Source organism: Cuculus canorus, chromosome W, assembly GCF_017976375.1.
Source record: "Cuculus canorus isolate bCucCan1 chromosome W, bCucCan1.pri, whole genome shotgun sequence".
Classification (NCBI taxonomy): domain Eukaryota; kingdom Metazoa; phylum Chordata; class Aves; order Cuculiformes; family Cuculidae; genus Cuculus; species Cuculus canorus.
Window position 1 is genome coordinate 11,589,672 of NC_071440.1, and position 72,089 is coordinate 11,661,760.

At 41.6% G+C, this 72,089-nt stretch overlaps 1 protein-coding gene across 1 annotated transcript; it reads left to right on the forward strand.

Moving 5' to 3' along the window:
- The first annotated feature begins 35,840 nt into the window (after nt 1-35,840).
- Nucleotides 35,841-52,132, forward strand: LOC128850261 (mothers against decapentaplegic homolog 4-like). Its single transcript, XM_054053267.1, has 11 exons — nt 35,841-36,089; nt 37,008-37,182; nt 37,596-37,625; nt 39,221-39,436; nt 41,189-41,308; nt 41,441-41,551; nt 43,332-43,382; nt 46,516-46,699; nt 49,269-49,437; nt 50,553-50,691; nt 51,921-52,132. The coding sequence occupies exons 1-11, from the start codon at nt 35,841-35,843 to the stop codon at nt 52,130-52,132; spliced, it is 1,656 nt and encodes a 551-aa protein (XP_053909242.1).
- The last annotated feature ends 19,957 nt before the right edge of the window (nt 52,133-72,089 follow it).

Here is a 72,089-nt window from a genome sequence, read left to right on the forward strand (position 1 = left end):
TTTCCAGACACTCTTCCCCAGGCCTGTAGCGCTGCACGGAGTTGTTGTGTCCCAAGTGCAGGACCTGACACTGAGCCTTGTTGATCCCCATGCAGTTGTCCTCGGCCCTTCGATCCAGACTATCCAGATCCCTCTGCAGAGCCTTCCTTCCCTCAAGCAGATCAATGATATACTGATACAAAAAGTAGTTACTATTACAAAAAGTGGAATATTTTGATTTAAGCTAGAGTTAAGTTTTCATCCAAATAACTATATTTTTTGAAAGTTAGACAGAATGTCCCTCTGATAGCATTGTGAGAAGCACTCACGAGTTCAATAGGTAAACTGAAGCATGCATTTTGTGAAGCAGCATTATCTATTTATTTATTCATGATTGCAATTGCAGGAGCAACTCCTTCTGGCAAGAAGGAAAGTGTTCAACTTTGTCGAAAAATACAGAAGTTTTTATACTGTTTCTTTCAAGGCAAGACCACCCTCTCCCCAAATTTACAACCTATCCCAAAGCTATTACCAGGCTGTTACTTGGCTAATTTATACATATTAAATTTCTTGCCCAATCTATTGTTTATAAGTACTTATATTCATTCCTAAGCATATCTTGTACTGTACCAGAAGGGTACCAGAAGGTAATATTTCTTACATTATCTTATCTATGTCTTTCTCTGAAGTATCTGTTCAGCCATTTCTCAGTGAAAACCAGCTTATGCCATCATATTCTGCAAGAGTGTTTTAAGTTCAGTTCAGCAAGGCCCTCCATCTTATTGTTAAAACTTCCATTTTGTAAAAACACAAGTAGCCTAACTCTCACAGCATGTTTTTTTATAACATGTTTTTTTCAAGTAGTGTTTTTCCAGACACTGTTACACTCTTCATTCTTTTGGAAATTATATTGTCTTGAGTTAAGTATGATCTGTGCTGAACAGATGTCTCTTCTTCTGTAATCACCTCTGTTTGCAGTCTTTCCCTATCTCAAATCCAAGGTCAAACAGAGAGCTGGAGCCAACTCCAAATTAGCAAGAGTTTTAACTGTTGGGAAGTTCATAATAACATTAAAATTAGACCTTGGAAAGTATTAGTATATGCATGAGATTTCGGGGAAAATTTATCCATATGCATGTAAGTGGGAAATATATTCTCTACCCAGCTCTCGTCTCATTGCATATGATTGATGGAGATCACTCCTGCATGTTGCTCAGGCCTGATAAAGGATGCTTGCTTTCTACAACTCCAAAACGAGTCTTAGAGAGTTTATTTGCTGGCATTTTCAGTATCATTTTGGCGACCCAGATGGCACTTGCTTTCAGGATTTCAGATCTGTGGGGATTGAGGATGCTCCAGCTGGCAACTGAGAACTTCTTGGGGGGAACCTCCACCCCCTCAGAATGCGTCTTGGAAGCAAAGATTCCACTGGTAAGAATTAAAGAATTAAAGCATCCTTTTTGCATTGGGCTAGAAAGGTACCTAATTTGGTTTTAGGGTTAGAGTTTCCAACTTGGTATATTTTGTATATAATCTGGCTTTTCGGTTGGGATTAGTGTCCCCACTTCGGTAGATAATCCTGACTTTGGTTTCAGTTTGCTAGTGGTTTGTCATCATCTGTGTGATTGTCTGCCTGAGGGACTCTCTGTTTGTAATTGTTTCTGTGATAGGTGACTGTGATGGTCTGTGTGAAGGGTTAGAGTTCTAATTGGTTTAAGTTTGGAAAACTGACTAGCACGGTTTGCTGATCTGTTCCGTTTAAGATCTTGAGACTGCAGGGACTGTAATTGCAATCTGTTTTGGTTTGTGATCTGTCAGGAATCACCTGTTTTAAATATGGGTGCAGGATAATCGCAAGGAGGTGTCAGTGTTGTAAAGGAACCCCCTCAGGAAGCAGGTGAACCTTCAGGGGGAACAGCAACAAAAGAAAATGTAATTAAATACTGTAATCAGTGGTGGCCGTAATATAAATCAGATGAAGGAGGATGATGGTCTGTTGATGGGTCACTGAATTATAATACTTTCTTGCAATTAATGCTTTTTCTAAGAAGAGAACAAAAATGGGATGAAACTATGTATTTGAATATGTTTTAAATATTGCGAATCACCCAGAGTGGCAAAAGGAATGTGGTACAAATTTAGCGCCCAGTAATCTCCTTGTTTTAGCCTTGGAAAAAGATAAGGGAAAGGCTTTGAAAAGATGTTGTTCTGCTTGTAGTACTGGGCAAAGATGCTTGAAAGTTTATGAACAATAAAAAGACAGTGAGCTTGAGGACAAAATTGGCTTATTGATCACTCCTGGACGCTGTCTTGGAGAGTCTCACAATGAGGGATCAGAAGTAGATGAAAGAATGGTGCTTGGGGTGGTAGATCGTCAATGGGAGCAGAAGGTTTCAGTCCAATAGCAGGGTGAATGAGAGGTAAACAGGGAGAAGTTACACAAACATGTCAGGCTATGGGAAATGCAGAACTGATGATTTATTATGAACTCTCTATTTTCTATTTCTATTACTGATTTGAACAATTAGAAGTCAGCAGCTGGAAATTATAGAGACAATCCAGATCAGATAGACAGCACTTTTGAGAGAATGATTAAAACGCAAGGCTCTGACTGGAAAGACATAAAGTAGGCATCAGGAGTTTTACAGAGAACAGTGACTATTGTTTTCAAGGAGCTGAGGCACAAGACTTGGGAAAGTTATTGTGTGTTACTTGAGTGACATACAGAAGCAGGGAGAGAAAAAGAGATTAATAGCCGTGCTAGAAGGGAACATCCATGGAAAAGAGGATATAGGGAGGATACAGGGGAAGGGGCCAAGACTGGAGCCCCTTACCATGGAAAGCCCAGGTACAGCCAAGATGAAAGAGGGAATAAAGGGTTAACCAACAGAGGCATTCAGTAACTTCAAAACAAGGAAGTTATCAGGAACACCTGTTGCCCAGGCAGAAGCTGTGCAGCTGTGCATCAGTGAGACAAGCCCTAACCAGTTCTGTCGTTTGAAACAGCCAACTCAGGTAAGGTGAAGAGTGGACTTATGATAATGGAATAATGGAAATAATTGTAATAGTATCACACTTTTAGCAAACTAATTGTAATAGCCTAGCCCATGTTAATGAATATGTATGCCTTTACACTATAAGTAGCTGCTTGTTAGACAATATGGTGTGTGAGCTAGGAGGAGAAATGTCCCTTGTACTCCAGCACTGGCAATAAAACATACTTGCTTTATAACTCTCCTGAGTTGTGAAGTGTGTTTCCACACGTCAAGGAGGAAATCAGTGTGCTTAATGTAAAAAGGAGGGGCAATGGAAGCGGGAATGCCCTCTGTTGAATAAATGTACCCTTCCGAATCCCCTGTTCTCTGTAGAACAGGACAGAAGGAGATCAGAGGAATCTTCCACAGAACCTCTGGTTAAAATCAAGCTGGGGGAAGAGGAAATTGAATTTCTGGTGGACACTGGGGCTGCGTATTCTGTATTGAATATGTTGAAAGGATAATAATAAAAATAGATAAAATATATAATAAAATAGAAATATAATACAATATAAGCATTATTGGTGCAATGGGGGCCAGGGCCTAATTTCAGTCTTTGAAATTTAAATTAGGAAAACAGTGGGTAACTCATCAGTTTTTTTCTTTGCCAGGCTTCCCAAAGCTGTTGTTAGTAAAGGCTTTGCTTGAAAAATTAGAAGCTCAAATGAGTTTTGGGAAGGGGAAGTTGAAGTTTATGTACCAGAATCTAAATATATCAAAGCGACAGCTTTATTATTACAGGATGCCAATATTCAAGGAAAATAATCCCTCAAGAGGTTGGAGATGCTGTGGTCCCAACAGTGTGGGCTAGAGAGATACCTGGGAGGTCCAAGTGAGCAGGACCTGCAAGAGATGATTTGAAACCAGGATCGGCCCTGGTAAGAATTAAACAATACCCTTTAAAATTGGAAGCTAAGCTTGGGTTAATATCAGTAATTCAGAAACTCTTGAAATAGAAGTTGTCACTGGAATGTGAGTCCTGGTTTTACCAGTTAAAAGAAAAATGGTAAGGGTTACCGTTTAGTACAGGATCTTAGAGCAATGAATCAAATTGTTCAGGACATACATCCAGGGGTTGCGAATCCCTATACTCTTTTAACAGCTTTAACTGAAACATAGGGTTGGTTTACAGTATTAGACTTATAAGATGCCTTTTTCTGTATTCCCCTTGAAAAGGAAAGTCAAGAGCTTTTTGCTTTTGAGTGGGAAAATCCTGAAACTGACAGAAAAACTCAGTATACATGGACTGTTCTACCTCAAGGATATAAAAACACTTCAACAATTTTTGGGAATCAATTAGTCAAAGAACTAGAAATATGGAAAAAGAAAATTATAGGGGAACAATATTACAGTATGTGGACGATATCCTCATTGCTGCAGCTGCTAGAGAAGATTGTTTGTGACTGACTACAAATCTTTTAAACTTTTTGGGACTAAGTGGATACAGAGTTTCCAGAGAGAAGATTCGGGTGGTGTGAAGAACTGTGACTTACCTTGGATTTGAGATACAAGGACAACAACAACTGGGAAAAGAAAGAAAAGACATGATTTGCCAACTACCAGAACCCCAGATGGTTAGTGAGTTAAGATCTTTTCTTGGGATGGCAGGATGGTGTCGGCTCAGGATTTCAAATTATGGGCTGTTAGTAAAACCTTTGTATGAGGTATTGAAGACATCTACCCCTGAGCACCTGGATTGGATTGATAACAGCAGGGCAGCCTACAAATATTTGAAATTGTCTTTAATGAAAGCACCAGCACTCGGGCTTCCAGACTTATCAAAATATTTTGATGAGAGATGTGGGACAGCCCTGGGAGTGCTATTGCAATTTCTGGGAGAGCAGAGACGCACAGTGGCCTATCTCTCAAAACAACTGGATAATGTCAGCCAAGGATGGCTGGGCTGCCTGAAAGCAGTTGCTGCCACAGTAATATTGATCTGGGAAGCTTGCAGATTTACAATGGGTCAGAAGATGACAGTATATGTACCACACATGGTCATTGCTGTCTTGGAATAAAAAGAGGACATTGGCTCTCTCCTAATTAAACATTAAAGTACCAGATGGTAATTTTAGAGTGAAATGATGTCCTCCTTAAGACCACCCCAGTTGTTAACTCAGCAGTGTTTCTTTCTACTGACCATGTGGAAGGGACTCCTGAGCATGATTGTTTGCAGATGACTGAAGTATATTCCAGCCACATGGACCTTAAAGATCAACCATTTGAGAATTGACATTGGGAATTATTTATGGACGGGAGCAGTTTTGTGCGAGGAGGAAAAAGGTTGTTGGGGAATGCAGTTACCACAATAAGCTCTGTAGTGGAAGCTCATGCTTTGCCATCAACAACTTCTGCTCAGAAAGCCAAATGAGTGGCCCTAACCAGGGCCTTGGGTTTGAGTCAAGTCAAGAGAGTCAGTATATGAACAGATTGTAAATATGCCTTTGGTGTTGTGCATGCTCATGGAGCCACATGGAAAGAGGTGGGGCTTTTAACAGCACAGGGGACTGGAATCAAGTATACAGAACAAATTCAAAATTACTAGTCAGTATTCAGGAACCTACAGAAGTGGCTGTTATGCATTGTAAGGCACATTAATTGAAGACATCTAATATTGGATTGAGAAATCAATTGGCTGACAAAGCTGCTACAGAGGCTGCAGAAACAGGCATCATGGTTTTAGCGTCAGAGAAAGAAATAAAATTGCCAGAAATGGCTCCTAAATATGATAATAAGGACCCTAGGTTGATTAAAGCATTGCAGGCAAAGGAGCAAAAGAGTATGTGATTTGTCACACCCACTGGGTAGGTGGTAATACCTCCTTTCCTTTTAAGGGAACTGGCCGAAAGGGAACATGATAAAGAAGAAAGTAGTTATAGGAAGGTGACGGAGTCGACGGGAGACAAGCACATCCGATGATGATCAACAAGTCTCAATTTATTGATATGATAGGCATGCTTTTATAATAGCAGTAATAAGGCTCATACATATTGCAAAAGTAAGGCTCATCATTGGTCCGATACAGAATGTCAGCCCTGCCTCTACTGCTACATTCCTAGGATGTTTGTGGTTTTTCTAGATCTTGTTTTTACACCCTGTTATCGCCTACCTTCTTGCTCAAGGAGACTGTGTCCTTGTACAAGGCTGCTATTGCTTCACCAGTTGTATTTTCTCATGTCCCTTCTCCTCAAGCCACGTCTCTACAAAACTCTCCACATTTCCCCCGTTTTCTTTCTGAGCAAGAAGGTTCGTCTGACTCCAAAATGTGGGTTCCCCTATCTGACCGCAGTCTAGCTCGTGCACACTGCGTTTTTCTCTGACTCCATTGCATTAATAAGGATACATTAGGATGGAACAATGATAATTTCCCCAAGTAGCAAGGTCCTCCCTGTGGCTTTGCTGGTATACCATTCCAAGCTCTGTCTCCACAAATTAAAAATATCCCGGGGGCAATTTCTTCGGGGCCGTAATGTTGGCACCGTTACATCGGGAGTAAAGCTGGCTATTCACTGTTCCTGATTCCAGGGATGAGTCTAGGCTGGCCCAATATTTGTGATTCTTGTTAAAGTCATTTGGGTTCAGTGGCTCAAAACCGAACCAACCCCCCCTGTTTGGCATTGGATAAACTGGCATTTGCACTTCCAAAGAGATCTAATTCCTCTGGGGGAGAGTGCAGGGTGATGTTCAAGGACAGTATGATCTCACATTGTTGGCAGCCATCCTCAATCTGATGGTTACCTCCCCACTCGGGAGACACCTGGCTACAGCCCTCAGCGCTCGATAAGTTTTTGCACAGGCTGCTTTCATTCACAAAACCACAAAATTCCCCTGGGGACCAAACAGGCAAACCTATCAGGCAAGTTTGGAAAGGATTAGTAACCCCTCCTAAGCTAAGGCAAAGCGACGACGACGACGACGATTGATTAGTTTGGTTTGCTAATGTTACCCAGATGTTATCTCTTGGCCGATTAAAGCATGTAACTCCTGCTACACTGGCTATTACAGCACTAAGCAATACAATACAGTTAAGCCTCATTTTTCTTCCCGCTTCCTTCTCTTCTTATTCCTTTTAACTCTTACTGTTCCTAGCCGTTGCAGTTTTAACTCCTGTAACCTGCTCAAGCACTGATCCAATTCCCTGTCAGGATCTCCTCTTATGGGCCCTACCACGGAATGCTGTGTTATGGGTGTTATTTCCTACACCTTGCAGAGATAATATGAGATCTACCTTGAACTATAACCCTTTTAACAATATTCTCCAATTCCCAACGGTAGTAAGCCAATATTTGCTGTTCAGGTGCTTCAAAAAGCGCTAAGGCCGTGGTTGTTGCTAGCCCTGTTTGCTCTTGCAGCTCTCTCTGCCAGCTGTTAAAGTTATGGTTAAATGCACACCTGTTACACCATAAGTCACGTACTAGGGACTGTTCTATCCAAAAGATCTTATCGCAACCCCTGCAGTATAAAGCTACCCAAGCAGCACAACACGGACTATTACAGTCAAAACAATTTTGACCCGCTGACCCCGTATGTAATACTTCCGATAACCGTCCAATAGTTGTAATCAGTCCTTCAAAGGTCTGGCAGTGCTTCAAAACCCTGTCGATGGCTTTCGAGTATCCTTTCAACTGTGACAGCAGCGGTCGTAGGATCAGTGGCAGCTTCTCCTCTATTCTCCTCTTGTCTTCCTCCGTCAGATTGCTTGGCAGTCATTGCATCGAGAACAGGTTTAGTCCACTTTGCAGGCACCCATATCGGTCCGTTAAAAGTTCCATAGTCTGTAGACTGTCTGCGGCTTCTGCTTGTAAAATCTGATGTTTCCATAGTCCCTTTTCTTGCCATGTTATTGCAGCAGTTCTGGATTTTCTGCCAGCATCCGTGAATGCCGTAAGAGCATCTGCGATAGGGGAATTTTCTCGTTTTGGCCGAGTGATCCAATCCCACTCCCCTATCCATTGAACTGGTGCCTGCTGGAGCTTTTCTGTTTCAATGGGACAGCTCGCACCTAAAAGTGCCTCCTGTAGCTCCTCACTATTACACAAGTACCAGTCCAAAGTATCCTTTTTTATTGGCATCCTGATTACTGCTGGCTCGGTTCCAGCTACTTGTAGCATTCTCTCCCTGCCTTTCTTTATTAAATCCACTAGCATTTCGACTTTTTGAAACAGAGTTTTGGTTTGTTGTAACGCGGGGGAAATCCACTCCAATACCCTTATCTCCCCCGTTTTCTTTTGCAATTGAGTCAGTGCCCCAAGGAGGTATTTGGGACCGTTCCAGATCGTCAGGTCTATGGATAATTCTGGATCTCGCCAATGGACCTGCCCCTGCGTAACGCAGTCCATTATTTTCTGAAGAGTGTGCTGTTGTTCCGGATTGCTCCTTCACTAGATCATGAGCACACAGGAGACTCTCCCATTTTAAAGGCCATTGCTTAACCCACACCGGAGAGCTGGTTTTCCAGGTAATGGGAATCGGGAAAGTCCAGGCAACGGCCACTACCCCAAAGGGTGCTCACTGGTTAGCACCATTCCCAATTGGGCCAGAATGTCCCGCCCTATAAGGCACTGCAGGGTAGGTGGCAATTGGACTACGGAGAAAGTAGCTGTTAATTGTTTTCCATCTACGTTCACCTTGATAGGAGGGGAACGACTGGCCAGGGTTAAGCCCCCAACCCCGGTCACTGTGGTGGCAGCCGGTTGTAAAGGCCAATGTGGAGGCCAGCAATTAGGGCTAATAATGCTGGAATCAGCCCCAGTGTCCAAAAGGCCTGAAAATGACCTCTTTTGTCCTTGATATTCCACCTCCACCTTTTTCTTGGGCCTTTCATTAAGATTTAAAGTCAGCAAAGTCAGGCCGCCAGTGGATCCGAAACCTTCTTCTCCCCTCTCTTGTTCCCTTACAGGCTTTATCCCTTTTGTCATTTGCTCCAACGGTACCAATTGAGCAATTCTCTGTCCCTTATTAATTTGAACGGGTGGAAAAGGAGTATGCACCATAACCATAATTTCTCCAGTAAAGTCCGCATCAATAACACCAGGTAACACAAATAATCCAATCATAGAGGCAGACGATCGTCCTACTAGCAGTGCACCCACCGCTCGACCTTGTATAACAATAGGTCCTTTAATTCCTGTTGGGATCTTTTGTGGGTGCGATGTCATTAGCGTGATTTCTACTGCTGCTGCCAAGTCCAGCCCGAGGCTCCCTGTGGTGGCAGGCTGGAGGCAGGGAAGGTCGGTTGAGCTGCAGCGGCGACTTGTGTCTGAGCGCGGCCACTGCGATTCGCGCTCCTGCCGGAGTTTCCCGACCTCCGCCGACAAGCGCCCGTAGTGTGAGTATCCGAACGGCACTTTCGGCACCATATCCCTGTAGCCTGGCATTCTCGGCACATGTGACCCATGCCTCCGCATCTGTAGCATCGCGTACGGGTTCCCGATGGAGCTGAATTAACTGCAGCTGACGCTTGAAGGGGTGCGAGAGCAGCTAACACCTGATTTTGTGAAGCCTTTGCCTTTGTTCCTGGAGTGCTTGGAAGACAACTTCCTTGCACAACTGGTTAGTGAACCAACAAGGGAGGGTGCCTTCCTAGACCTGCTGTTTGTGAATAGAGAAGGTCTTGTTGGGGATTTGACGGTTGGAGGACGCCTGGGATTAAGCGATCATGAGATGATAGGGTTTTCAGTTCTAGGTGGGATTAAGAAGGGGATTAGCAAAACAGTCACATTAAACTTACAGAGGGCAGACTTTGGCCTGTTCAGAAGGTTGATTAGCAAAGTCCCGTGGGAAACAGTCCTTCAGGGCAAGGGAGCCCACGAGGGTTGGGCGCTCTTGAAAAATGAAATCCTAGCAGCTCAAGAGCAGGCCATCCCTGTGTTCCGGAAAAGGAGCCGGCGGGGGGAAAAGCCAGCTTGGTGGAGCAGGGAGATCTCAAGAGGTGTCAATAATAAGAAGAAGCTCTATGTGCTTTGGAGGAAAGGACAGGCATCTTGGGTGGACTACAGGGACGAAGTGAGATCATGCAGGGAAAAAATCAGGAGGGCCAAGGCCCAACTAGAAATAAAACTCGCTAAGTCTGTGAAAGACAACAAAAAGTCTTTCTACAAGTACATTAACAGGAAAAGGAGGACGAGGGAGAATATCCAGTCTCTATTGGATGCAGAAGGAACAACAGTGACAGGGGATAAGGACAAGGCTGAGGTACTTAATGCCTTCTTTGCCTCAATCTTTAATAGCAAAGAAAGTTGTTCCTTCTGTGTACAAATCCAAGAGTTAGAGGGGCAGATTGAGGCTCCCGTGATCCAAGAGGAGGCGGTTAGAGACTTGCTTGCCCAGCTAGACGCCCACAAGTCTATGGGGCCGGATGGGATCCACCCAAGAGTATTGAAGGAGCTGGCGGATGTCCTTTCCAAACCCCTATCCATCATCTTCCAGCGGTCCTGGCTGACTGGGGAAGTTCCACTAGACTGGAGGCTGGCTGATGTTGTGCCCATATACAAGAAGGGTTGCAGAGAGGATCCGGGGAACTACAGGCCTGTCAGTCTCACCTCAGTGCCAGGGAAAGTCATGGAACACGTAATCTTGAGTGCTATCATGAAGCACATGCAAGAGAACCGGGTGATCAGGCCCAGTCAACATGGGTTTACAAAAGGCAGATCTTGCCAAACTAACCTGATCACCTTCTATGACAAAATCACTCGATTACTGGATGAGGGAAAGGCTGTGGATGTAGTCTTCTTGGACTTCAGTAAAGCCTTTGACACAGTTTCTCACAGCATTCTGCTTCAGAAACTGTCAGCCTCTGGCCTGGACAGACGCACACTCTCCTGGGTTGAAAACTGGTTGGATGGCCGGGCCCAGAGAGTGGTGGTCAATGGAGTTAACTCCAGCTGGAGGCCAGTCACAAGTGGGGTTCCTCAGGGCTCAGTACTGGGTCCAGCTCTGTTCAATGTCTTTATCAATGACCTGGATGAAGGCATTGAGTGCACCCTCAGCAAGTTTGCAGATGACACTAAGGTGGGAGGAAGTGTCGATCTGCTGGAGGGTAGGGAGGCTCTGCAAACGGATCTTAACAGGCTGGACTGCTGGGCCGAGACCAATGGGATGAGGTTTAACAAGGCCAAATGCCAGGTCCTGCACTTGGGGCACAACAACCCTATGCAGTGCTACAGACTGGGGGAAGAGTGGCTGGAGAGCTGCACGGAAGAGAAGGACCTGGGGGTAATGGTTGACAGCCGACTGAACATGAGCCAGCAGTGTGCCCAGGTGGCCAAGAAGGCCAATGGCATCTTGGCTTGTATCAGAAATGGGGTCACCAGCAGGTCCAGGGAGGTTATTCTCCCTTTGTACTCAGCACTGGTGAGACCGCACCTCGAATACTGTGTTCAGTTCTGGACCCCTCACCACAAGAAGGATGTTGAGGCTCTGGAGCGTGTCCAGAGAAGAGCAACAAAGCTGGTGAGGGGGCTGGAGAACAAGTCTTATGAGGAGCGGCTGAGAGAGCTGGGGTTGTTTAGCCTGGAGAAGAGGAGGCTGAGGGGAGACCTTATTGTTCTCTACAACTACCTGAAAGGAGGTTGTGGAGAGGAGGGAGCTGGCCTCTTCTCCCAAGTGACAGGGGACAGGACAGGAGGGAATGGCCTGAAGCTCCGTCAGGGGAGGTTCAGGTTGGATATCAGAAAAAAATTCTTCACAGTAAGAGTCATTGGGTACTGGAACAGGCTGCCCAGGGAGGTGGTCGAGTCGCCTTCCCTGGAGGTGTTTAAGGAACGGGTGGATGAAGTGCTGAGGGACATGGTTTAGGGAGTGTTAGGAATGGTTGGACTCGATGATCCAATGGTTCCTTTCCAACCTTGTGATTCTGTGATTCTGTGATTCTGTTCCTGTAATCCCAGCCCCAGCTGCTTAATAGGATCTACTAAAAATGCTTGTAACCCTACCGGCATTTGAGCCATCCTTTCTAAGTTTAGGAAAGATATGACTATACAAGGCTGTAGCATTTCTATACACAGGTAAAGTAGCATTTACATTCTGACCTTTTTGAGTGATGTTATAGGTACAATTATACATTACACAAGCATCCATTATTACTGACCTATTTCGCTGGAACCTATCTTGGACTGCTGTCTGTAATGACACAAACATAACCTCTTCCTGTCATTATTAGCTCAACAGGTCCTTCCCATTCGCCTGAGTCCCAGTCTTTGTATAGTACTTTGATACCTTGCTGGTCCTGGTTATTCAGTCCTGACTCTAGCGATCGGTGATGGATTACAATAGGAGGACTAGTTCTATTTCCAGTTAAATGTAAATAATTCAACACATAAGTCGCCTTTGCAATTCTTTCACTAGGAGGTAACATTTCTCCCCCCCTTTTTTTTTTTTTTTTCAGTTTTGGGGAGCTTTACTTTTCAAAGGTACTAATTGTGCTATTAGACCAAATGCCTGACCATCAAGTCGTCTATGAGCTTTTCTCTGAGTAATGGCTTTTTCAATTTTGCCCAAAGTTTGTTGTGCATCACTTGTAAGAGTACGAGGTGCTGTTAAAGCCATGTCCTCCCTTAAGAAGATCAAATAATGAACTTAGTTCTGCATTAGTTATACACAAATAAGGTTTAACTCAACTGATTGTTCCTTGGAGCTTTTGTAAATTGTTTTAACTACTATTTGCAATTTGGCTTGCTGGGGTTCAATTGTGGCATTCAAAATTTTCCACTCAAGATATTTCCAGGTTTGAATTTTTTCAGGTGCGACTTGAAGGCCTATTTTCTCTAATACAATCTTTGAAATGGTATTAATTGAGTAACACAGCTGCTGTGGGTGATATACACATGTGGGAAAGGAATATAAACCATAGCTTGTATTTGTCCAGTAAAATCAGAATTAATAACACCAGGTTACACAAAAGGACTTTGCAAAGTGACACTCGAATGACCTACTAACCAAAGCACTTAAACCGTTACCAATAGGACCAAAAGCTTGGAGCGAAACTTTGTGAGCATTTCAATCCCTTATTATTGAGGAGGCTGTGGAGAAGATCCAAGGAGGAGCATTTACTGTTGTCACACATCTCCGCTGCATGCTGTGTTGCTGGTTTCCTTGGTTCTTTAATGTTAACGGTTTACACCCTGGCTTCTTTTGTCTGTTTTTACCTATATGGGAATTCTCAAGGCTGCAAATGCATTAACTTTTCTATTCCTTTGCAGTTTTTTACTCTCAGAGGATACACCTTTTGGACTCTTAAATCATGTCTTCATTAGTATCTGGCTAAAATTCCCTTTACGGTTGTCTGCACTAGGACCCAGCAGTTGCTGATCTGATAAGGGACACTGGAATGCAGAGTGTTCTTCATAAACTGTTACTCCCCTAGAGAGAGATAGAGACTCCCAAGCTGAAACAAAACAAAAAACCTTACAGGAGTAAGAGGGAGGAGATGGAGGGGGGGGAACTCACACACAGCCACAGGGCTGGGTTTTTTTTCCTTTTTTTTTTTTTTTTTTGTTTTCTACGTTCTTTTTTCTATTTTTCCTTTTTCCGTTTTCTTTTCTGTTTTTCTTTCTCTATTTCATATTTTCTTTCTTTTTTTTCTTTTTTTTTTAATGTATTTTAAAATCTTGTCATCTGCAGCCTTTCACTCCAAAGGTCCCAGGTAAATCTACCTGTTTGCCGGCTTAGTGGACGTTTGAGATTGAAAGGTTTCAGAGTTGCATTTTAAAGATTAATCAAAACAGAGGCTCAATATAACCAAAACCCAATTTACAACTCTTACAAACGTTTAAAGCACTTTAAACACACACACGCGTACACACACACAGAACCACTCTTTTGAGAGCTAGCTTAATATACCTATACAACATTGTTTACGACCGGTCAATAAGAATAGCACAATGGTATGGATATTTAAACTATACACGGCACCGAACACACACAACACTCAAAACATGCACATATATCACAAAATAAGGTTTATATCAATTGTTTAACAGGTAATAGTCCTTGGTTGTTAGTGCATTTTCGTGGCAGAAGACTGTCCTATGACGGCTGTGAATTATTCATGCATACGATGGAGCCGGTGGCTGTTTCGAGCACTGGGGCGGTGGGCAGCTTGGCGATGAAACAGTCAGTACTTTCTCTTTTTACAGCCTTTCGAATTTCGTTTATCGCTTCATAACTAACTGATTTCCAGCGAAGATCTGGTGTTTCCTCTGCCATGCCATCTTCTTCCTCCTCTTTCCAAGCCGTCTTTTGCAAGCGCAGCCCAAGCTTCTCTCCGCTCCCTGGCAATGACCTCCGCTAGGTTGGTGTCTGCCCCAGGAATTGGCTCACTGCCCAGAGGGAGAACGGCCGGGGGCGCTTTCGGCCACAGCCCCTGCTCTTCGGGGGGTGCGGATGGCTCACAAGCTGCCTCTGAGCCAGAGCCAGAAGGCGGTGGCAGCAGGGGAGGTAAAGCCACCTGCGTGACCGTAGGGGGCAATGGAGTGGTTTGGGACCACTCTCTTTCATAGCGTCTATTTTTTGTGTGAGCAGCAGATGCTTGCTCAGCTGCTTTCTTTTCTGCCTGATGCTGTAAAAGCTCGTTATGTACCACCCTCCATAGCTTTCCCAACTTTTTTGCCATTTTATCATCCTGTAGTGTAGCCTCCCACAACACATCCCCGAACTTTCACCACTCTGTCAGCTCATGTACGGTATGCGGATTTATGAACAATCCCTTGGCATGCCCATATACTAAAAGTCCCGGTAACTCCTTCTGCAAATCTATTCACTTAACCTGCCGCTTTTGCAGGAAAGCGGTAAATAAATTATATGCTGCTTGCCTTTCCATACCTAATTTGTGAGCGCTGTTGCAGCCCTTCAAGGTCTCAGCAGCACGTATCGGCCAGGCCCGTCTATACGGTCACCCAGAGCATGGCGCATCCTCAGGCTCGTCTATACGGTCACCTTTTGTATTCACGCTTATTGCCATCCCGGCTGCTTCGGGACCCGACCCTGTCGTCGCTCGTCCGTGGTTCAATGCCTGCGTTTTGCTCCGGCACGTCGGGGGTCACCATTTGACGGAGTCGACGGGAGACAAGCACATCCGATGATGATCAATAAGTCTCAATTTATTGATATGATAGGCATGCTTTTATAATAGCAGTAATAAGGCTCATACATATTGCAAAAGTAAGGCTCATCATTGGTCCGATACAGAATGTCAGCCCTGCCTCTACTGCTATATTCCTAGGATGTTTGTGGTTTTTCTAGATCTTGTTTTTACACCCTGTTATCGCCTACCTTCTTGCTCAAGGAGACTGTGTCCTTGTACAAGGCTGCTATTGCTTCACCAGCTGTATTTTCTCATGTCCCTTCTCCTCAAGCCACGTCTCTACAAAACTCTCCACAGGAAGGGCTATGACAGAAATTGTTCGTTCAGTTCATTCAGAAAATGTGGGGTATGCCAAAGAAACAATCCCAATAATTGAGTAATAGTTGGAAATGTTAAGGAAGGAAATTCCCCTGGAAATTACTGGCAAGTAGATTTTACTGAGTTATCCCCCAAAAGGATACAGATATATTCTAGTTTTAGTAGATAAATTTTCAAACTGGCCAGAAGCTTTCCCTGCTTGCACCAATAAGGCAAGAGAAGTAGTAAAATTTTACTTAAAGACATTATTCCAAGGTTGGGGATGCCTTTAGGAATATCTTTGGACAGAGGTCCTCATTTTGTGGCAGAAGTAATCAAACAGCTAAGCAGTGTTCTGGGAATATCCTGGGATTTGCATATACCTTATAGGCTTCAGTCTAGTGGGAAAGTAGAGAGAATGAATTATACTTTGAAGTTGCAGTTGAGTAAACTATGCCAGGAAACCTCTATTACCTGGGTAAAAACTCTACCTTTAGCATTATTAAGAATTCAAATTCCACCCCGACGAGGAGGCCTTAGCCCATATGAGATATTGTATGGGAGGTCTCATCAGATGCCACACGTCCCACGAGATATCACTGTTAAAGGGAATTTGGACATTAATAACTATTTGATATATTTAGGAAAGACTCTCCAGGAACCACAGAAATTTGTGACTGTTAACAAATCCCTAGAGCTTGATACACCAGCGCATCCATTCCGGCCTGGAGACTGGTTGTATATCAAGTCCTGGGACTCGGAACCATTAACTCCTAGGTGGAAAGGACTGTACCAGGTACTTTTAACTAAATTCACAGCCGTGAAGCTAGCTGGGAAAGGACCCTGGACTCATTATTCATGGATTAAGAAGGTTCCTGCTTCATGGACTGCAGAACAATGGTCCCCAACTGCTCACCACATGGGAAATGAGTGGGTACCAAAGCCTGAGTGGAAAATCCAATGGGTCTCAGGGAACCCACTAAAGATTCAAAGAATTAGATCACGATGAATTTTGGGGTTATGTTTCAAATGACTGTCATTGCAACGATAACTGTGGGTAAAGCGATGGATTGGAATGACAACAGCACATTGGAATTGATAAAAGGTTTTGGTAAAATGAATAGACTCTCTAGCATGACAGCCTGCCTCCCCATGCTACATTCCACCTCAGAATCCATACCCTGGGGAATTATTCCATTAAATTTTATAGCTCTTCAAAAATTGGATAATGTCACCGAGGCGCTAAAAAACAGGCTAACGCGAGCTATTATTTAGATAGCAAAAACAGATGCAGACAAAGAGGGAGAGGCGTATTGCAGGATGCAACACTTTGGAGGTCAGGAAGTAACAGGACTGTTTTCGGCATCGTGCTAACACTCCTTGCCCAGCGGGGCCCATCCCATTAGACCACCATTTCTTAGATTGGGTTGCAGGGTACAGTGAGACACAAGTCGCTGCTGGATTAATGACCCTGTGTGTTACCAACCGCAGCAGTAACATGACTAGTAACATGACTAGTAACATGAACTATGAGAATGTAATATCTTGAGAAAAGGCTCTGGGACTTGGGATAAAAAGTTACAAGGAGTTTGGAGATATATTTCTCCCCTGAACTGGTGCTTTAGATGGGGAAAGAAGGATAAATTTGATTACCCCAAGTTGCCCTGGAACTGCACACAGAAAATCACATGTAACTTTGCCAGGGGCAGATGTAATAACAACAGCTTTATGAGAAGCCTGGATCAACACTTGCAGCTGTTCACAGGCTGAAGTGCCAGCCCCTGGGTACAGCATATGGGTATTGGGAAACGAGCCTTGGACTACCAGATTATCTTTTACTGAGGAAAATACACTTGCAACCTTAGGCCTCCTGAAACTGTGCCCTGTCTGGAAGTGAAGCCCTATCACCCCTCAGTATTACGGGTAAACCAAAAGAGTCAGTGATTGGGATAACTGATGAGGGCTGAGCACATGCACTGAAGTAGGATGAGGATTACAGAGTTTTTACTCCTGCGATGGACTGCACTGGAAAATCGGATTCTAATAGAAAATCTTACCTGGCGAGTGGAAACAGCGGCCAGTTCTGTTGCTAAAGGAGTTGAATTGATTAGTCATCAGGTAAAACCCAATACTAAGGCAGTGTTACAACACCACCTTGTTTTGGATTTATTGCTAGCCAAAGAGCATGGAGTCTATGGGGATCTGAAACTGGACATGGATCATTGTTGCATCCATACCCCAAATGTAATAGAAGATCTTAATAAGCAGATAGAACAAATTCAGGCTGTTGCCTGACAGGCTCCGGATCTTAGAGAGGATGCAGAAAACAATTGGCTGAATAAATTTGAAGCCATATAGGTGGAATATCGCTGACCGGGTGGCTGGCTTCCTTGTTGCAAACTTTAGTGTTAATCACTGTCATAATAGGGATAGTCTTCTCAGTATTAAGTTATGTAAAACGCATAGTTTTGAAAAGGATCATGTTTATAGAAGATAGATAGATAGATAGATAGATAGATAGATAGATAGATAGATAGATAGATAGATAAACAATGTTGGTGTTATTCTGCCTTACTTGTTATCCAGCAGGAAGGAGGGTGGTGTGGACGTTTAGATATGTATCAAAGGTCCAAAAAGAAAAGGAGGGATTTGATACAAGAAGTAGTTATTATTACAAAAGCAGAATATTTTGATTTAAGCTAAAGTAGAGTTAACTTTTCATCCAAGTAACTGTATTTTTTTAAAGTTAGACAGAATGTCTCTCTGATAGCATGTTTTTTTTCTAACATGTTTTTTTCAAGTAGTGTTTTTCCAGACACTGTTACACTCTTCATTCTTTTGGAAATTATATTGTCTTGTGTTAAGTATGATCTGTGCTGAACAGATGTCTCTTCTTCTGTAATCACCTCTGTTTGCAGTCTTTCCATATCTCAAATCCAAGGTCAAACAGAGAGCTGGAGCCAACTCCAATTAACAAGAGATTTGACTGTTGGGAAGTTCATAATAACATTAAAATTAGACCTTGGAAAGTATTAGTATATGCATGAGATTTCGGGGAAAATTTATCCATATGCATGTAAGTGGGAAATATATTCTCTACCCAGCTCTCGTCTCATTGCATATGATTGATGGAGATCACTCCTGCATGTTGCTCAGGCCTGATAAAGGATGCTTGCTTTCTACAACTCCAAAACGAGTCTTAGAGAGTTTATTTGCTGGCATTTTTTGGTATCAATATACCCCAAATCACAGCAATCTGCTTCTACAAATGCTCCTAAGAAGTAAAGTAAGGTTATAGACCTGGAAACCAAGGTAAAAGTAATAAAGCAACAGGAGGAAGGAAAAAGTGTTATTAAAATTGGCCATTATCTAGGTTTGGTGCATTCAGAAATAAAAGAAATTGTGCAGTGTATTACAATACAGTACTGTATTAAATATATATAAGTGATTTTGAAGGCAACCTTTATTGTGATGGCATTGAGTTGTCTTAAACAAACCCTGTGCCTCACTTCACAAGACAAGAGAAGATGGAAGACCAGATCATCTCTCTTGCGAGAAAAGGCTGAGAAACCTGGGTCTCTTTAGCCTGGAGAAGAGAAGGCTGAGAAGGGATCTTATCAATGCTTATAAATATCTAAAGGGGCAAGTGTCAAGAGGGATGGGGCCAGACTCTTCTCAAGGGTGCCCAGCGACAGGACAAGGGGCAATGGGCACAAACTGGAACACAAGTAGTTCCACCTGAACATGAGGAAAAACTTCTTTATTGTGAGGGTGATGGAGCCCTGGAACAGGCTGTCCAGGGTGATGGTGGAGTCTCCTTCTGGTGGAATGGACACATTGTGTAGGACCTCCTAATTGCCAGGAAGGGCTCTCCAAAATCCTCACTGTAACTGGAGCTCCCCAGCAACTGCGGATCTGGATGATGATAGGGCAACTGGTGATGTATCTTTCTTAATTACTGTACTTATTCTCTTGTAGTAATGATTAGACATATTGCCTTTAAAAGCTGTTATTGTTAACTTGTTAATCACTACTAATCATTTGTTACCTTTCTTGTTTTAATAAGTTAAGTAAAACTTGATTTCACAGAGTATCTGAAAGTTTGAGCTTTTGTGCTGATTGCACTTTGTGGTAAAATGATGTATCTGTAATGAGAGAAAATTCTGGGCTTTTTTTAATCTAGCAAGGACAGGACCCAGTGCCTGGGAGCTGGAGTGAGACAAACTGAAGCAGGAATCAAAGCCCAAATCTTTAAGTGCAATTTTTCATCTGTTCAAAACAAATCAATCAGGAACTCTGGAGTTCTTGCTTTTTAAAGAACTTTAAAATCAAACCTGGATGCTCTTTCTTTTTCTGTTTTAATTATGATAATTTCATCTGCTAAATTCAAAACTAGGTACAACACAAATTCCACTTTATATTTCTCATTAGTCTGCAGTTTCCATGTAATGTATCAAAGCGCAACCACGTATCAGAGATAATAAATAATGGTCTGTTGTTGGACATGATAGATATATAGGCAAATGATATATATATATTGTTCAAGTATTGTACACTCGAATTTTAAAGTACTGAATTAGCTTAAGCAACAATTCTTAGCCAGCTTGGGGTGAGAAAGTATGTGACCTTGAAGCAGAGCCCAAGGAGGATGAGTAGCCAGGAAAGGTGTTATGAGAAGAGGGCCTGGTGTCAAAATTGCTGTTAGCATGGGACAAATAACAAGTTGGCACTCAGCCTGCTCGCGCGCTGGCTATGCAAGGAGTGGGTCATGCTGCTAACCCTTTTTGCAGTCCCCAAGAGGAGTATAAAGGAGCTGAGCTGGATGGGTGAGGGTTGAGAAGGAATACATGCACATCTTTGAACAGGGGGGACGTCCTGGAAGTGCAGTACCTATCTACTCTGACAGTTTGGGCACCATGCTCCATCCCCTTCTCCTGCTCGGCGAGCTGGCACCATCCAGCAGGTCAGTAAGTTTATAAGTTTTAATGTAGTCAGGTGTAATAGGTTAAGATATAACAGTGTATTTGAACAATAAAGCATATTTGATTTAACTGTGATTTAGTGGTCCTGTCTTTGCACACCAGTATCTATAGACGAACCTAATACAAACCACTTTCCAGCATTTCCTTGCATTTTAATATGGCAGATGTCACCATTTGATTCTGTTCCATGCTTGTAGCTTAGAAGCAACTAAAACTTCTTTCTCAGGAGTCTTTTCTTGACAAATCAAGCCAAAATAAACCTTGCATGGAAACATACCACTACCATGGAAAAAAAAAATATGTGGTTTGGGATTTATTTCTTAAACACCGATTTTATTTTAGTTTCTCTCCTTCCTTATTTCCTACTTCTTGCCAAAAAGTGATTATTTCTGAGTTGTTATGATGTGCATTTATTTTGCTGTCTTTTTCTGGTTTGTTTTTCTTTACTGGTTGTTCTAATCAACAGGCAGAATTACCAAGTTTTTCATAACTCATCTTCACAGTGACCACTTTTTTGGACTTCCTGGCCTGCTGTGTATCCTTAGCCTCCAAAGTAGCTCTGACCCAAACAAACCACCTGTTGAAATTTATGGACCATTAGGACTGCAAAACTTCATATGAAGGAGTCTGGAGCTTTCCCACTCAACTTCTGTTTCCCTGCTTTCAGGAAAATACATGGCTGGTGTATTTGCATGACTTTATTATTAAGAATATAGCTTTTCTTCAAATACACTTTCTGCTAATGTTACAAGCTTTTTATTTGTATGAGGAATGTGAAATATCAATTGCTATTTATATCAAGGTTGTATTTTTTTTCAGTGAGACAGCTCTATATATAGTGTATCTCTTCTTTAGTGATTTTATTTTTTTTAACCCTGAGAGTCATCATAATATTTATGGATTCTTATGCCTTTATTTACCAGGAGTTCAACCAGGTCTTTTATATGGGGAAACTGAAGAATGGAACTGCAGTTGTTCTAGAAAATGGAGTAATGATTTCTCCTTCAGACACCTTAAAAGACCCTGTTCCTGGAAGAAAAAAAATTGTATTTTGGGGGATTGTTCAGGGGTGGTTGGAGATGCAGCCATGAAGCTTTGCTGTGAAGCAGATCTAATGATACATGAAGCCATGTTGGATGATACCCAAGAGGAAAAGGCCAGAGAACATGATCATAGCATCGGATTTTGCAAAACTGTGTAAATAAAGTTAAGAAACTGGTTTTGACTCACTTCAGTCAGCGGTATAAACCAGTTGCTTAGATTGGTGAGGGAGATACAGACGTCACCAAACTGAAGAGACAGGCAGAGTCAGTGTTAGGTGGTCAAGAAGCAACACTAGCTGAGGATTTTATAACAATAGAAATTTCAATGAAAAAGTAAAACTGGTAGTCTTAGCAAGCTCTGTATGAAGACATAAAAGAGGATGGTATTGAATTGTACTTAAAAATAATGGTTGGGTTTCTCGTATCCAAATTAGTTCTCTTCTGTGGCATGCAGAGAACCATTGCAAACTGGACAGAGTACCAGGTACAGTTAGTGTTGCTTTTGTAAAGCAAGAAAAAAAAGATACTAAAAAATCTGGAACTTGGAATAAATTCCTAAGTGATAGTTTTGGACACCTAGCCTCCCTAGAAAATGAATGTGTAGGCTGGTGCAAGCCTTCGCAGCCCAGGGGTTTTCCTTGGACCACAGATTCCTAGAGTAGAGCACTGGATCATTTGGCTTAATACAAACCCTGGGAAGATTTGTATTCTGCACCAGAATTTAGGATATCTTGTCTGTTACAAGCTTTTGAATAACATCTATTTCAAACTTGTATACAGTATTTTGTGACTGTTATCCAATTTCTATGCAAGAAGACTATTACACTGAAACTGATAAAGTATTTCTAACTCTGCCAAGTGTTTGTAACTGGGGGGTGTTGCTATGATCAAGTTGAGGAGCTTTTATAATTCTCCCTTTGCATGTGAAGTTTTCTCATAAATAAATATAGTTTAGACTTCCTATCAAAAGTGAATCACTCTTAACAATTTGATTAATTTAAAGCTCTGAAGCGTGAGCCCTAAGTTTGCATACCTATTCCATGCATCGGTAACATTTTGTAAGTACGTTCTGGAAGTCTTCAGGCAGATGACAAGTAGTCTTTCCTAAAGTGTTCTCCCAAGTGCATTTTTAAAGACAAATTATCCTGATAAAAGCATATCTTTGTTTGTAGAAATATCCCTCTGGGAGGAATTTCAACTATGTATAGCTCAGTTTGTTTCTGCAATGACTTTTATTCTTTCAGTTAAGGGGTATGTAGACCAACTTTATGTCCTTTTCTTCCCACCTCAAAACAAACTAGAAGTTGGAGTTCCCCAAATTTTAGCTCTGGTCAAAAGTAAAATCGGTATGTCTGAAAAATCCACCCTAAATAAGTTTCCTCTAGTACGGATTCCTGAAAGGTGAAACACTTCATAGCTTTCTAATAAACACTGAAAACTCTGGCAGGTTTAAGTACAGCTGCAAGAGTTAGTGCTTTTACTTTTGTTGATTTGATAGTAATATAGATGGAAAATGAATTGGGTTTAATAGACCATTTCCCTCCCTGCTTTAAATGTAGAATAACAAAGCTCCAAAACCGGAAAACACTCCCAATCTTTAACAATATCTCCTTTGTAAATGGTATACAGTGTATATACAGGTAGATATACCAGTATCCAGGGATAAGCCTCATCCAGACCAAGCTGGTGAGATGAGGATGCTAAATCCTGTGGATAATTTTTCTATACTCTTCACATTTTATTTGCTAAGTGCGTACTTGGCTGTACTTAAGCAACAGTCTTCAAAGAAAAAGAAAAGAAGTGTGATTTCCTAGAGTTTGACTAATTTGATCGAATTGAATTGGATGTCTTACCCCCAACCTTCAAACAGACTCTGTCTTACCTGCAGTTCTCGTAACTCTGAATGGAATTGCACCAACATTACTATTTTGTGCTTCAAATATGCTTCAAATGTAGAGGAAGTCTTTGATTTCTTTAAAAACAAACAACTGGGAAGAGTTCCAAACTTGAAGAACATGACTTCTGGAGCTGATCTCTATCATTTCTCTATTAAAAATGGGGCAGCATCTACAGATCATGCAGTGGTACGTTCTTCCCCCCATAAATAGCTTTTCTTTTGTAAGATAAAATTAATGGCAGGTGCAGAGATCTTGATATCACACTCTGCTTTATGTAGGCAAAAGCTGAACAGACTCCAGCTGTTCTGTTTCATACACTGAAATAATAACTTACTTGGTTGTCCTTACTTGCTCTGCTATGTCTGCTTCCACACTGGAACAACCAAATATTCCTATTACTAAGTCATTCACAGTTGTGATACAAAGTTTAGAGAACAACTTCAAGGCTTTGTGGAGATTCACTGGATACCACCTGCAAATGAAAAAAAAATCAAAGGATGGAAATAAAAAGAAGAGGCAATCCAAAAGCCCATGCAACCCACCACTGCAGCTCATCAATTTGGATACAGAACAGCAAAGGAAAGAGTGTATCAAAGCAGCAGTCCAGGTCCTCTTCAAGTATTAGATCTAGGGACTTTGTTGAACGAAGTTGATGTGTTAGTGCATTTTTTATGGCAAATTATTGTCTATGAACCATCAAGGATGGAAATGCTCTTTTCATCTAAGCTGAGAAGAAATGCTGCAAGTTGCCTGATCTATACTGAAGGTTGAATTAACTGTATGGCTGTCACGTTTTAAAATGGTTTCTTGTCGGTGTATGCTGGTACATTTAGTGCTAGATTTATATGAATTTCCTATATTTTTAATTTAATATATTTCAGTATTGTCTCTTTCTTAGCAGACCCATGTGTCTTTGCTTACCATGGTCCGCTCATATCTAAGTCTGGATACTAAATCTGACTGCTAGTGAGACTTGAATTAAATTAATGGGAACATATGTGCCAGTAAGGACAGAAAAATTTGGACCATAAATTGTCTATTTTCTCAATTAGTTTATCTCTCCACTAACCACTTCTGAATTACCAGAGAACAAAATTCCTTTGCATTAAAATATATTTCCCTGAGAGTATTTTGTCTGACAGCAGATAAAGGACTCTGGTCTGGTCTCGTAGGGACCAGGAGGGTGTTTTAACAAGTTCTGAGTAGGTAAATTAAGATATATTTTAGGCTTTGAATAACTTATTTTAAAAATTCTTCCCCTTTCCTGGAAGAGTTCCTCTAAGTCTGGTTCTTTTTTTAGTTGGTACTAGTGGCAGGATTTGATACACTGCAAAATAAGCTTTTTTATGTTATGGGAAAGAGGAGGAGGGAGGAAATAAGACATGAAGAGTTTTGTAACATAGAATCAAAGAATCACTAGGTTGGAAAAGACCTTTGAGATCATCAAGCCCAACCGTACCTGTCAACTACTAAATCATATCCCTAAGCACTTCATCTACCTGTCCTTCAAACACCTCCAAGGACCTGGGCAGCCTGTTCCAGTGCTTGATAACCCTTCTGGTGAAAAATTTTTTCCTAATGTCCAATCTGAACCTCCCCTGGCACAGCTTGAGGCCATTCCCTCTCATCCTATCACCTGTCACTTGGGAGAAGAGACCAGCACCCACCTTACTATAACCTCCTTTCAGGTAGTTTAGACAGTGATAAGGTCTCCTCTCAGCCTCCTCTTCTCCAGGCTAAACAACCCCAGTTCCCTCAGCTGCTCTTTGTAAGACTTGTTCTCCAGCCCCTTCACCAGCTTCATCACTCCTCTCTGGACACGCTCCAGGACCTCAATGTCTTTCTTATAGTGAGGGGCCCAAAACTGAACACAGGGTTTGAGGTGCAGCCTTAACAGTGCTAAGTACAGGGGCACAATCACTTCCCTGGTCCTGCTGGCCACACCCTTTCTGATACAAGCCAAGATGCTACTGGCCTTTTTGGCCACCTGGGCACACTGCTGGCTCATGTTGAGCTGCCTGTCAACCAACACCTCCAGGTCTTTCTCTGCCAGGCAGCTTTCCAGCCACTCTTCCGCAAGCCTATAGCACTGCACAGGGTTTTTGTGTCCCAAGAGCAGCACTCTGCACTTCGCCTTGTTAAACCTCATCCCATTGGCCTCATCCCATCAATCCAGCCTGTTCAGATCCCTTTGCAGAGCCTTCCTCCCCTCAAGCAGATCAACATTCCCACCCAATTTGGTGTCATCTGCGAACCTACTATAGGTACATTCAATCCCTTCATCCAGGTCATTGATTGAACAGGACTGGACCCAGCACTAAGCCCTGGGGAACACCACTTGTGACTGGCCTCCAACTGGATTTAACTCCATTCACCACCACTCCTTGGGCATGGCCATCCAGCCAGTTTTTAACCCAGCAGAGGGTACGCCTGTCCAGGACAGTGGCAGCCAGTTTCTCAAGCAGAATACTGTGAGAAACTGTGTCAAAGTCCAAGTACACAACATCCACAGCCTTTCCCTCATCCATTAAGCAGGTCATCTTGTCATAGAAGGAGATCAGGTTAGTTTGGCAGGACCTGCTTTCATAAACCCTTGCTGAGTGGGCCTGATCACCTGGTTGTCCTGTGTGTGCCGTGTGATAGCACTCAAGATGACCTGTTCCATGACCTTCCTTGGCACTGAGGTCAGACTGACAGGCCTGTAGTTCCCTGGATCCTCTCTCTGGCCCTTCTTGTAAATGGGTGTAACATCTGCCAGCCTCCAGGGAAGTGGAACTTCCCCAGTCACCCAGGACTGCTGGTAGGTGATGGAAAGGGGATTGGCAAGCACCTCTGCCAGCTCCCTTAATACCCCTGGGTGGATCCCATCTGGCCCTGATGCCATGAAAAGCCAGACTCAATCCCCTGCAGGCATGCAGGGGATCACTCCACCTAATGTGCGTGCAACTTCCAATACAATTCACAAAGGCTATATACAGTCAAAGCATACATATTCATCACTTTTCCTGGAACAGGTGTGTCTATTATAATCAGTTCCCGGAATTTATTTACATAAGTTTCCTCCCCTTGGCGCATGCACTCTGCTCTCCGGGGGTCTTCTTCAGGGGTCTCTGGATGAAGGCTGTAGATCTTCCTCACAGTTGAACTTTTCAGCTCTCCTTCTTGTGCATGCTCTTAGACTCCTTAGGGAACCTCTTCAAGGTTGCATCTATTCCTAGCTGGTTCTTCTTTCTCTTATCATTGCACTATTTCTTGTTATCTGGCTTAACTAGATACAGTCACATTCTTTCTAACTGCAGCCTTGTTAAAATTCCTTATGTAAGCATAAGTATCCAGGCGCAGGCAGACTAAAATTTATTATTCAAGCCAATCCTATATTTTAGTTCTAAAAATCACAAAAACTATACATAATATTCAAATATATAATAGGTTAGTAACTTATAACAAATAATATCTTCCTTCAGCCCCACAGACTTGTGAATGTCTAATTGGCCAGCAGGTCTCTAACCATTTCCTCTTGGATCAAGGGAGCTTTGCTCTGCTCCTCCTCCCTATCTTCTGGCTCAGGAGGCTGAGTACCCACAGAACATCTTACCTTACTATTAAAGACTGAGGCAAAGAAGGCATTAAGCACCTCAGCCTTATCCTGGTCCTTTGTCACTATTGTTCCCCCTGCATCCAGTAAATGGTTGAGATTCTCCTTGGTCCTTCTTTCATTATTGATATATTTGTATAAAGATTTTTTTATTATCTTTCACAGAATGGGCCAATTTAAGTTCTAGTTGGGCTTTAGCCCTTCTGATTTTCTCTCTGCATGACCTCGCTTCATCCCTGTAGTCTTCCTGAGATGCCTGCCCCTTCTTCCAAAGCTCATAGACTTTCCTCTTTTTTCTGAGATCCACCCAGATCTCTCTTTTCATCCAAGCTGGTTTTCTTCCCCACCGGCTCATTTTCCGGCTCACGGAAATGGCCTGCTCTTGCACCACCAGGATTTCTTTCTTGAAGAGCATCCAGCCCTCTTGGGTTCCTTTGCCCTTAAGGACTGTCTCCCATAGAACTTCATCAACCAGCCTTCTGAACAGTCCGAAGTCGTACTTGCGGTCTCAAAAGCGCTGCTTGCCCCGCCCGGCGCGCCGCCGAACGCCAACCACAAAAATAGACCTCGAACGCGCGCGCCTGCCCGCCCCACTCTCCGGCTTTCGGTGGCGCGAAAACCACGAAACGCACAGGTACAATGACAGCGGGCGGCGGCGCGGAGGCGCTCGGCTGTGGTGGCGGCGGCGGCGGCGGAGTGGGGGTTGATACCCGGATGTTGCGCATGCGTCGTGGCGACTGGACGTGACACCGGCGGCCGCAGAACGCGAGTGGCCGGATCCGCAGCAACAACAACAAGGCGGCGGTGGGGGCAGCCGAATCCCACTCTCCTCTGCGCCGCCGGCCTGTGAGTGCCCAGGGAGGGCGAGGAGGTGTGCCGCGCCGCGGCCGGCTGAGGCGAAGGAAGGCTTCCCTTTCCCGCTGTCGCCTCTGCCCCTGACCACAGCCGTAGGCCGCGCCTGCCGCTGCCCAGGTAATATCCGCTTTCGGTTGCCGCTCGCTCGTCTCCTCCGCCTCCGCCTCCGCCACCGCTCCGGGCCCCGCCGTCCCCTCACCCGCGGGCTGCTCCTCGGCCTTGCTGCGGCGTGTCTTTCTCTGAGCTCCTTCCTTGAAAGCGAAAAAAAACAATTCTCCCCCAACTTTTATTATTTTTATTTTTCTTATATCTTGGTGCCCTTTCTGAAAGCTCTTCCTGTTCTCAGTTCAGCTTCCCTGCGCTGCCCTTCGTGCAGACCGCACTCTTCTGCTTTGCGAAAACTGCCCTGGGTAGTTTAGTGCGAGCTGCTTCGTGTTTAGTTCTCCGAAATCTGCCATCTTATTTGCAGTAGCAGCAAACGATGCTTTTAGCTGATTTTCAGACGGCACAGGACTGCTCAACACAAGGGCTGTTAATTAAAGGTTATTCCTTCATCCATTTTCCTCCCTATTCCTGTTTCTGGGGGTGTTGGGTTTTGGGGGAGGTTTGTTACTTGTAGTGTAGTTGAATCTTACAGATTTTATCATGGAAGGCTGGTTAATTTATGGGGAAATCTAGTTGTGGGTTAGATGCGTTATTACTTGGAGCCCAAATTGTACTCCCGCAAACTGATTGTTGTCAAACACATGGTCGGACTAGGATCGTGGGTGTCTTTTACTACCGTTTCTCAAATTATCTGGGTTAGGAATGGTGTGCTACTTTGAATAGGCAAGAGTGATTTCAGACTCTGCAATAGCTGTCATCTTTTAAATTGCAAGACTCTTGTATTGTTGTTACATAATTCAGTGATGTAGGTAATTCCATGGTGAAATAGCTATACTGCCCTATAAACCTAGATATGTTTTTGTACTCCAGCATCGTGATAAATAGGCAACTTGTCCTTCTGGCCCTCCTCTTATCTTGGCCGGATTGCTACTGGAAGGAGTTTCTTCTCACTTTGCATTCAAGAACCTCTTTTGATTTGCTTGTTGCATAAGCATGTATGTTTAACATTAATATATAAACTTTACTTCAAAGAGCTGAAACCTAAGGACAAGCAGCAAGTGTCTCAAGCTCATTAGAATTCCTTTTTTTAAGTAGATGGCTCTTTAAATAATGCATTCAAGTACAGCTAGCACAACAGGGATGTGATTTTTGAGAAGTATCAACAGATTTAATGGAGGACAAAGGTGCTGAGAATAGATAGGTCAATCCGGGTGAGGAGCAACCTTTGCTGTGCTGTTGTTAAGGTCCTGGTGGCATTTCAGGACTCTTTTTCCTATGTTGTTAACCTTGTGAAAAAATCTACTTTTGGTTGTGGCTGGAATTTTCTATGATTGCTTTGCCCAGAGGTAATTTTTTTTTTGAAACTCGAATATTATCCCTGTGCAGATTACAATAAAGAACAGATGTTATCTAATACACCTATTGCTAGTGTATTGAAACATTGTGTACAAATGAAAAATCACACCACTTCTGCCTGAGCAAGGTTTGACTCTTCCTTTTATTCCTTGACATAGCCACAATTGTTTCCTCTGTTTTTGAAGTTTTGACAAATTACTATTTGTCCTTGTTGAAAGAAGCCTTCTGCAAGAAGATGGGTCTTGCAGGTTACTTTGAGGAAGAGTTCAGTTCAGGTTTTCTCTGTTGTTCTACAAGGACTTCCACCACCTGCTTCTTTCTGAGGGTGGTCTCCAGCCGTTCCCAGCTTTTCATCCCCTCCTTACCCCTGGGTGCTAGGATAAGGAGGGGATGCCCTCTTGCTTGGTATGACACCAAGGGTGTCCTCTCGGAGGTAAGGCAGTATGAGTTTCTGTGCTGTTGCAAAAATAGATCCGATTGTAGAGGAGTTTATTGCCCTTTCCACTCTTGTGGTGTAATGTGCAGTGGTCTTCCTTCTCTGATCATACAGAAGCCTGTATTGAAAAGAGGAGTTTTTTAGCAGACAGAGGGAAGTGGAATTAAAATGACAAATGCAGCTTTCTAGGATTTAAAGTGTGTGTGTGTGTAGTCGCATCAGCATAGTAGTGCTGCCTTTTTCATTGTGATCTGTCCCTGATGCATTCAAAGGTAAGATAAGGATTTGGATGTGTTTTTTACTGTTTTATTAGTTTCTTGAATGAGATAAAAAAACCTGGAACCTTGTGTAGCAGAAATGTTTGTTCCGTTTTCAGGAGCAGTCTCTGTTGCACTTGTAAAGTGCTTTTGAGAGTAGTTGAAGTGCACAGGTGGAAACTGAGAGGAGTAAAGATGCTGAAAGCTGAAGTTGGGCAGCTACATCAGATCGATTTCTTCCACAAAGAAATGGCTGCTCATACTTTTTAACAGTGGATTTATGCTAAGATGAAAGAGTTGCCACTCAGAGTTGTCTTAAAACTCTTCTCCAGTTCCTTTTATGCTGTCATGTGTCTTAAATTTTTGTAGCTACTCACAGCAATATGAGCAGAATTGATACTGATGATTCAGATGCACACACAAAAATAGTATTCTGGGGAATGTTAGCTCTTAATATACAGGACAGTTTGAGTGCTTACCTTCTTAGTACTCTTTCTCTTGCTCTTTAATGCTAATTGTTCTTATGTCTACAAACATTTTGTTCCTGTTCACCCTGTGGGCAAGTAGATAATAGCTTTACGTGCTGAAGAGTATCTGCAGTTTAATCACTTATTCGTGGGGCATCCACAACTTCCCTGGGCAACCTGTTCTAGTGTCTCACCACTCATGGTGAAGAAATTCTTCCTAATGTCCAGGGGCAAATCTCTCTCTGCATTGCTCTTTAAAGGCTTCCTGAGCCCTGAATGTGTCATCTGATGCTTAGCATGCGTAAAATCTTTTTTTCTTTGATTTTGACTTTGCAGACTGGTTGGATTTCCATCACAACTGTTTATTTCAGGCTTCTTGTGCATGCAGTTACAAATCCATCTTACATTCTTCATTTGCTTCTGATGTGTCAGTGTATGCTGCGTATTCTCTTGCCTCCCCTGTCTGCAGTGTTTATCAACCTTCCCCACCAGCATCTCTGGACCTTCAGCACTGGATCTGTATCTAGAACCTGTTTTCTGAGCTGATCTACAGGGCTGCTTCCCTTAACTCCATTGAAAGCTTTCCAAAGGGCTCTTGCTGCCCTGACACCTGCAGGAACTATTTTACCAGTTGTGCCAAAACTGTACTATATTTTTTAACGTTTTTTTTCTTTGAATATAGCACTTCACAATTCTTAGCATCTTAGTTTTTAAAACAAAGTTACTTAATCACTCCTGGTCACACTACTTCTTACGTAATTTGTCCTGCAAAAAATGAAGTCTCAAAGAATCTCAGTTGTCTCTTGTTTGGAAAATATTTTGTTTGCTATAGAAACTTAAGAAATAAAATATAGGCTAAGAAAGTGACATGGAGGGTTTTTTTTTTGCTTTTTGCCTATACCTTAAAGTAATTATCTAGTGGCATTTGGATTGTCACTTTTTTAGACTGAGTTTCTTGGTGAATTTGATCCCTTCGCAGTTGCAATTGGCTTATACCCTACTGTAAATGAGTAGAGCAGTGTATTGTATCAGCATCAAGCCTGGATTAACTGTCTTGCCCAAGCTGTTGGATTGCTGACTGCCTAGGTCTTATTCCTTTGGGTTATGTCCCTGACTTCCAGCTCCATCCATAACTGCCTGGTTTGGCTGCATAAAAATATTTCCTTTTCTTGTTTGGGGTTGATTGTTCTTCCTAAATTGCCAAGTGTGGCTTTTGTGAGAAGAGAGGGGGAAGATAAGCAACTTGGGAGTGTAAAAAGTATTCATTTAAGGTTGTTCTTAATATGTAGAAAAGAGTGTGAGTTCTTTTCAAGAAATCTGGATTTGTAACCTCTCAGCAAATTTCAACTGCATTAGAGAATTGCAAATGGAAATTGTTTGGAGGAAGGGACTTTTTTTGAGAAGTTTCCAAATTTGCTTGGGTGGATGGCTAGGGCACATTGACAGGGGTTTAGGTGAAGTCTTCGTATTTTTTATCAGCATCTGCCCTTACATCTCAGTATGACTATAGTAATACCTCTGTAAAAGCAAGGAAATCAAGTCCATGTGTTTTTTTCTAACCATGAAAAGCAGAACAACTTTTTTCTTTTTCTAAAACCCTTGTACATTCTTCAGACAGTGTGTGTGTATGCCTACATCTATATGTGTCTGCATGCTTTTTTGATGAAGAATTTCAAACTGAAATATATTTCAGCAACTCTTGGGCCTTGCATGAGGCCTTCCAAATTATCATATCTCTTAAATACCTAGTATGCTGCCTGAAGAGTTGCTGCAGGTATTTGGAAGTTGTGGCTTACGCTGGTTTTGTTACCCTTGGTTTTTGGCACATAAAAGCACTTGTTCTTAAGCTGTGCTAGCTTATAATGTTATCTTGTTGGTGCAGCTGAAGAGATACTGGCAATCAAACTGGAATATTAATTTTCTGTTTCGTAAATGCATTGATTATCCCTTTGGATAAGATCTTGTCTGCTTTTTGTGCTTTGCTCTATTTTGTCTCATTGATCAGGAGCACCATGCTTCCACAAATGGGAATGCTCTCCTGGAGCTCTGAGCTTGTACTGGGTTTTCATAGCTTTTGCAGAAAATGCTGAATATTTAACCTGGTCTGTTTTCTAGTCACACTAGTAAAATGATTGCTGTTTTGAGAGAGAGATTGTTGGCAGTTGATCTGAGAACAGTGGAAGTGTTTGAATCAGTACGGTGCTCATTTTGCTTTCCTGCCCATAAGATGAATGTAAATGCAATGAGAGCACTAGTGTGAGAGCTCAATAACGTTACTTCCATGTAGATAAGTCAATAAGATACTTGATGTTATTTATATGAGGTAGCAGGCTATTATAGGTGCCTATGTTTTTAGAATCTATTTATGTTGTTTAGGTAACCATTTCTGGCAGAATTATCCACAGACATGAAAATGAGGCATGTGGCACCAGTGTTGCATTTTTAATTTTAGACATGTTTTGAATTTCATTGCACAGGCTAAAGAGATACATCACCTTTCAGCTAGGCAGTCATGGGGAAGTGAGATGTACGAAAGAATTATGGTATTTGTTCAAGTCTGTATCAGTCTTGGAGGAAGAGTTTCAGTTAATGGTTACTTCTCAGTTCTCTGAGATAGTAGTGTGTTTGCTAGGGATCATCAAAGGTGGTTTTGATTACCTGGCAATCTTAACTTCTTTTTGTCTTTCAGATTTCTGTCCTCTTCAGAGGATCTTACTCTTGTTACAGTACTTAGACTATTGCAGAACACTAGTGGTTGTTCACTTGTTTTGTAACATACTTGTTAATATTGTTGAAATAAATTACTTTCTATAACATGACGAAGTACTTCTCTATAACTTATTAGCATTTATGTTAGCTTGTCCCATTTATTTTCCTTTTGCGTTCTGCTCACATCACACTGTAGGAAAAGGGAGTGAATACCTGTTTGTTCCTTGGTAGGCAAAGCTGAATGCTTCACTACAAGCGCTGTCTCCTGCTGCTGCTTTTGTGTTCCCTGTCTTGTCTCTCTACCACTTTCTCCCAAAGCCCTCTTGCCTGTTGCTGTTACCGTGAAATTCCTGGGTAGAGGGAAGTAAGATGATCTTTGCTCAATATAGTTGGCTCTACCTGTTCAACTGTAAATCTAAGCTTGAGCTGTTGTGTGGAAACCCCTACTTGGGCAGGGGGCATGCTGAGGAGTGGTTTTGAAGTTTCATGCTCTCATCAAATAAACGTTAAATTGCACAAGCATACTGTTATTTTGCAGAATGTCTAGCACTCAGTGTCCAAGGTCATGCTGGAACCTTATCTTCAAAGGCTATCTTCTAAAAATATAATGCATTAAGATTGGATTTTTCTTTTATTTGCACACATGAAAGCAACGTAGTAAGATGATGTTGAGTCATATATTCAAGAGGTGCTTTACCTCTTGAATGTATGACTCGGTCAAAGATAGGCTTGTAGAACTATTTTGCAAGAAATTAAATTTGTGGAAAGTGAAAACTTTGCTTGTCTGCAAAATACACTAATGCTTCTGGTACATTGAACGTGACATGAAATATGTCACAGCATTTCTCAGTATGTGCCAGATGGATAGCCACTGACCTCATCCCCTTTTTCTGGGGATCAAAATTGCAAGATTAAATACAGGATTTCTGTAGAGGGGACTTCTAAAGGGAGGCTCCTGAATTACTGTGCAATTATGCACCAGCAGTGTGTAACAGTATTCAAAATACTGAACAAATGGCCTGGCTTTCAAAAGGGCTAAACAGTCAGAAGCTTCTTTTGAGTGCAGTGGCAGTTGAGGGGTAACTTAACTTTTCTGAAGATCGTTCCACTTAAATAAAGATTTATTTGCTTGATTTTAGTCTTTTGAAAGTCAGCAAGTGAAATTCTCATTTGTAGTTTTAGGGTTGTAGAAGATAGACCTGCCTGTCTAATTTTAAGCATCTCTTTATTTAAAGCTCTTTTGGCTAATAACTTTATCTAGTCACTTATCTGTGTTACAATATTCCTTTTACAAGAAGGGAAACCATGCATCCACCCTGTAATTTATGTGATGCGCTAACTTTCTAAATTATTATCCCACTCTTATTTGTTTTCAACAAATAGCTGCTACCTCTAATAACATGCTGTTCTCAGCAATGTAAATAAAATATTTTATTTACATTGCTGAGAATAGCATGTTAGTTACAGAAAGGCTTATATTTTAAGCTTACTCAGAAAATGTAAATGCAGTAAAATCACTTATGTGTATTTGCTGCCAGTGTCTTAAAGTCAGACCACATAGTTGGCAGAATGGTGTTAGCGGATGAGTACCTGAAGCCAGAAGTGCTTGACAAACCGGAGCAGCTTTTTGACAACACTAGACTCCTTTTCTGTGGGTGCACAGAACCTCTTGTCCTATGTGTCTGGATAAATCAAGATAAAGCGTAGTAATTAGCTCATTCAAAATTGAGAAAATCAGGCCAGCTTTTCTTCTAATTTGTAAATTAAAGGGAACTTCAAAAGGATGAGATCTGCTGGCTTTGAGAAGAATGACTTCATGGCCAGAAACCACTGCAGATTCTTAGAAAATGAAGTTTAAAGGCCAAATGCATTAGGATGAACTTATTCTTTATCTTATATTTAGTGTAATTAAGACACTTCTGTTTGAGACGATTTGGAAATGTTTTTTGTTAGTGACTTCAGTCAATTTGCCTTGATTCAGAGGAAGCTGGATCCAAATGAATAAGGACAAATGTGCCAGTTAGGATTTTCATATATAAAGATGCACATAATGCTAATTTACATAAATGTGTTTTAAGCTAATGGCCAGGTACAGTTTTTGCCTTTTTGATTAGCAAAGAGAAATAGAATTAGTCTAAGGTCAGAACATAGCTGAACTATTTGAACAGGATTATTAAATAAAGATGACAGATGAGTCTGGTGTGCATGCATTCGTGCTTCTTCTCTATTCAAATTTTGTTTAAATCAATGCCCCTTGATTCCCAGTCAGTATTTTCAGTTGGTTTCATCTTACTGGTATAAAACATAGGAAATCATTGTCACCATTTTCCTTTTCCTGATTCAGAGCCTGTTCATCTAATAATCCTTACCTTTCTATATGTACATGCATACAAACTATAATCTTTATTTAAATATTGTTACTGGGGGAAAAATTAATCTTGTATCTAAAACTGTGCAAGCAGTGTCTTAAGCATGTTTCGTGGGACAGGCAATGCAGTTTTGTCATGTGCTTTTAATATCCTGCACTTAGCTTGAAAATAAAAGAAGCAAAAAGCCACAGACTTCCTTAGAAACATGATCTGCAATTTGTTAAAAACAATTCTAATGTAGATATTTTTTCCTTCTAGGTTTTACCAAGAGACAGTACATCTAACACTTAAATTGGATCATCTCTTGTTCATCAGCTTGAAAATCATAACAGCCCCCGAAACTGACATTTGATCTGAAAGAAAAAGCTGTGACAAATGGACAATATGTCTATTACTAACACGCCAACAAGTAATGATGCTTGTCTGAGCATTGTTCACAGCTTGATGTGCCATCGACAAGGTGGAGAGAGTGAAACTTTTGCAAAACGTGCAATCGAAAGTTTAGTTAAGAAGTTAAAGGAGAAAAAAGATGAATTGGATTCTTTGATTACAGCCATAACCACAAATGGAGCTCATCCTAGTAAGTGTGTTACAATACAGAGAACGCTGGATGGGAGGCTTCAGGTTAGTACAAGTGAAAATCAGATGTTTTCCTCCTAGTGAAGCTGGAGTAGAAGTGAGTGATGCAGGATCCTAGAGTGTTGAGGAAGAGAAGCTCTTCTCTTGCATCCCCCATTGCCTCTATTTGTAGGCACGTTTTGTGACTGGAGCTCTGTACTGCTGCAGTAGTTGATTTTTCTTTTTTTTTCAGAAGGAGTTGGATCAGCTTTTCTAAACAAGTGTGTGTGTGTGGCAGTAAAAAGCAGGGTCAGGTAACAAATTTGGCTGTTTACCCTGGTATTTTCACTACAAGCTTCTGTTAGCTCTGTGTTAGTCACTAATGTGAAGAAAGACTTATGATCCCTTGCTAAGGTACTCCAAGGAGTTTGCACTGAGGATTTGTTAGTCTTATATTGTCCGTACTCAGTACCTGTATAGCTTGGGGTGTGATTTTCTTATTCAAGGACAGATGTCATGTTTGCTGGCTAGCTTTGTCTACCCTAGAAGCAATTTTTTTCCCCACTGTAATGAATTGGCATTCTTCTACTTGTAAATTCCTTACAGTATAGCTTAGTGCCTCGTTCTTCCTCTTCTGGGGCAAAGCTCCATCATCCATGATGGGGAAGATGACCATACATACTACATTAAGCACAGATTCTGCTTCTGCCATTTTGTATCCAGTATTTTTTTCTTAAGAATCATAGTGTTGACTTAACTGTAGCAAAACAATAATAGAAATGTATTTCTGTTGAGTACACAACTTGGGTAAACTGTACGCCACTTGCTTTTTATTTTTTTGGTTGGTTGGTTTTGGGTTTTTTTCATAATTTGGTGATAGAGAGAGGTTGTGGTGGTGTTTGTTCTCTTCCAGCTTTGCTCCTCATTAAATAAAGGGAAATGTCTTGCTACTTTCCCAATCAACTTTTGTATCTAACTTTTTAGGTGGCTGGTCGCAAGGGATTCCCTCATGTGATTTATGCTCGTCTTTGGAGGTGGCCTGATCTTCATAAAAATGAACTCAAGCATGTTAAATATTGTCAGTATGCTTTTGATTTAAAATGTGACAGTGTCTGTGTAAATCCTTACCATTATGAGCGTGTAGTATCGCCTGGCATCGGTAAGTAGGCTCTTGATTTAAAATGGAATAGTGGGAATGAAATGTAAAATGTTTTCCTTTTGAGTGTAGAAAATACAGGCCTAAATTAGAAAGATTAACTTTTAATGATCTAATTATAAATTGCTCTCATATGCTCTTGTTCATCATCTTAATGGAATTATTCTTTTACCTTTATTCCAAATTTGAAAGAACAGTTTGTGGCTTTTGTTTAAGCCTTTCTGTTGGCTTTGCATACAGTCCTTACAGTTGCTGTGTATTCTAGGAATAAAAGTATTGGGACTTGTGATGCAGGGGGTATAATATGTAATCTGTAGTGCTTATCTGTAAAGGCTTATAAACTTAATGTTCAAATGTTGTTGAAGTTGTGTGTATATAATCCTCCATACCTCCTTTTCTTTTTCTTCTTTTTAAAGATCTCTCAGGACTGACACTACAGAGTTCTGGTAAGTAGTTCTGTTTACTACTGCATTTCTGTAGGCACAAACTGTATTAAACTCTTCAGTATGTACACAGTTTATTCCTGTGTATCTCCTTAGGAGGGAGGGTAGAGAGCAGATGGAAATGCATTTGTGTCTCTGGTTTTGGAAAACTGGCTAAGTAGCATATGAGAGGCAAGTATTGATAAATTCTGAAACTGAGGTTTCAGCTCAGCTTTGTAGGTATGTTTTGTTTTCATTGCCAGCAACTTATTAACCCATACAAAAAAAGAAAAACAAAAACCCCATTGCTGAATACTGCTAAGGGAAAAAAATCTAAACACCTAAGTGTGCATCTGTATAATATACTAATTAATTGAATTGGGAGTAATAGATGCTTATGATTTAATAAGTTGTTTAACAAGAAAATAGTAGAAATTCTGTCATTAATATGCAGTTGAATGAAGCAGTCTAATATTCTTGCTCTCCCTGAAATTTGAGAGAAATTGGACATTAAATGTCCAATGAACCTTATTAAAACATCTGAAGTTGTGCAGCTGTTAACTGCTTTATTTCAAAGCTGATTATTTTTTTTTTCCCTTCCAGAAGAAATTCATAGAGAAGGAAACTTGGGTAGTCCAATGTTTTTAGTGCATTGTTAGAAGTATTCAAGCAAAAATGACTTAAAAAACCCCAAACAACCCGACAAACTATTAACTTCACAAGCTTTAACTTGTGTGCTCATCTACACTAATTTGCATCATTACGTGTCTCTTCTGAAAAATGATTCTTTTCTACAGAATCTAAACTTACTAGCCAGCAGTTAAATAATAATTTTTTCCTTGTCGTGCCACTGTTTTTGCAGTAGAAAACAAAAGATTACTGTCAGATTTCAAATACATTTAAGACTGCTTCAAAACTGAGCATGGGAGCTAATGTAGTGTAAGAATTTTACTTGAACGTGCTCAATAGGATATATAGAAATAAATTCTTGTAGTGGTGATGACGGCAGTGTCCTTGCACTATATGTGGAATATTCTGAATTAGTGGCTACGTTGTTAAATATAGAGTAGTGTTATATTGTCTTTGAATATGAATTTAATATTTCTAGTCAATTTGGATGGGAGTTGCTTAAAATTACTTAAGGGATGCATGAAGTTTTTTATGTGCTGTGTTCATAAATTAAATGTTTCATAGGAGCTTTATGTATGTTATTATATACTAGGAATTGATTTGTTAGCTACTACATTAACATCTATTTAGGTGCTTGACAAAGAGCATGTTTTTCTCTTATTAACCATGTCTAGTCACACAATGATGGGCTAGAAAACAAAATGTTATTGGAATCTACTACTGTGGGGCTAAACTGCTTGTTTGATAGCAGTAAGCGAAATAAACTATTTGCTTTTCCATCTAATTATGCTTCAAAATTTCCTGCTGCTGACTTGCAGTGTTTATTTGTAATTTAGAGGAGTACTTTAGCAATGTTTATATGGGTTAAATCTTCCCCTTCCCCCAGTAGTTTTAATAGCATTGTTATTGCTCAAAAGTAGTAATGCAATTTGTAGTTAAATCCTGAAAATATATTTGCTTTGCATGTTAAACTGTTTGCTTCTTCACAGCTCCATCAAGCATGTTGGTGAAAGATGAATATGTTCATGACTATGAGGGTCAGCCATCATTGTCTTCTACTGAGGGCCATTCAGTCCAAACCATCCAGCATCCACCAAGTAACAGGGCATCTACGGAGCCTTATAGCACCTCAGCCATGTTAGCGCCTTCTGAGGCTAGCACTACCAGCACCACTAATTTTCCCAACATTCCTGTGGCTTCAACAAGTAAGATCATTGAGATTATATGAAATACTAAACCGTGAAAATGTGAAAGCTCAAAGATAAGCACTGATTTTTGCCAAAGTAGATTTTGTATTGCAACTGTGCTGCTGCCATGCTACGCTGGTGAAGTGTGTGGCGATATGATCTAGATAGTGTTAATGTAAGGTTTTAACTTGATGTGTAATTTGAGTAACTTTTCCTGGTGACCCAGTCTTTTTTCAATGAGACTAATACTACATGAGTGTTACAAGTCTATTTTGGATATGCCAAAGGTTTAGTGATACAGTATTAAAACAGTTGATCACTGATGACACATTGTAGCTATTATTTGAATAATTGCTGTAGGAATGGAAGAATTTTATTATTTTATTACAACAGTAAGCAGGACAACAAAGAAATATACTGTAAGGTATTGAGAGGTTTTTGAACAATTCTTTAGTGTTCCACAGCTGACAAAATGAGTCTTCATTTTAACTTGATTATTTTTATAATGGCCTGCTGTACTACCAAAACGACAGCCCTAATTTAATATTTCGATGAGTCTGTTGTAGTATTGCGTTGAAGTTTTTCTTTTCTGTCTGTATTTGGTACAAGTGAAAAAGTCTGGTTTACCAACATCAAACCTCACAATTCACTCCAGCAGGACAGTAAAACAGTTATGTATGCAGTGTCCTGCAGCCCTAACATAGGGAAAACATGAAGTTTGGAGAGGTTTCACATACTCTTTGTCACTTTAATATCAAAGATGTACAAATATAATGAATTTCATGTTCTCAGATTTGAATTATGGTGACATGGTGTTTTGATAACGTTCTTTAATTTTAGCTGACAACTTTTTTGCTAAAACTAATGATGTTTTTGCCAAGCTGAGATACGTCTGTATTTGTCTCCAGCAGAGAAAAAAAGGATAGGCAGTTGAATTGTTAATGCACAACAGTTTATAGTCAATAACTTTTTTCTAATCAGTGATGTAATTGTTGGAGCCAAGTGGGCAAGAAAAAAAGCTCAGTTTTAGTTCAAGTTTTCAATGTATTTAATTCTGCTAGCCACACTAGTTTGAGAGTGCAAGTGTACCTGTGAAACTGCTGATCAGTTTAGTGTTAACAGCTGAGCTGAAGCCTTTTAAAATCAAGTTCTGTTAACATGTTCTGAAATATCTATAGTTTCATTTTAAAGCTTAGACTGTTCTTGAAATATTTCTTTGGGAGAAAAAAAAACAACAGCAACTTTCTCAGGGAGGAGTCCAGTGATGTATGCAGCTCTATTCAAGCACTATTTTAAAAAATAAAATGCCATTCAGTATGTAAATTTAAGCAAGTATCCTCCTTAGGAACAGTAGTTATAACATGCTGAAAACAAGCAACTTATTGGACTTTCTGTTGGCCTGTTTGAATTCATATCACATCTACTCTAGCTATGTTATTCAATAAAACCTGTGAGATCTCATCTTTCCTTTCAAACTGGAAACCAAGATGTGAACAAAACGAAGATGCAGTTGATAAACAGAGTTCTCTGCATACTTCTACTCCTAAAATATGAAGGGAGTTAGAGTCAAAATTAGCTCATGCAGAACATCTTACTTCAAGTTTCCCAAGACACTCTGGTGGGTGGGGAAATAAAATACTGAAACCAAACTTGCAGCAGCTGTGTAGTGCAGTGCCCTTAGTTGGGTGTATTTTCCTACCCACTAGTGCTGAGGTCTTCTGAATTAAAATTTTGAAACGTTCATGAATAGGTAGTGTGTTCTTTTACCAGGTCAACCTACCAGTATATTGACAGGTAGCCATAGTGATGGACTCTTACAGATTGCTTCAGGGCCTCAGCCAGGAATTCAGCAGAATGGGTTTACAGCTCAGCCAGCTACTTACCATCACAGTGAGTATATATATACTTGCACTCTTCTTAGTTTTCTAAAACCAGTTTTCAAATGTTCAGGAGAAATAGAGGAATAGAAGTGAGATGCGGAAAAAAAACCCTTAAAAACCAACCCCTCCTTCCTTTTTCTAGATAGTACTACAACTTGGACTGGAAGTCGAACAGCAGCCTACACACCTACGATACCTCACCACCAGAATGGCCATCTTCAGCATCATCCACCTATGCATCCTGGACATTACTGTAAGCTGTGCAGATTTTCAAATCACTTTGTTTTCAGTCTTTGTTGAATGGTGGAGGCTCGTTTGTGATTTTTCTTTACCCTCAGATCCTTTCATTTTTATTATAAAACTGCCATCACTGTGTTTAGTGTATTTTGACAGGTAAATGTAAGAGCTTGATGAACTTTCCTCTGTTAAAGCAGCAGAAATTAGAAATTCAGATAGCTATAGTGATACTATCTATATTGTAGATGTCTCACAATGCCTAACTAAACTAGCATTTCTTTTCTAAACCTCTGTTTTTAAAGCTTTTTGATCTTATAGTAAGTATTTCCTTTGCAGAAAAGGAAGTTGATTCAGAATGTGTTGTTTGGATGTTTTTCTTTCAAAACTTGGAAGTTTCTGGCTATTTTTCTTTTCTAGAAATGTTGAAGTCATGTCTTAATGACATAACAGTCTACATTAAGCTTTGGAAGATGTGTGTCCATGTACACTAGCCAGTTTAAGAGAACTTTGTGAAAGCTTGTGCAGTGAAGTACTTGTCAATAAAGTGGTCTTGCCACAGCCTGATTCATAAGTACATTTGGTGCGCAAACTTGAAAATCTTTTTCACCTATGAAATAGGACCACAACCTCTTGTTTTAAGGTACAGGAGATGGGAAGAAAAAAAAAAAAGTGATCAGACTTCTAGTGTGTCTAGCGCAATATATGCATTATAAGAATATAGTGCAAAAGACCCCACCTACATAAAAGCTATTCTAAATTTTGTGGCAAAAAGCTAGAACAGTTCTTTATTTCCTAATATAGTATTTAACTAGATCACATGTTTGCAGCAGTCATTATTAGTGGAGGGGATAATATAGTGTTAATGTTAGAATGACTTTTCAGCTTATCTTTATCAAGAAAATTATGATTTACATAAGGTAATTTTCATTATTTTGTTCTGTTAGGATCCCACTTCATTTATCATCTTATTTGTCAGAAATACCAGAATGTAAGAACTTTAGTGGTGCTGTAGATACTCTGTATAGTTTCTCAGTGCATGTATCTTTCCATAATTAATATTTGTAACTGGCTGGTGATACCACATAGAGCTTTTCTTGGCTGCTGCCATTTTTCACTTCAGAGTTGCACGTTTTGACATCTTTTTGCAAAAGCTACTGCTTACTTATAATACTATGTTTAAGTCTTTTCTTGTTTTCTGCTTCCTGTAACGGACCTAGTTAGTTTATAAAAGTGGAGAGAATAAACTGACAAATACCAAGACCATATTCAGTGTTTTGTTTTTTTTTTTTAGAAAATGAGTTCTCTAGGGCCTTTTTCCATCTTCAGGGCTTGTTTCTTATGGTCAAGTCCACAGCATGCTGGACAGCTTGTTCTGTGATGAAACTAATGAAGTGTGGTTTCTGACAGATTTATGTGCCTCTATACAATGATTCTCTCCTTGCCCAACTTGGCAGCAGATGTGAAGCCTAAGTCCTATTTCTGTTACATCTCTATGCTACATTTTGTTTCTCCTCTCTCCTGGAGCCGAGTCTGGTTTGAGCAGTGTGCACCCTCTCTTCCAGGGATCCTAATGGAGCTCTTAGCTCTACTCAGCTTCTGAATTTTTAGGTAACCTCCAAGAGTGTAATTCTTTTGTGGGCATCTTTCTCCCCTGTCAGATTTGGCCAATTGATTCAGAAATTACTAGGATTTATAACATCTGGCATTCTCACAAGTCTTTTTTCATAGGGAAATAATTTAAGCAGGAAAATTTTATTTTACCTCATGTAAAACAAATTGCATGTTTTCTTTTAAAGGGCCAGTTCACAATGAACTTGCATTCCAACCTCCTATATCAAATCATCCTGGTGAGTAAAATCTACCATGTTATGCTAATATTGTGGAAGCTAATAACTTTGTTTTGAGTCTGAATTTTTTTTTGAGTGCTCTGGGATTTGAGAGATATATTCAAAAGGGGAGGAAAGAAGGATTAGAACCATTTTGTGAGAAGTCCTCTTTTGAATTTAGACATCTCTCTCGGAATAGAGACATAGACTGCAAATTGAATGTAATTTAGATGTCCAAGTCAAAAATTGCAATCCTCAAACTCACACTGAGCTGGTACCTACCCTGGAGGTGTCTGAACTCTAAATGTCCTTAATCCTAAACTTTGCAAGGTGCCTGAGGTTGTACTTTTTGCCTGCTTAGAAACGTCATGGAGTTTAGGTCATGCCAAAGCCTTCTTGGATCCATGATCTAGAAGTCAATCATCACAGCCAGGTGCCTTGAAAGATGGGTATTGCCCTCCCTAGTATTTTGGTGCTGAAGTTCCTCTTTGGACCTTTGCATACAAGCTTATTCTTTCCAGGAGTCTTCGTTAATGGCAGCAGTTCATGGAAACAAAGAGGTCTTGCAGTCCAAGTTAGCTCCATTGTAGGTGCAAGGTGGTATTCTTTTTTTTAATAACAGTAAAGCTGTTGCCTGCACAGGGAGAGCTACATAGTTGAAAAGCCTAAAAGTTTAACTCGTTTATTCATTGGCCAGTGACTAAATCAATATCAGAAATAAAACTATTGATAATTGTTGGCTGAACTTTAATGTAGCTAAATTGTATTTCATCTTATTTAGTATGTCTTTTTCACCGTATTGATTCCCTTATTTATTTCACTCTGTTCAGTACTCAGACATGAGTATTTATTTTAAGATAAAAGAATAATTAAAGGAATTCTGGATAAAAAAACTGGCTGGATGGCCAAGCCCAGAGAGTTGTGGTGAATGGAGTCAAATCAAGTTGGTGGCCTGTCACAAGTGGTGTCCCCCAGGGCTCAGTGTTGAGGCCGGTCTTGTTTGATATCTTTATCAGTGATCTTGATAAGGGGGTTGAGTGCTCCCTCAGTAAGTTTACAGATGACACCAAATTGGGCGGGAATGTTGATCTGCTCAGGGGTAGGAAGACTCTGCAGAAGGACCTGGACAGGCTGGATCGATGGGCCCCAGGTAAATTGTATGAGGTTTAAGAAGGCCAAGTGCCAAGTCCTGCACTTGGGTCACAGCAACCCCATGCAATGCTGCAGGCTTGGGGACGAATAGCTGGAAAGCTGCCTGGCAGAAAAGGACCTGGGGGTGTTGGTTGACAGGCAGCTGAACGCAAGCCAGCAGTGTGCCCAGGTGGCCAAGAAGGCCAGTAGCGTCTTGGCTTGTATCAGAAACGGTGTGGCCAGCAGGATCGGGGAAGTGATTGTGCCCCTGTACTCTGCACTGATGAGGCTGCACCTCGAATCCTGTGTTCAGTTTTGGGCCTCTCACTATAAGAAAGACATTGAGGTGCTGGAGCCTGTGCAAAGAAGGGCAATGAAGCTGGTGAAGGGGCTGGAACACAAGTCTTATGAGGAGCAGCTGAGGGAACTGGGGTTGTTTGGCATGGAGAAGAGGAGGCTGAGGGGAGATCTTATCACTGTCTAAACTACCTGAAATAGGTTGCAGAGAGGTGGGTGTTGGTTTCTTCTCCCAAGCAACAAGTGATAAGACAAGAGGAAATGGCCTCAATTTGCACCAGGGGAGGTTTAGATTGGACATTAGGAAATATTTCTTTACTGAGAGGGTGGTGAAGCACTCGAACAGGCTGCCCAGGGAAGCAGTGGTGTCACCATCCCTGGAGGCATTAAAAAACTGTGTAGATGTGACACTTCTGGACATGGTTTAGTAGACATGGTGGTGTTGGGCTGACAATTGGAGTGGATGATCTTAGAGATCTTTTCCAACCTTAATGATTCTATGAATTCAGGCACCTTGGTTTATTCTGTTCTAAGAAAAACAGAACAAGAGTTTCTTAAGATAAGTAGGTGTGCTGTTGGGTGCTGCAGTTTGTAATGAATAAGTATCACATACAACACTGGGACATCTCTTTTTCCTGTTGGCTTATCAGGCTGCTGGTTTTAGGTCCTATCACATTAGCTCTCCTGCTTCTCCTATTTTGACTGTAGTACTGATTTTCTTTGTCCTGCTCAACGAGCTGCTTAAGTGCCAGCTGTGTAACCCTTTTGTGGAAATGGGCCTTTACAGTCAGCAAAGGTGTTAAATTTCTGAAATCCCAAGTAACTTAAGCTTATGGCAACTTCAGGGTTTAATGTGTCTAAAGAGAGAAACTCTAACACTGAAAGCATACACAATAAACCGTGCAGAAGCTTCAACAAACCAGTTGCTCTCAGGTAGCACACAGACAGCAGATACATATATACAAAATCACTTTATATGCTTTGTCAGGTTTCTTCACTTGAGTGTTTGGGTTTCAGTAGCATCTTGTAGGGAGTCAAGATTTCATTTCCTCGCATGGAAGCCTCTTCCAGGTACCATCTTTCCTTTATAGCCAGTTTTTCTTTTTAAAATAGTATGAGTTAAAAGGTACCTCTTTGCTATTAAAACATGCTTTTTTTGTTCTGCTCCCTTGCTTAATACTTCCTTGTTTTATCCCATACCTGACTTTTTTGTGTTCAGACAAGATTAGTATGTGATCTTTGATGTTTTTGCCCCCATTACCCTGCTTTCCAAATCCAGTTTGCTTTGCAGGGAGGATAGAGAAAACTAACTGCACCTAGGAGGTAGTTACTCTCATATCTTAAGCCAGATTGTTTGAGACTTTGTTTCTGTCAGCCTATCCATGAATAGGCATATATTTATTACTTCTTTATGCTAAAGGAGGACAAAATCAAGCTGTAGTCATAAGGTGCAGGAATGCAGATGGTTTACAAAAGCTAACTGGAATTATAAACTGTACAAAGACTTGTAAAATCTTAATTACATGTAGATTTTAACTACTACCCTAGCATTGATGTGGGCTCAAATAAAAATGATAAGCCCATGTTTGTTGTAGTATGTAGTATTTTTCTGAATGACAAATGCAGTTGCAGAAGGCATAACTGATTGTCTGGAATGGGTTTATAGACATGATTTTTATTTTTTTTTTCTGTGCCTTCAAGTCAGTTAATTGTATTTATTCTTTAGCTCCAGAATATTGGTGTTCAATCGCATATTTTGAAATGGATGTGCAAGTTGGGGAAACGTTTAAGGTCCCTTCAAGCTGTCCAATTGTTACTGTTGATGGATATGTGGATCCTTCTGGAGGAGACCGTTTTTGCCTGGGCCAGCTTTCCAACGTGCATAGAACAGAAGCCATTGAGAGAGCAAGGTATTCTGCATATCCCAACAGCTCCAGCTGTCTGTTGTATTTGGTAATATTTTGGTTTGCCTTCACTGTGTGCCTCCCTTTTGAAATTACAAGTATGGTATGTTTCTTTTAACTGAATTAACTATAGTAGAGTATATCTTTCTAGGCCGCTACTGTAATACGAGGTCCAACACAAAAAAAGTGAGACTGTGCCTGTGACTCTTCTTATTGAACAAATTGGGAACTACGATCACCTTCAAAATAGTTCCCTTCTGAGTTGACACACAGCTGCACACGATGCTGCCAATGTTCAAAGCAAATCCACAGATGATTTTCTGAAAGCCTGTTGAGGATCTTAATTTTTGCTTTCACATCTTCTTCCGACAAAAAATGAGTTCCTTTGAGCCCCAACTTGATCTTTTGGTAGAGGTAGAAATCGCAGGGAGCCAGGTCTGGCGAATAGGGTGGGTGCTCAAGCACAGCGATGTTGTTATTGACTAAAAACAGCTTCACAGACAAAGCGTTGCGGGCTGGCGTGTTGTCTTGATATTAACTCGCTGTTCACTCATGCACACCAACGTTTTCCAACCAAGGGTAAGAAAACATCTGTGTTTGAACACGCATCAACTTGTACTGAGTGAAGCGATTGAGTTGAGCCTTGTCTCACTGTGACAGGTTAGAATATCACAGAATCACAGAATCACAGAATCACAAGGTTGGAAAGGACCCATTGGATCATCAAGTCCAACCGTTCCTAACACTCCCTAAACCATGTCCCTAAGTACTTCATCCACCCGTTCCTTAAACACCTCCAGGGAAGGCGACTCGACCACCTCCCTGGGCAGCCTGTTCCAGTACCCAATGACTCTTACTGTGAAGAATTTTTTTCTGATATCCAACCTGAACCTCCCCTGACGGAGCTTCAGGCCATTCCCTCTAGTCCTGTCCCCTGTCACTTGGGAGAAGAGGCCAGCTCCCTCCTCTCCACAATCTCCTTTCAGGTAGTTGTAGAGAGTAATAAGGTCTCCCCTCAGCCTCCTCTTCTCCAGGCTAAACAACCCCAGCTCACTCAGCCGCTCCTCATAAGACTTGTTCTCCAGCCCCCTCACCAGCTTTGTTGCTCTTCTCTGGACACGCTCCAGAGCCTCAACATCCTTCTTGTGGTGAGGGGCCCAGAACTGAACACAGTACTCGAGATGCGGTCTCACCAGTGCTGAGTACAGAGGGAGAATAACCTCCCTGGACCTGCTGGTGACCCCATTTCTGATACAAGCCAAGATGCCATTGGCCTTCTTGGCCACCTGGGCACACTGCTGGCTCATGTTCAGTCGGCTGTCAACCAGCACCCCCAGGTCCTTCTCTTCTGTGCAGCTCTCCAGCCATTCTTCCCCCAGTCTGTAGCGCTGCATAGGGTTGTTGTGCCCCAAGTGCAGGACCCGGCATTTGGCCTTGTTAAACCTCATGCCATTGGTCTCGGCCCAGCAGTCCAGCCTGTTCAGATCCCTTTGCAGAGCCTCCCTACCCTCCAGCAGGTCGACACTTCCTCCCAGCTTAGTGTCATCTGCAAACTTGCTAAGGGTGCACTCGATGCCTTCATCCAGGTCATTGATAAAGACATTGAACAGAGCTGGACCCAGTACTGAGCCCTGAGGAACTCCACTTGTGACTGGCCTCCAGCTGGAGTTAACTCCATTGACCACCACTCTCTGGGCCCGGCCATCCAACCAGTTTTCACTAAAAAAGAGATGGTATAACCATCTCTTTGTCTCTTCCCTCCCACCCTTGGTTCCTGAGCTATAGGGTTAGTCTCGGGTTTTTTGTGTTGGACCTCATACATTCAAAATGTGATCTGTGTGACAAAGACCTTCAGTGCTTTGCAGAAGCATGTTGCTTTTCATTGCTTTCAGAAGTTGTGCCTTCAAGGTTAAAATTAGCAACTCATGCTGTTATGTATGAAAGTGGAGTATTAGCTCTCCACACCAGAGCAATGTGGGAAAAACTAATAGCTCGATAGAAAGCTAGTCGGATTCATTCTCACCATGTATGTGCAAGGCTTTGATCTGGAAGCATAGAGAACTGAAGCTATCTTTCAACTTCTTTTTCTTTTTTGAAAGAAAAAGGAATAAAATGTTTCCATGTCTTAAAAAATGTTTTGTTATGACAGTCAAAATGCTAGATTGCTGTAAAGTGATCCAAATAAACGTACAGTTCTGCATTAAAATGTACCTGAGTGACTTTATGTAGTATAATACTTGTGGAATTTTACACTTCTGAGCAGAACTGAATGCATTTGGTATCCTAGCTCTGTATTGTCAGTGAGTGTGGTAGTTGCTACTCAAATATCATTGCTTCTACATTGCGTTTCCCATAGATCTTTACATGGTATTACAGATGGTTTACAGATTTTGTGTAACTATATACTAATTTACATCTATGATAACAACTACAATTTCAAGTTCTTGTATGAGTGGAGTGTAAATTAATGTGTCACAGATGACTGAGAGCTGGATAATTGTTTGTGGTTTATTTAATAAAGGTCTGATGTATAGTATGTTTACACAGGTGCATTGGAACCGTTTTTCTTTTTAAGGTTGCACATAGGTAAAGGAGTGCAGTTGGAGTGCAAAGGAGAAGGTGATGTATGGGTTAGATGCCTCAGTGACCATGCGGTCTTCGTTCAGAGTTACTACCTGGATAGAGAAGCAGGGCGTGCACCAGGGGATGCTGTTCACAAGATTTACCCAAGTGCATATATAAAGGTTAGTTTGATGTTCCTAGATGAAAATCGTGGTGGAAACAGCATACATTTGGTTCTTGTAAATGTTGGGGAATCTATGATACACTGAAATAAATGTAACCTTGCTTTTGATTATCCTTTAAAAAAACCTAAAACTTTCCATTTGACAAGTCACTTAAGATTATTTTTTAAAATTACTCTCAACTGAAAGTATCATCGAGATACTACAAAAGTAACCAATTTTGTGTTTTGTCACAAAAAATCTTGATAGCAATTTTTTGTATTTTTAGCCTTACACTATTAAATTAACTGCTACTAAAATTTTTAGCATAGGTTATTTGTTTCTTTACATTCTCTACAAAGCAAGACAAGTTGGGAAAGTATGTATAAGTGCAGTAGAAGTGTAAAGTGTGTGTTAAAGTGTTATGAACATGATGTGATCCAGAGGTCACATAAAGTTGCATTATTTTCAGGAGATTCTTACTTGGACATGCCTCTGCCAGATTTGAAACTTCATTTAGGACAAGTCACACTTGTAAAAAATCATTCTTGAATTAGAGATAAACTACTTGAAGTTTGGAGCCTGATCACAAAGATACAAAATGCCACCAACCTAAAATGTAGCTGCTGAAACTTCAGGCCTATCAATTATTGATATTTGTTTTAAATAAACTAGTACATTTCAGTAAAGTGGTGGGAAAAAAAAAAAAAAGTCTGACAGAGTTAAGCAGGATTTGTTGGCTTCCATTTTTATTTATATACCCATTTTCTGGAAATCTTGGGATTTAACTAAAAAGTTAGGATTTTATCAGCTTGTAGTATCCTTCAGACTTTGATCCTGCTATGGGTTCCGCACAGGATACTGCTTTAGCCTGCTCAGCTCAGCTGGATTCTGATATTGCCAGTAGTGGTAATGTCATATGAGAAGAATCTCTAAGAATCGGCTTTAATGGATTATTTCTGTTAGAAATTAAACTAGGGAGAGAAGGTTTCCTTTTATGCAAATGTGTGGTGAGACTGCAGAAGTTGCTTTGGGAGAACAGAGAGGTCCAGATTATTGGGGATGGGAGTTGAGGATGTTTTTCCTTCATAGATTTTGATAAGTCTACATAGTTTGATTTTTTTTTTTTTTTAAAGGTGTTTGATTTACGTCAATGTCATCGTCAGATGCAACAGCAGGCTGCCACTGCCCAAGCTGCTGCTGCTGCTCAAGCTGCAGCTGTAGCCGGAAACATCCCTGGACCAGGATCAGTAGGTGGAATAGCCCCAGCGATTAGTAAGTACATCAACTGCATGGTCTCCTTTTTTTTTTCCTTACCTGAAGACAAATAACACAGCATCCCCCCACCCATCTACCCACTGCCTCTGCAACAGGAAAATAAACTTGGAATAATGAGGTAGCCAGATTGGGTGAGGTAGGGCTGGAGTGCCATCATAGTAAGTCCTTGTTGATTCACTTTGTACCTGCTCCACCTACCAGTTTTCACCCTGTAGTCTTCAGGGGACATTGGATTTGCACTACAATAGAAAATGTTTGTATATAAAGTCAAATAGCATAACCTTATTACTTTAAACAGAGATACTTTTGGCTTCTTAGACCCAGACTTGAAAAATTATCTTTGAAATCTAAGCTCATAAAATCATAAAACAATGGAGATTACCAAGCAATGAAGTCCTCGACTAGGTTTAGGGAAACTTAATTAAGACTCTTGAGAAGAGGAAGAAGAGAGTGTGAGGGTGACTTTGTCTTATTTTTCTTTTCTTTTGCGGGGGAGTGGTGGTGGTGGTGTTTTTTTCATTTGTTTTTGTTTGTTTGTTTGTTTGTTTCTTTTAAAGTTATTCTGGGCTAGAGCTTTCTTAGTTGCTAAATTCTAGATCCATGAAATTATACCCAAGTACTTCTAAAAGTGCAAGTGCTTACGTGTCTCAGGCTGCTTTATGTGCCATGATGTTTTCTGGCTTCTTTGTATCGCCACATGGCTATCCTATAAATTGCTGAAGGCATTTGAGGGGATGTATTTGATTTCTGTCTTAGCCATACTTGTGATTTGAAGTTTGCCAGCTGTAATCATATATTTATTTTATTAGATGCAAGTAGTGTAATTTGTTAACCCAGCTTCCTGCAGGTGGTCAGTCTTGAGTTCTTATGCTGAAAACGCAGCATTTGGCAAACCTCAAGAATAAGTATTTTTTTTACCATATTTCCTAAATAAAGTTTACATGCATTGTATCACGTGAGATGTAAGGTTTCATCACGTCTGCTTTATTATAAGGAGTTTTATATTTCAACACCCTTTTGAGATTGCAGAATGATGAAAATAAATTCAATTTGAAGAAATGCAAAATAATTACTGCTTTCGTTATAGCAGAGATCTAGGAATATAGATTGGCTTTGGCTGTGGTGAGAGGGAATTGTACGTGAAGAAAGAACCAAGCAAACAGGAATGGCTAAACAAACATGATAACAGCATTTCTGTGAGCACCTACTTGAAATCTCCTGTTTAGGTTTGTCAGCTGCTGCAGGAATTGGTGTAGATGACCTTCGTCGCTTATGCATACTCAGGATGAGTTTTGTAAAAGGTTGGGGACCAGATTACCCAAGACAGAGCATCAAAGAGACACCATGCTGGATTGAAATTCATTTACACCGTGCCCTCCAGCTTCTAGATGAAGTACTTCATACCATGCCCATTGCAGACCCACAACCTTTAGACTGAGATACCTCTGCTGCACTGTTGTGGGCCATTATATTGTGAGGATGATGGATTGTAAAACACAATTCTGTTTATAACCTGAAAATATATTTTACTTTTGTTCTACTTAATCTTCTAAAACCAGGTTTTAAAAATGTTTGCCACCTTGCTCTTAGCAGAAAGAAACTGAACATGCAGAATTTGGATTTCAGTTATTTTCAGAACTTAATTGTCATAATACATGGCTCAGGACTTAAAGTGAAAGGCAAATGCCTTATAGAGACTTTACAGTATTAGGTTTGTTCCCTTTGAAACTTTCTTTCTCTATTATTGGCATCTTGGTGATAAGCCTCACAGGAGCCTTTTGTATGCAGAATATATATTATGTATATATTTATATCTGAAAATACCTTCTAATAGTTATAAACATTTACCTTATAGCAACTTTAAAATTCCAAATGATTTGTGATGTTCTTTTTAGGGAACAATAGTTAACAGAAAACTTCTTTATTTTGTTGACTATCTTGCTATGATTTTTCCAGATTAAAACGTAGAAACTGCCAAAAAGTGAGGGATGAGACATACATTCTTGGCATTGATTAAATATAGTGAGGAAAAGAAATGTGGCTTTTCTTTCACTAGATTTTTAAAAAAAGATATTTTAGATTTTTATTTATATAGACACATGAGTTTTAAAACACTAAATGGATACTTTCAGTGCTGGCACTCAATTTAAATATAACATGAAATATCCAGTCTGCAAAGTTGCCACTGAAATTGCATAATGAGTACCTAATGGCAGGTACATATTTTCATAGCTACTACTGACTTCTATGATTTTATTCAAGTAAAACCTGGCAGATATTTAAAAAAGTTGCATGCTTCTTTACTTGCATATACCATTAAAACATGTATAATATTACATCAGTATTTGGGATCCAGTTTTTGTATCTGTTCACCATTTCCACTCGGGGCAAGATGGCAAACTTGGTTTTGTACCTCTTGGTTATTTTAAGCCCTATGCCATCAGTGACCGTATCAATCGGCAATGACTTTGTATAGAGAATTTATAGTAGAAAAAAAATGCAAATGTATTGACTGTATGACATATACAATATGTATGCTTTCTCTCTAGTTAATAGTATAAATAATCATGAAAACTCTGTTTTTTATAAATTTAGTTTGCTTCTATTATGTGATTCTGCACCTTGAAACCATTGACCAAGTGGTGGATTACTTTCCTTTGCAAGACCAGCAGCAGCATCCAATAGTGGTAGGATTTTTTGTTGGTTTAAAATTGCCATGAAGCAAGTCCAATTTTTCTTGCTTTCACTGCTTCTCAATAAAAGCATGTCCTGAGGATATTTCTTTTGGCTATTTGATGGGATATGAAGAGGGAGCAGGAATTCCTTATTTTTTCAGCATCTCTGTAGGGAGTTGGAGCTTAAACAGGCTTAGAAGTATGTAGACTCCAATGTAAGTGCTACCTTCAAGCACTGCCAGTTCAGTATGCCTGCTGTGCTGTACTGAGCTGACCTGGCAACACAGTTGTAGTGGTTAACATAAGTAGAAGTCTTGGAAGAGATCATTCAGAAGCTTTTTTTGCCAAGTTTCTTGCATAGTTTCAGGAATCTGTAGAGGGCTGTGATACACATGGTGTTTAGGTATTGCTTCCTCTATATGCTGAAATTCTCATGAAAGTAGTCAGCAGTTGTCATTGCTGCTTTAGGCATGGAAGCACAGAAGACAGATGACTTCTGAGTGATGGCCAGAAATGGATGAGTGTTCTCCATATTTTCATTAACAGCGTTGCCTTCTTCAGAGTAGCTTCTAATGAGATCGCTTCTTTTCCCTCTTATGTGGCAACTTCTTGATGTTTGGAAAAGCTAGTGTTTGCTTTTTTTTTTTTTTTTGAGACCTTTAGTTTAAAACCTTGTTCATTTTCCTTTCTCTCCTCATGACCTAGTTTTCCTGAAAAGGAAACTTTTTCAGATTCTTGAGGAACACTTTCAGTAGAGGATTCTGACTACATCCTCAAGAAAAGCTTATTAACCAACAGCTTGGTTACACTTCATCTGCAACAGAAAACTTGGTTTGGGGGAAGAAATGAAAAGCCTGACTACACTTTATTCTTGCCAACCTTTCTTTTGAATTGTCTACCCTGTTCTTATTGCTGGGTTCAAGGTGCCTTGGCTTTTGTGAAGTGTCTAGCCTTCTGAGTGATGACTTGCTTATAACAGACTGTTCATTTGATTAGGAGTTCATGAGCTTACTCCCTATGGAACTTTGCAGTTTTGCAAGGTATTTATCTTAGTAGATGACTGATCTGTATATGGCTACTTCACAGAAAACCCTCCGTACCAGTTGCTTACGTTTTGATTGTGCCAAACTTTGATAAAATAGTGAAAGATTGCTTCCGCCTGTTGGTGTTCTTGCCTATATTACAGTCTGAAAGAATTCTGCTGTTAAGACTAGATTTTTTTTGCAGATATTTTGCAAGTCTCTCTCTCTGCTTTATAGAGAAGGACCGAAAGTACAAAGGAGACAATACTCCTCCCCGTCACAAAACAGCTCTGTAGCAACAGTAGTCCTTGAACCTGTGTCCAACTCCTGCGCCTTACCTTTGAGAGACCAGGTAGCTCAGGAATGACTACCTCAATTCTTTTACTAAGAACCATAGAAACAATTCCTATGCCAGTGTATATGGGAGGGGCTTTGCCTCTGAACCCTTCAAATGTTGTTTACATCTCAATGGTGGTCTTTATTGAGACATCCTTTAATCTCTTTTTTGAAGAGTAAATGCTTCAGAAAAGACTGTCTCCTTAATTCACATTCTTTCTTTCTTTGCTACTCAGAGTGACTGAGATCTCTGGGGGCTGCTTTAATGCAACAAGTTAAAGACAGCCAGATGGGTATTCCTCTAAGTGAGATTTAGACTTCATTTAAGAAATCCTCTTTCCTTCCTCTTCCTCCTTCCCCATGCTACTTAACATCTGCTCTATAAAAGTATAAGATGTTTAGTTGTCAGGTATTGTTAAAGGCATAATTTTTGAGAGGTTGCTTTCTTTTTTTTTACTTTTAAAAGTAAGACTTAAATATTAAAAGCCTGGTCCTGCTGATGATAATGAGATTTCCATGACTGGTAACAGGGTTTTGAGGCCCACGGTGCTGTTCTTGGGACTTAGATTTGCAAGTTGCCTATTGTAGGTATTTCTGTTATTCATGAGCGCTAAACTGGTTGCTTCTGCCCCTGATGTGAGTCATTGACACTTTTGTCCTGAACAGGGAAATGGAGCCGATGGAAAGCACTTCTCCACTAGTCATGTAGGAGCTGGATGCTGAATTGTTGTCATCCACCTCCAAAACACTGTTCTTGATGGTGTGTTTCTGAAAATGATCTAGGAAGTGTGACCATGTTGAGTCAAAGCTGCCACATATGATGCTGCTGAGGTCCCCAAGAACTGACTTGACTTTTGTTTCATTTAGTGAGACCTTGTGGAAAGCAGAAATACTGTCGACAAAATCTCCAGAAGTCTTGGCACTGCTGGCTGCTCTTGTGCCTTGTAAGTGATGCATTGCTCCTAAATTTACAGGACTTAATTCTTTCAAGCTCACCAAAACCACCTAGCGCTTTCTTGCTCCAGTACCTTTTTCTGTGTCTTTTTGGTGAAGTTCGGTAGCACTAAGTTGTGATTGAGAGCTGCGAAGTATTCATAACCCAAAGCTCACAGAGAGAGGGTTTTCTGAGCATGAAAGCCTAATTAACTGTTTCTTCTTTTAGCCATTGCCTTTTGATAAGCGGTCAACAGAATTCCCAGTAGTTCCTTTGTAGCTTACTGTATGTTTTTTATTATACTTAGTTTGTCAATAATATACTGTAGTTAACTTTCCTGAAATTCTGTAACAGAGTATGTTTTTTATTAAAAAAAGTTAAGATTCAAGTACTTGGCTTCTTTATTTCATTCAGCGAAGAGCTTTTACCCTGTTTCTGGCCAGCTATCAAAACTGCTTGCTGCAGTCTTTTACTGTGTTGTGGCTGGGAGAGCTCTCCAGGTCAGGACTGCAGTTTCAGGGAGTCCTCTTCTCCAAGTCCCATATGTCAGATAATTGGGTACAACCAGCCTGGAACTTAAACCCAAGTGCAGCGTCCAGCATGGTTGTCTCTCTGTGTACATGAAGGCATGCAGGTACCAGTCTGTCTTAAGCTGGAGTGGTGTGGGGGTCCACAGCGGGCTGAGGACCCCTGCTGACCGTACCCAGAAGGCTGAGACATAAACAAGGAGGCAACACCTGTGGAACTTGGAGATCATGGGACAGTAAGTGAGCAAACGATACAGGACCACGCGAGAAAGAAGTACCATCCAGTCACATACTGTTTATATATAGGCTAATCCAATCATGGGGAGACGTGTGTGTTGATAAAGGGTATAAGAGGTGCACATAAGATCAAGAGCGACCTGGCTAGCCATGTAACTTCAATAAAGAAATTTGCTTCCACATCACTGTGTCATGTCTCAGCCGTGACAGCTGGTGACCCCAATGTGATATAGCTAGCGATTTTCCAAGAGATTTAATTTTGGGGGTTCCCTGAGGTGGCATAGCCACTAAAAGAGTTTTGCTGAGAATAACCAAGAGGAGCGGCAAGAATAGCTGCTTAATACTGGATCCGGGACTTTTAAGAAGATCCCAAGTGCAAGTGAGCTGCTGGGGAAAAAGATGGGAGCCTCATTAACAAAAGAGGAAGAAATGATAATAAGCATGTGGAAGCAAATATTAGAAAAGAAGGGGATAAAGCTGGAAGAATTAATGTTGCAAAAGATGCTTTTATGGAGCAAGAAACAGGGTTATACCCCAGATATAATAACATCATTTACTGTTTCGAATTGGAAAGAAATAGGGAACAGGCTGTTTGATAGCGCTTCACACGGAGACAAAGAGTCAGTATCATTGTTAACCACATGGTGCCTCTTGTTTGATACTTTGAAAGACTTTAAAAAACAGAGGGATCGGGCAGAGCAAGATCTTTCACCCCTTGCCTCCCGAGACGAGCCTCCATTTGCTGAGGATCTGTTAATGGAGCAAGAGGAATTTTCTGTATTAAGTGTTGATCCAGATTCAGCATCTCTATCTGAGTTTCAACACCTAAATTCAAGAGATACAGTAACACCCCCAAAGAATAAACCATCTCTGTTGGTGCGAAAAAATTTTCTTGTTGATGAGTCAGATGATGAAACAGACTTGGCTTGTCTGATATATAAACAAAGCCGAGGGCAAGTTAACCCTATAACGCTGTCTGCCCTTCCACTGCCCCCTGAAGAGCAAGGAACATCTGAAGTGTACAATCACTTTGTACGCCCACCTTTGCCAGATGGGCTGGATGACTGGGACAATCCCTTAGTGCGGGGGGTGCGGTGAGGCGGCTGCTTCAAAAAACCAGAAAGATCAAGGCTAAGGCCGAGCCAACCTCTAGGGGTTCCTCTGGCAAACCTCAAACCCCTCAGGCATGGGATTTACCCCCGGCACAGGTTACTGTGAGACTGTATGATCCCTGTTTATTTTGGCAAAAGGTAAAACACCAGGCTATGCAGGAAGGACTTTGGGTGTTGTCTGAGGCAATAACTATACCCTTAAAGGAACGTGACTCGAGTCCAGCGACAGCTATGGCATTCCCGGTGGTCTGGGGGATCCAGGACAGGGAATTATGAATGAACACAGGCCATACACCTGGAAGGTAATACAGGACCTTCAAAAAACTGTTGCACAGTATGGTCCCAACTCCCCTGCAACAATGCGATTAATTTGGTTATTAATTATGGAAGAAATGACACCATGTGACTTTGCCCAAATTGCACAAATTATGTTTCAGCCTGTTCAGTGCACAGTTTTTCGAAATGTTTGGACCTAAAGAGCAGAAGCACAGGCAATACGGAACCTGCAGCTCCCCTAGTCAGATCCCTGATATGGGAATGGTGCAGATGTTTTAACAGGAACTGGGCAGTTTAATAATCCACAGCATCAAGCTCAGTGGCACCCTTTAGTGCTTCAACAAGTAAAAGCAGTAGGGCTTGAAGCCAAGATCACTGAACCGAAGGATAAATATGCAACAATTAAACAGGGAGTTTGAGAGCCATTTTTACAATTTGTAGAGAGGCTACGGGCTGCTCTAGAACGCCAAGTTTTTGATGACTGTAAAAACAGTGTTGATCACACAACTGGCCTGAGGTAATGCTAATGGACATATAAATGGACAGTTGCTACAGCCAGGAAATGGGAGACAGAGCATGGAGGGGGGCATGCCAAGACACAAATACTCATGCCCATGAAAAACACTTGGTCTCCTGCAATGCGGCCCCAGGCCTTTGCGACCTCTTATCAGGAAAAACCAGTGGAGCAGCAGGGATGGAAGTATCCACCACTCACACAGTAACTATTAATACACAGGGAGTACACAAGGTCCCTCTGAAAGCATGGGGGCCCATCGATTATGGACTCAGTACCTTACTTATCTGATGTTCCAGTGCTATCTTGCAAAACATTCTAGTTCATGTGAGGGTAATTGATGAGGATTTTACAGGACAGATTTGTGCAATGGTTTCTACTATCACACTCACCACCGCCACCCCATGTTACCATAGAAGAGGGAACTCGTATTGCGCAATTGGTACCTTTTAAAAGCAGTGTTCCTAAAACAGAGCAAGTCATCCGTGGAGATGGGGGATTTGGATCCACTGGATCACCTCAAATTTATTGGTCACAATCTCTCTCAGACACAAGGCCACAAATGAAATGCATTCTTGTTATGAACACCGCTTTTCCACATTCCATTCAAATATCTGGACTGCTTGACACAGGGGCTGACGTTACTATCATCGCTCGGAAGGATTGGCCTGATTCCTGGCCCGTGGTACCTGCAACTTCAGGAGTAGTGAGACTAGGAGGTATGGCTACTAGTCTCATAGCAGCAAACCCTGTAAGTATCATGAATCCTGAAGGGCAAAAAGCCACTGTATGACTTTATATTACTCCAGCCCCCTTAAACCTCTGGGGAAGAGACTGGGACAATGGGGAATCCATATAACGACAGATTTTCCATAGGGGTCACTATCCTGCAGGGCACTAAAAAACCCACTTTAAGGTTGCGATGGCTCACAGACAAGCCAGTGTGGGTGGATCAGTGGCCCATCAACAAAGAGAAACTCACAGCCCTGCACACATTAGTGGCAGAACAGGTAGCTGCAGGCCATATTGAAGAGTCACACAGTCCTTGGAACACAACGGTTTTTGTGATTAAAAAGAAATCAGGAAAATGGCAATTATTACATGACCTGCAAAAAATCAATGAGGTGATGGCAACCATGGGGGCATTACAACCAGGACTACCTTCCCCAAGAATGATTCCAATGCAATGGGACATATTTGTCATGGACTTAAAAGACTATTTCTTTACAATTCCTTTAGATGAAAATGATATTGAAAAATTTGCTTTTACAGTTCCTTCGACTAATCATGCAGAACCCACAAAAAGATATAATTGGAAGGTTTTACCCCAAGGGATGAAAAACTCACCTACCATCTGTCAATGGTTTGTAGCCCAGGCACTGAGTGTTGTGTGGCAGAAATATCCTGAATGCTATTGCTATCATTATATGGATGACATCTTATTGACTGCTGCAATGTCAGAACAATTAGGAGAATTAGAAAGAGACACTAAACAAACATTGGAATGTTATGGCCTAGTCATTGCCCCTGAAAAGGTACAATGTGTTCAACTGTGGTTGTACTTGGGCATGAAAGTGCTGGCCAAAACAGTCCAACCTCAGGCAATTAAGATAGTAACTGAAATCAGGACTTTAAATGATGTTCAAAAAATAGTTGGAATTATAAATTGGCTGAGACTCTATTTGGGCCTTACATCATCACAAATACAACCCCTAGTTGATCTGTTAAAAGGGGACACAGATATTGCAGCACCCAGGATTCTAAATAAGGAAGCCAGAAATGTTCTGACACTTGTAGAGCAAGCCATTCAGGAAAAGCATGTCTGGTGCATTGACCTGACTGTAATTATGCAGGCATTGGTCTTTGTGGAAGGCTCAATGCCCTACGCTGAGCTCGTGCAGTGGGATCGGGGTGGGAAGACCCCCTCTATATATTGGAGTGGATCTTCTTACCATTTCAAACAAAAAAAAGGCTGCTCCAAGATTATATGAGGTGTTAGCTCAACTCATTATAAAAATTCAAACACGATGTGTGGAACTATTGGCACGAGATCCGGAATGTATTGTTATTCCTCTACAAGTTCAATATTTTGAATGGTGTCTTGCCAATAGTTCTGCACTTCAAGCTGCTCTCCTGGATTTTACAGGCCAGATATCATATCATTTTCCTTCCCACTCACTTTGTAAACTGGGAACTCAAATCTCTATTGCACAGAAATTGTTAAGCCAAACAGCACCTGTTGATGGACCCACGGTTTTCCCAGATGGGTCTGGGAAAACAGGAAAAGCTGCTGTTACATGGTTTGATGGCCAAAATTGGCAACATTTAATTGAGCATCAACAAGGCTCCTCACAAGTGGTGGAATTACGAGCAGTCACATTGGCACTTCAGCAGTTCCCACGAGCCATAAATGTGGTAACTGATTCTGCTTATGTTGCAGGCCTAGTGCAGAGACTGAATAAAGCAGTTCTTGGACAAGTGACAAACCACCTGTTGTTTGGAGTTGTGAAGCTGCTGTGGGAAACCGTACAAAAACTCATCTTACCCTATTATATCCTACATATAAAAAGCCATACTGATTTACCTGGTTTTATAGCAGAAGGAAATGCCTGGGCTGACCAATTAGTATCTGCGGTAGCATTAGGACCTGTACCAAATATTATGCAACAAGCAATTGCTTCTCATCAATTTTTTTCACCAGGGTCACAGAGCACTCAAAAGACAGTTTCAACTTTCTACTACTGAAGCTCGATCTATTGTTGCCTCATGTCCTGATTGTCAAGGGCAACATTTTCCAACAGTCTATGGAGTAAATCCAAGAGGCTTGCAGGCCTTACAAATTTGGCAAACTGATATAACTCATATTATGGAATTTGGCCAACAAAAGTATGTACATGTATCAATTGATACCTTTTCTTCTGTCATCATTGCTACTGAACATACTGGAGAAACAGCAAAAGATGCTCTTAGGCATTGGCAAAAAACCTTTGCCACCTGTGGTGTTCCTCAACAAATTAAGACCGACAATGGTCCCACTTATGTTTCTGGGTGAGTGAAAGCATTTTTACAGTCATGGGGTGTCAGCCATACTACAGGTATTCCTCACTCCCCCACTAGTCAGGCACTTGTAGAACATGCCCATGGTACACTTAACTGCCTTTTACAAAAACAAAAGGTAGGAATATCTGGGGAATCACCTGAAGCAAGGCTGAACAAGGTGATGTATGTATTAAATTTCTTAACTATCAATGAGGAACATCAGAATCCCCTAATGATTTGACACTTTGAATCCTTGAAGTCTACCACAGCTATCTCTAATGGAGTGAAGGTTCAAGTGAAGGTTCAAGTGAAGGATCTTCAAGGTGGTCCATGGTCAGACCCGTGCAAGTTATTAACTTGAGGTCAAGGGTATGCTTGTGTTTCCGCAGATGAAGGACCTTGGTGGTACCCTGCTCGTTGTGTTCGCCGTTATTGATAAGCCATGGAGGCCATGTGTAGAAAATCAAACAGCCGGAGATGAGTGTATGGGTAACCCTTGCTAACATCACTAAAAAGAACACCATTTCTTGTGGATAATTGGTCTTATCCTCTACAGCTAAAGAACTGTAATAATAACTGTAATGCAATCTATGTATACTTATAATACAGGAACCATGAGAATTAGAGCTGTTAAGATCAGTAAAAATGGAGTCTAAGTCAATGTTTGTATACTTTTCAACTGTACCTACGATATTACTCAGCGCGGTGAAATGTTAATGCTGCTTCGCTTACCTGTTTTAAGAGTGGGTATGTTATTGTAGTTGTGCTATTGATATTGCCCTGTATTGTGTCTCTGCTGCGAAGGGCCCCGCAGCAGATGACACAGGCAATTTTCAACAGGCAAATTTCTTTAGCACAAATACAAAAAGGGGGAATTGTGGGGGTCCACAGTGTGATGCTGAGCATTTAACTCCCCTGCCATGACCATGTGGCTACAGGCTTGGGATAAATCCATACCAGGAAGCTAAGGCTCCCTGTGGGCTTCTCATTCTTGGCAAAAAGTTCATGACTCTGGATAGTACTTTTTCATCTTTCTTTGACCTGCACACACTAATGCCGTGCATGCTGTGCAGGGTAGGGTAGAGGTGCTGTACAGGGGGGATGCAGCACTGAGGACAAGTTGCCTGGTTTTCTCAGCTGAGCCCTGGCCCCATTGCCAGCTGATGGTACAGGACGTACTCAGGGTGAAATCCCTCTGTTTGCCTCATCTGTAGCCTTGCTGCTGGTTGATGCAGTTCCTAGGCCCTGCTGACACTGTGCTGGTCCTGATCCACAGCTGCAGCTCAGAGCCGTCCTGCAAAGCTGTGTGGGTGGTGAGGTGTTTGTACTGTCAGATGTCACTAGCACTTGGACCATAACCCTCCCTAAATGAGCTCATATGCTAATTGTGATCACTGGCAATTGGTGGGAGAAGATGACTGGAGGGCTTTTGGTGGTGTTTGGTGTTGTCCTCCCTTCTACCCGCACAGTGCTCCTCCTTGAAGCATTGCTTTCAAAGAACAAAGCTTAGACTTTCCTTTCTCTTTTGCAACTTTGCAGTCCTTCTCCACACACTCATCAAACCCCCCAACACTCCCATGCTGTATTGCATATCATTGTAAGGGTTGGACAAAGGATCGATTTCTGTCTCAACATTTCTCATCAGATACTAAGCCTCAGAACCTGACTGTATAAATCACAGATGCCGGCCTTATGAAAAAGGTGCGGGGTGTTCGTTCTGTACCAGCTTTGGAATGCTTTGCACCTGCTGAGGCTGGTGCAGAGTGAATATTTTGTACCTGTTTCCAAGCCTCCCTACTACCCATACCTACCTCCTTATCTCCCCACAATTGTGAAAGATCCATGAAGCAAGACAGGAAAATTAATGACAGGGCTTACCACAGACCCGTACTCCAACAGAGCATGTGGAAAGACCAGTTCATCCAAAATTCAAGGTGATGATAACTACTAGCCTTCATCGGGGACTCGAAGTCGACCACTGCTGCTAGGAGGAGCGCATGTGCAAGGGGAGGAGACCAGCTGACCACGCCTCAGACACTCCTCTCTTGGCATGTGTGGCCTACCAGGTGGAGTTTGGCATATCTCCATAGGACTGAGGTGGAACAAAGGCAGGTCACAAGGAAGAACCAGGTGTATTGACTAGCATAAAAGACAGCTCTGGAGCAGCTGAATTTTGAAGATCTTCCCCATTGTGAGATCACATAGATCAAAGACAGAGGCAGAGGAACACCTTCTGGACCGGGACCCCCAGAGACATTGGACATCTGTGGACCCATGGTGGTAGCTATAAATCCCTTTCTCCTTCCCTTTTCTCCGCATCCTTTTCCTTATTCTCTCTCTCTATCGTAAGCCGCTTTACAGGCACAATTAATAAAGTTCCTGTTTGGACTGAAACTTAACTCCCTTGACTTCTTGAATTATTGTTTTGCTTTCTTTTTGCACTCCGAGATCATAGCTGTGAAGAACCATCACACGTCCACTTATGAGTAGACCGTGACAATCATGGAGCAGTCACCTGCCAGCCTCAGTGTGTAGGATTTCCTACAGGCCCATGGCGCAGCTCATTTGCCCAAAATGCATTTGTTTTCTTTGCAACAACCTGCACTCCCAGCTCCTTCAGCTCCTTTTGCATTTATTTATTTTAAAGTTTACCCAAGCAGCTCCTGGAAATTCACTGCAACTTTGGAAAAATTGAGCCAAGGATATTTGAGGAAAAAAAATACATATATACTGTAGAAACATTTTATATTAACAAAGGCCAAGATGCCCTTGAAGGACCATGAACAGTACAGTAAGAGGAAACAACGGATAGCAACAGTAAGCTATGGCTGTATGCCCAGAAGCTGAGAGGGAGGTGTAAGTTAGAAAAGTAGAAATCATGATAACTTAGGGGAAAAGCATGTAAAATATGCAAAGCTAATTAACCAAGCAAACATTTGATCTAGGCGTGTGGGCAGTAGCAACTAACCAATAGTAGTATAAACTTATACGTGTGAACAGTTGTTTGTAACCAATCAAATGATGCCAAGTTTTAGATGCAACATAACATTGTGTATATAAGGAGCTCACTAAGAGCAATAAAGGTCTTTGATCCAAGATATCAGAGTCTGTGTCATTAATCTCCTCAAAATACCACCCTCATTTTATCATACCAGTTATGCTTCTTTCAGGAGTGGAGCACTGCTGCATGAGTATGGAATCCCCACCAGCCTGAGCCCTGCATGTTGTACTGTATTTGGACTCAGGCAGGACTGGCAGCCAGGTGGGCAGGGAGCTCCATTCCAACCCCAAAAGCCAGCTCAGCTTCTGAGGCTTGATGCACTGGCACTTTCATTCCAAGGGATGCATCACCCTTCTGCCTCTGCCAAAGCTACTGACAATGTAAGCCTCCTCACTAGACATGGAGAAGGGAGTTTTGGTTCCAAGGAGTGAGAGGACTCTGAATGCAGCTCCCTGCCCCAGTGTACCAGCCCAAACGCTCACAGAAATAAAACAAGATGAAGCACAAAAGGGTGGTTTATTTAACTTAAAGCATTTTGTTGCCAGTTCCTGCGCTGTACCTACTGTCCCCAAGAACAAGTTGAAAAGATGAATTCTGTCTGATTTTCAGGACCCAACAGGAGATGCTGAGCACAGGCATGTGCCTTCACAGCCTGCACCACCTCCCATTCTGACATTCATACAACTGGTAGCAAGCAGTAACTGCAACATGAAGCAGAAACCCCTGAATTCCTTCCCTGGCAGCTGGGAGAGGTTTCTCATCCATATTTTCCCCTTGCTCCCTGTGAGAGACTAGAGGAGTTAATGTAAATGTCTCAAACGTTACAAAGAAAAGCAAAGCTGCATAGCAGTGGATGAGGCAGACACCGTTAAATCATGATAAGCAGTGTAGCCTTGCTCTGGAGCCATTCCCCTCTGAGATGGTGACCAGGAAAAGACTTTTGCCTCATTATTGGCCAAATGCAAATAAAGGATGACATCCATGCATATGCAAATGAAGATTATCAAGTACATGCTAACTGCAATATCCCATGTAGAGGTGTACCCCTCCCTTATGTCATTGACTGACTGGGAGGGACGGGACAGGCGCATAAAAAAATGCCTCCCCAAGGAGTCAAGTGCATGCACTCACCACCAGTGGACCCTCATCATGACCATACCATCATCATAATTGCAGCCATTGTCATGGGATCCAAGGGTGGTGATATCTTTATCTCTTACTCCTTTTCCTCTCCCTTTCTTTTCCTTCTTATAAATGCTCTGATAGAACCCAAGCTACCTGCCACTAGGCTTTCCCAGTTCAGGTTTATTGCTGCCATAAATAAAACTTTTATCTGATTGTTGTGTCATTTCACCTTAATTTAGCTTGAGGGGATCATGGAACTTTTATGACCTCCTAATTTTCCCTTATATGGGTTGTAACACTCCAAACAACGGCGGCCAGAGGTTTCCCAGAGGAGGGACTGGGCTTTTGGACCAGACAGATGCTGGGAGACACCCTGTCAGATGAACAGCCTGCAAGGCTTCTGGCTCCTGATGCTAAACCAGCCTCACTAATACCAAACCAGCTTGACTGGAGCTCTCCTTGCCTGGGGAGAGCCACTGCAGGAGCTCCTGGACCAGTGCAGAGCCCAGTTGGGAAAGCTTCAGGGACTGAAAGGAAAAAAGAGGGGGAATTTTTTTCCATGAGAAGGACTGGAGTTTTTTTAAGCCTGTGCCTGTCTTATGCAACTCAGAAGTAAATGCAGTGCTACTTGTTCTGCTAAATTAAGTGTTGGAGGGGCTGGGATTTAAATACTCTCTGATCTCTTCCCAAGACTTACTATTAAAAAGGCAGTTAAAAAGAAATATTCTCCACTCTGTCCTCCTGAAGAAAGTGAACCAAGAGTTTAGATTTGAGGACATAAGATCCAGGACAGTGTCTCTGAGGACCCCCAGGCAAATGCACAGGCTCCACTACCTCCGAACACCCCAGGGATGTTTGAACAGTTGATGACGAGGAAGGAAGAAACATCCTCCCCGCAAAGAGTCCCTCAGGCATCTAAAATTCTTGGCCAAGCAGGAGAAACACAAATCAATGCATTTGTGTGCACTGCCAGGAAAGAGCAGCTATTTCCACCCACCCCCTGCAAAAAATAAGCAGACACAAGTGGTGTCCCAGGGCTCAGTGTTGGGTACAGTTCTGTTTAATATCTTTATCAATAACCTGGATGAGAAGGTCGAGTGCTCCCACAGTAAATATGCAATGACGCCAAATTAGGTAGTAATGTCAATCTGCTGAAGGGTAGGGAGGCTCTGCAAAGGAATCTGAACAGGCTGGATCGATGGGCTGAGGCCAATAGGATGAGGTTTAACAAGGCCAAGAACCAGGTTCTGCACTTGAGTCACAGCAACCCCAAGTAGCGCTACAGGCTTGGGGAAGAGTGGCTGGAAAGCTGCCCAGTGGAAAAGGACCTGGGGGTGCTGGTTGAGAGGCAGCTCAACATGAGCCAGCAGTGTGCCCAGGTGGCCAAGGCCATCAGCATCTTGGCTTGTATCAGAAATGGTGTGGCTAGCAGGACTAGTGAAGTGATTCTGACCCTGTACTGGGCATGGATGAGGCCACATCTCGAATACTGTTGTCGTGCCCCAAATCCACAAGTTACACACTTGTGTCTGTGCCTTCTTTCGACCTGCACAGTCGAAAGAAGGTGGTTCAATTATCTGTGCAATGATCTGGAGGACAACAAGGTCACTCTCAGGGTGAAATCAAAAAGCAAAATTGATTCTGGCTTCAACCAAAATAAACAGATCAAAAACTCGGGTGCACAGCCGAGATACAGAGGGGGCAACCTCCCAGAGTTGCAGAAAACAGAATTCAGTCTCATCAGATTACAATGTGATCCCTGAACACAGACAAGTTCACTCAGATTTGATCTGACACACACTGATACCAATCAAGAAAACACAGAAAGGTAAATGGGGGAGGGGGGGGAGAAAGTCACCACTTCAGTGGGTACCCAGCAGTTCCTTAGGAACACGTGGTTGCTACAGCAGCTTCTTCCAGGCCGCTTGGTCCAGGCTAGTCCGACTGGTGTGATGGGCACACACGCACTGTGGGGCTCCTTGCAAGTTCTTTTATAAGGCCAGTCCGTGCCCCGATAGCACAGGGAGGGGGCGTCTTGATATATTGGGAAACAGGCTCAGTAAGAGAGGCTCAAAAAGGAGAGAGAAATCTGAGGATCCCTCTTTGAGCATTCCACCTGACAGTCCTTTAGGGTTGATGCTCAGGGAATGGGGGCAAGGTAGCACCCAGGAAAAAGACAAGGACCATGGCGGATTGTAAAGGTATTCTTTAACTGAATTTTGTTTGGGGCTAGCCAGGAGACATCCTGCACAGGGCTGATATACCGGGTACCAGAACCCAGAGTATGCCTTTAGAAACTTTGAATTTGCAGTGCCGTAGGGACTCTTCAAGAATAATTCAAAGAGCCTTACTGATTGAAACCACATGGTTTCTTGGGTTTTGGTGACAGGGGTTAAAGTTCCCACTGTCTTGGTTTTGGTAACAGAGGTTAAAGTTCCCACCATCTTGGCTTTGGTACGGGGGTTCTGAGTCCCCACTAATAATTGGCATAAGAATTTTGTGCCATTTTGGTTTTGAACTTGGAGAGTATAATAAAGAACTGAATGCTGATAAGTGATTTTTAACTTTGGTATACTTCATAACTGTGTGTGTGTGTGTGTGTGTGCCTGGGACGCAGCACAGCTGTGAAGCGAGTGTGGAGTCCTGATTCGTGTTTCCGATATCCCGCGAGGGGTACAGCCAGAGACAGATGAAGTGATTGTGGTTTTGAACTAAAGTAGATGGGAGGAGATGAATGAAGTGAGTGTAGGTTTTGTCTTAGAATTTTTATGACTTTGTTGTTAACCTAATAGCTGCTACATGGACAGGGTGTGAACAGAAACTGGTAAATTATGTCAACAAGTTTGGCTAATTCTGACAAAAGACTGTGGCCACCACAAAGAGTTTTAATCTAGAGCAAGAAGAAAAATAAACAAACAAACAAACTTTTGTTTGAATGCCCCCTCCCTTCTCTTCCCTGAATGTGAAGTGGTTTTTTTTTTTCTTTCCTCTAGGTCCAAAGGAATTAATCCTGTTATCTCTGTAGGGGCACGTCAAGTTACAAGCGGTTTTATTTAGATAAAAATAATGAACACCCCAATGCTTACTGGGGAATTCTCAAACAGTCTTTATTAATATATGAGGGGAATGACCCTTAAAAATGTTAATAGAGAGCCAACTATCAATTTATTCAAAATTTGTTGTGTGGTTGTTTCTGGAGGCACTTTTATTGTCGTCTATATGTAAATGGGGAACAGTAAACACAGGTTTAGTGTGTGTGTGTTATGTGTATCAATAATGTACGAGATGTTGAAGACCTGCCTAACTGGCAGAGACAAAACTTAATGTCATTTAATAGAAAGATTTAAAGTTATCGGTGGTGGAGAATGTATGAAAATAAAGATTTAAAATGTATATGAAAAGAAGGAGAAAGAAAAATGATTTAAAGTTAATGTTTGTACCAAGTGTGTAAGTAGCAGGGGTCATTGGACGTGTGTAAAAGGTTTAAGCAACAAAGGCATGTGCCTCTTGTGAAAAATAACAATAAGATGTTTGTTCATCGAGAGTGGAAACTTGAATGCAGGAGGAACTATGTAAAGGCTAAACCATAAAATATGAAGGTAGACAAATACTGTAAAATAATAAAATTATTATATATAACATAAAGCTCTGCAGACTTAGCAGGAACTGACAACCACAAGGAAGAGGCCTATCACCCCACCTGCAAATTAGCATTACAGACGATAGTGAAAAAGGCCTGCTGGAGTGATTCGGAGCCTGAGTAAGGACCCCCTAGGGAGGCATGGAACAATAGCAGGAGACTGCGGATTAACTTGATAACGACCTGAAAGATACCTCGTGCAAGAAACCGAGTTCAAAGTACAGAAGTGAAGATAAGGAAAATGAAAAGGAGATCGCCACATGGACAATATCGACCTGCAGAATAATATAAAAGGAACTGAGAACTCGGACTTAGGTGTGAGCCGTTGGTGGAGCGCAGACCCCCGGCTGCACCCAGCGCTGTTTGCTTGCTATCGCTTGCTTTAATTAATAAAATTGTGAATTGATCCTCAAAGGCTGAATCAATTATTCGCCTCCAACTTATAACAAATTTGGTGCCGTGACTCGGATCAGGCAGCCCCGGTGGAAGGCTCCACCCGGGGAGGCGCCCTTGCCGTCTCTTTTTGGCAAGCCCCGCGTGAGAAATCTTCCCTGAAGCCCTGACCGACGAACCTAAAATCCGATAGCAAGCAAAGAATTGCCGGCAACCCCCTTAATCTTTGTGCACAAAGCCCCGGGCGAAGACATCGGATGGTGTAAGTATTCTCCGAAGGACCTTGTGTCCGTAGGAGGTGTCCTGCTTCGGGGAAGTAGGATCGGCTCGGTTGGGGGTTGGGATCCTGGAGTGTGCTGAGTGAGACGTCCCTCTAGGATGAGGCAAGTGCGGACCCCATAGTAGTGCGGTTCCCATATCCGGCGACGGACTGGGCCACGAATTGGGGGAAGTGTGTGTGTGTGTGTGAAGGCACTCCAGAAGATGGGTCAGAGGAAAAGCAAGCCCTCTGAACCCATGGGGGGGGGGAACCCCTGTAAAGCTTCCCCACATTCCAGAGGACAGTCCATTAAGAGTAATGATTAAGTATTGGAACGCTTTCCTCTCTAGGAAGGGAAAAGACAAAACCAAGATGGTTCATTACTGCATGGAGGTCTGAGGAGGAAAGCAAATAAGAGGAGATCAGTCATTTTGGCCGATATCCGGGTCTTTCGAAGATTGGATATGCCAGGCCTTGAACATTTATGTTAATTCTAAAGAATCCTTTAATTTGGAAGAAAGCGAGTATGCGGCCCTTTGGATAGTCGGGGAAACAAGGACAAAGTTATTTATTACTTGTTTTTACTGTGGTAAGAGGGGCCACTTGAAGCGAGAATGTCGGCACAGGATGGCTGATGAGAGATAGTTCAAAGAAGATTGCGGGGGTCAGGGGCTCTACCTGCTGGGGACAAAAAAAAAAAAAGAAAAAAAAAAACCAAACAAACAACATTTTAGTCCCTGGTAAAGCTAAAAAAATAGGTCCCCAGCAGCAAGAATATGAGTTCCTTGTGGACTCAGGGGCGGAAAGATCAACCGTCCAAACCCTTCCCCGAGGGTGCAAAATTTCATCTGAAACAATACAGGTGGTTGAGGCCAAGGGGGAGCCCTTTGGAGTGCCTGTAGTTGAGGACGTACTCTTGGAAAGCAATTCTAAATTAGGGATGGGGTCCTTTTTGTTGGTCCCAGAAGCAGATTATAATCTATTGGGGAGGGATTTAATGATTGAGTTAGGAATAGGAATAGAGATCAATAAGGAAGGATTAAGAGTGAAACTATGCCCCCTTCGGGCTGAAGACGAAAAAAAAAAAAAAAAAATTCTTTAACATTACGTTGGGAAGGCCCCTTTGTTGTCCTGCTTACCACAGGGACTGCAATGGAAGTTAGCACACGTCCCCGTCCAAATTTGGAAAGGCTGGGGCATTGACCTGTTTTCCTGGCTTCCCAGAAGTCCATGGGAAAACAAATCTTATTTTATTTGTTATGTGAATTAGCCACATTGTTGGGTTTTGGGTTTTTTTTTTGTTTGTTTGTTTGGGTTTTTTTTTGCCATGTGCTATTCCATGTTTTATACAATTGATTCAAAACGTTATAACTCTGAATACCAAACCACGCAGTCAAGAATAAGGATTATATAGTTAATGCAATCCCAAGACAACTTTAGTGAACTATTAAACAGTTTAATAGAAAATAAGAACCTGAGAACAATTAACTGTATAACAATTCGACAAAATCCCAAGCGACGCAATCAAAACAGAAATACACCACCCGTGAGTTCAGAACAGTCTTTTGGTGGTTGTCAGGATGATGGACAACCTGACTAGGGACCAGAAGAGGTGGACAAATATGGCTCCGTCTCTCTCTCCCGTAGCGTGCTGCATGATCGTAAGGCACCCGACGCTCACCTGACGATGACCTTCAATCCTTCTGTTCATCGTGGTCTTTTCTCACAGGGGTGATAACGATAGGAAAAGTCCAACAAGAAACTATGCGCCGCATGGTGACTAACCTTGTCCTTTTTTTTTGTTGTTGTTGTTGTTTTTGTTTTTCCTTTTTTTTATAAAGCTGTCTCCAGTGCCTGAACTGAAACTTCAGGCCATGCTGATGGCCTTAGCGGTCTTGGTCTCGGTCCTGGTCTCAGTATTGGCCTCGGACAAGTGGAAGGGGGAGGCGGTCTTCTTCTTCTAAGCCAGCCCCTAGTCACACACTCATATATTGTGATGGCAGCCACTAACACGAGCACCTGCATGATATACCCCACCAGCATGGCAACACAAAGGGGTTCATCCCAGATTCCGGTCATTTTTTTTCCTGGTGGGATGGGTGCTGGTGGCTCGGCCGAAGCTAAGTGCGCAATAAGACCCTTTCACCCCTCCTCACCTCCTAGAACGCATGTGCAAGCCCTGGACACATGCGCTTTAAAGTTAAAGAGGCAGGGGTATATTTTTTTTAATTCTATTTTTTTTTGCTGCTTATGTTTACTCTGACCCTCAAAACCCTACTGCCCAGACCTACTGATAATATGACAA

Excerpts from the sequence above, each read along its gene's own strand:
- LOC128850261 (XM_054053267.1), top strand. The coding sequence starts at position 35,841 with ATGGACAATATGTCTATTACTAACACGCCAACAAGTAATGATGCTTGT. Across the intron at positions 37,626-39,220 it reads ACTGACACTACAGAGTTCTG|CTCCATCAAGCATGTTGGTG; the intron begins GTAAGTAGTTCT and ends GCTTCTTCACAG. Across the intron at positions 41,552-43,331 it reads TATGCATCCTGGACATTACT|GGCCAGTTCACAATGAACTT; the intron begins GTAAGCTGTGCA and ends TTTCTTTTAAAG.